The 72,089-nt window shown below is 34.2% G+C and overlaps 2 protein-coding genes across 4 annotated transcripts in view; both read right to left on the bottom strand.

Annotated features, from left to right (window-relative positions):
* LOC124359339 (alcohol dehydrogenase class-3-like) overlaps positions 1-28,043 on the bottom strand; it is a 34,165-nt gene extending 6,122 nt beyond the window's left edge. The window contains exons 1-8 of one of the 2 annotated variants that reach the window (XM_046812006.1): positions 27,885-28,043; positions 27,025-27,104; positions 23,507-23,750; positions 7,514-7,611; positions 6,938-7,060; positions 4,523-4,739; positions 2,601-2,731; positions 1,862-1,997 (exon numbers count right to left, since the gene is read on the bottom strand). In XM_046812006.1, the coding sequence (XP_046667962.1) occupies positions 1,862-1,997; positions 2,601-2,731; positions 4,523-4,739; positions 6,938-7,060; positions 7,514-7,611; positions 23,507-23,750; positions 27,025-27,042 (967 nt within the window). In that variant the 5' untranslated portion in view covers positions 27,043-27,104; positions 27,885-28,043. Of the gene's footprint in view, positions 1-1,861; positions 1,998-2,600; positions 2,732-4,522; positions 4,740-6,937; positions 7,061-7,513; positions 7,612-23,506; positions 23,751-27,024; positions 27,105-27,615; positions 27,852-27,884 lie in introns of those variants that run through there. The other variant, XM_046812007.1, reaches the window with a different exon arrangement.
* Positions 28,044-31,816: 3,773 nt separating this feature from the next.
* LOC124359338 (alcohol dehydrogenase class-3 chain L-like) lies at positions 31,817-69,903 on the bottom strand. Of its 2 annotated transcripts, none has more exons than XM_046812004.1 (10): positions 69,593-69,903; positions 68,586-68,666; positions 66,604-66,847; positions 58,880-58,977; positions 57,871-57,993; positions 53,792-54,008; positions 41,408-41,538; positions 39,800-39,935; positions 37,859-37,997; positions 31,817-31,988 (listed from the first exon to the last, which is right to left on the bottom strand). In XM_046812004.1, the coding sequence occupies exons 2-10, from the start codon at positions 68,601-68,603 to the stop codon at positions 31,964-31,966; spliced, it is 1,131 nt and encodes a 376-aa protein (XP_046667960.1). In that variant the 5' UTR covers positions 68,604-68,666; positions 69,593-69,903; the 3' UTR covers positions 31,817-31,963. The 2 variants fall into 2 exon arrangements, with proteins under 2 accessions (XP_046667960.1, XP_046667961.1); XM_046812005.1 differs by having other exon boundaries at positions 68,586-68,658.
* Positions 69,904-72,089: the final 2,186 nt, after the last annotated feature.

Raw genomic sequence — 72,089 nt, 5'->3', positions numbered from 1 at the left:
TGGGATATTCCATTACATCGATCATGTGGTGGTAAAAATACAACAATGTAACAGTTTACAAAATAACAGGATCTCAACAGGAAACAAAACAGAAAGACAAAGTTTCCAGGAAGTGTTCTTCATATATAGCTGAGTTACACATAATAATTTACTCTAAACTTAGTTAGTCTTTATAAGAAATTCAAACTGTACAAGACTAATTATAAGAAATTCTTTGCTCAATTTAACAGCCACAGAAACAGTGTAACAGCATATTGAAACCTACACAAAAATAATAACTTGACATCTTGACACTGTTTTTTTTTATCATTCAAGAGTTTGGATTTTCATTAATATAATTAATAGGTTGTATTCAATTTGTGTGTGAAATAAAACTGAGATTTTTCATTCAAATAAATAATTTTATTAATCTAAAAAACTGGACAAAATATAAATTGACAATTTATAATGTTGAAAGGATAATAGGATTTCAAACATTTGCCATCGTTATATGTTACAGAATGTATAACACAACGTAATTAATAGCTAGCAGAAAAGTCTAGAGTTACTCAATATTGCTGGTCCGAAAATCATCATATGAGAGACATAAATGAGATGAAGCCAACATAATAGACCACAAGGAGAATTTCTTTAAACGTAAACTTATTGAGGCTTCATTCATAAAATTAGCAGACCAACCACTAAGCCAACTTCCGGTTGAGGTTGGACCACTTTGGGTACCAATATTAAAAAGAACTAACTAGGAAACCTAAAAAGACTAACAATTAAACAAACCTTAGCCAACACCATGACATTAAAGTTTAGGACCAAAACATAGGCCCGGAGGTGGCTGCCTTTACCCTTTCCTTTCCCAACCATCGCCTTACAGTCTCATTGTTCCAGACGTCACGCCACGAGGCCGCAGAAAGTGCTGACATTAATTTTCTTGTTAGCATCCTATTTATGCCTGTGCTGGTCTGACGTGTGATAGTACTCTTTGAACTCTCGTGCTCATGGCTTGTGCTCAGATCTTGCATCCTGTGCAGTGACAACGCTTGGTTCATTTTCTCCTGTATGGACTTGGTTAGTTCTTGGGTATATTCGACCCATTCTGTCTCTTCTTTTCATCTTTCTTTTCTTTCTGTCTTAATGTACAGATTAAGATTAAGATTCTTTCTGTATCTTCCTAACAGATGAAGAGGATGAATTTCAATCCTTGAAACGTTGTGTTATATATTTTGTAATATAATGATGGCAAATGTTCAAAATTCTATTATCCTTTCAAACCTTCCATTGTCAATAACAAACTGTATCAAAGAATTATGATGACAGTTGGTGTGCAGGACTATAATGTTTGTCTAACACTAAAAAATATACTTTTCAGTTTGGTATTATGAACCAATACTCATGGAAAATGAAATATATAGCATTTTTATAATAATTTGGCAAATATTTAATTTAGCACTATGTGCTTACATCGTAAAAAATCATAAGAAAGCTGAAAAAATGATTAATTTAAATTCTATACAGCTGATCTAATTTGTTTTCATATTCACAGTCATGTACAGTGTCACTTTTCATTTTTCATTGAGAAATATAAAAAAACTCCAGACAACTTTAATAATTTTTGAATAGTATTTCCCAAGGTTTTAGCATCATTCATTCACAAACAGAACACTCTTTCTTTGAGAAACATTTACTTTTTAGTGGCAAAATATCCTCTATTTATTCAACAGTCACTTGATTCCAGTTGACTTTGGTTCATAATAATTTTTGCCTCTCTATACTTCTGAGAATTTCATTGCTAGATCTATGAATACATTTGTCAAACCACTTTAAAACATTATTTCATGAGTAAACACTGTTTATATTTGACTCTAACCTCCAAATGCAGTTCCCTTCCAAGAACGACCAGTGACCAGCTGGAAGGGGCGGGTGGAAATCTCTTGCCCCGCTCCAGCCACACCCACTATTACAGATGTCCCCCACCCTTTGTGGCAGGCCTCTAGAGCTGCCCTCTGGAACACCCAATGACTGTTCACAACCCACTCCAACAGAAACATAGAGTTATAGAAGTTTACAAACAATGAAACAAGATCAATGAAATATGTTTCATGCAGGACAGCACCTGTGATAGTACACACCATGAAGCAGAATCAACACATCTTGCTAAATGATCCACTTATGACATGAGCTTGAAGACTTAGTTGTAGTGTACATTTATTATGAATTTGACACATTTGACACTGATGTACCACAGCAATTTGATATGGTTTGTTTGCTTAGCTTATTAAATGTTAGGATTTTATCTATCTGAGTCTAAGAATAGATTTCAAAGCTCGAAATAGAGTGTTTCTGTTGTTATAACATTAATCAATGGCAAGGCAAATTTCTGTAAAAATTTACTAATGATTCAAAATTTTCAATCAAAAAACTTTATTACAGCTAAAAATTATTTTACATAACTAATTCACTACTTTTAACCAATATGTTTTTTTGCATCAGACATGCTAAGTAAGGTCTTGTCTTGGGGTTGAGTGTGAGTATGCAAAAAGTTTCAAAATTATGTTTAAACTAAGAAATGTGTACTGCAAATATGAAAAATGAACGATAAAGTTTACCATTGTCATGACGTTTCCAACACATTCAAAGGTATAATCCAATCCTCCATCAGTCATTTCAATCAGAACCTCTTGTATAGGCTTCTCATGGTCCAAAGGGTTCACAATCTCAGTTACTCCAAATTTCTTGGCTGAAACAAGTAACATTAATGTGAATGTTAGTTTAGGTTTAGTTTACCTTCTATATGCAATGTCTGAAATCTGATGCTGTTTCAGACTTGACTCTGGAATCTGAAGTCATGTCTGTCTGAATAGATCCAAAATATAAGTTGGCGATGAAGAAGTTTAAAACAAAGTTTAAAACAGGAGTTGAAACAGTGTCAGATTTCAGACACTACATTAAGCGAAAGGTGAACTGGAGCTAAACTCACATTCACAATGAATAAACCTTCCCACCATAGCTACGTTAAGTAAGTCATTAACAGATGCATACTATAATATGTTATTAATAATTAAGTAAAATGAATTTAGTGACCATTTTAAAATATAGTATTAATGAGATATAGTTTGTAATATAAAAAGTAATTTGTATAACAGAAATGTTGGTTGTTTACAGAAAATTGTTTACACTAAGAGTCAACACCACTCACCCTCCCACCCAAATTTAAAAAATGTAAACAGCAAAATACGCTGTGTGGTATATCAAATTGAGTGGAATAAAAAAAGAAACATTATAGTGAAAACAACAATTTTATTGAATAACTCATTTTTTAGATATTAAGGTGATTATAAGAGCCATCTCTATTCTTACACAGATTTCCATGGGACATTTTTTTTAACTAATATTTTTAAAATTTAAATTTGTTTAATAAGTTAACCTCACATTCAGTAACAGCAAAGTACCCCATATGACATACCAAATTAAATGGGGTTAAAGGAAATTTTTTAGGGGCTAATATATTTTATAACTAATATTATATAAACTAAATAAAATAATAATTTTATAAGCTTAATAGTTGCTGTTTGTTTGGAGAAAAGGTCCATTGTTCCAAGTGCTTATTGATGTAGCTAAAAGTTTGTGATGTTGGCTGATGCAACATGTCTTTTATTTCTAAAATAATTTGTGTTCAAAAAGCTTGTTGTTGTTCAGAAAAATCTTGAAACAATTTTTATATTTTAAAATGTATACTACCATATTTTTTAAACTGCCACAATGTACAACATACTTATATTTGAACAAAATTTAAAAATTTACACTGGACTAAAGAAACTTAGTCAAAATCAGATTATAGTGTCTGCGTTTCTCTCTTCATTGTCTTTACCCTCAGGCCTCTCCAAATGGCCCAAAAATGTATAATGTAGCAGCCAGGGTGAACACCACAATTACACCCTGGCACCAGTACCATACCCACTAGGTGATTGTTTTTGGCGGTTAGAACAGACAATGAGCATAAGAAATTTTAAACCAGTTGACTAAATCAGCTGACTTAATTATATTTTTCATGCTTCTGAATTTGTACTTCCAATTTTGTAAGTGCATGGAGAATTCTTTCCAACTTTAATGCACAAAAACCCAAGTATTAAAAAAGTGTTGATCTGTAGCATGACAAAACAAAAACTTCACACAGTGATATTCTAGCATTTTAAAGTGGTTCAGGTGTATCACAAAGTGTGACAGTAGCACTTTGAATGTTAATCGGATAACTCGATTGAAAACTCAATAATGTCTCATAAATGACTGAAATAGCAAATTGTTATATTAAATATTACCCAAATACAAATCGTCAACATGCATGACACTGTAGATGTATGTGATGCTGCAACACTCAAAGGGTTAAAATTATGACTTTTACCTAAAACTCTTGGCCATTACAACAAGGATATTAGTATGAAAAGTAGAATTACAAATAATTAGCACATTAAGGCATACAGAAAAATATTGGAATTCGATGAAAATATTTAACAAAATATATTTTATGTACCTATTTCAAACTTTTGAGGGTTGCGACTGATTCCAATGATACGAGTTGCTCCTGCCGCTTTGCAGCCCAACGCCACAGCCAGCCCCACGGCTCCCAGTCCCCAGATGGCACAGTTAGAGCCTGGTTCTACCTTTGCTGTGTTAAGTGCAGCCCCAAACCCTGTCGGTACACCACAACCTAGCAGGCAGACTTTCTCCAATGGGGCCATTTCTGAGATCTGTTACCAATAATAACTTGGCGTTTAAGGTGGATTTGTAGAGAAGGTAAAACTACTACAAAGAGTATATGTTAAAACTCTATTTAGGGAATGTGATACAGAGAAGTTAGAGTATTACATTAGTTGAAGAGATCAATTTTTGCAGTATCACAATACAGATTTGAGCTATGCAAACAGAAAATTACAAGTAACAGTTGCATTATTTGAAGAAATGAAAATGTTCCAGGATGCTCAAAAATGGCTCAAGAAGCAGTAAAGAATTTTACTTTTTTGGAGTTCTCTTCTATGCAATTGAAAGATGAAACAACCAACTATTGGACCCCAACATATTTTATGAGGCACTTCAAACGTCTATTTTTAATTAAAAATATGTGGTTTAGTGGAAACTTTAAAAATTTATGAATAACAAAAACTGGCCATAAAAAGTCTCAATAACGATTGGGGAAAGCGATATGAGGAAACTTGCTGCATCGAGTTATACTTTACCCCAATATTGGAACACTTCTGGTTAGTGATATATCACTCCAGGCAAATCATCCATTGAGTTGCCTAGATGTAAAATACAATATTGGAACACCTCTGGTTAGCGATATATCACTCCTGGCAAATCATCCATTGAGTTGCCTAGATGTAAAATACAATCTCTAGGAATAAATCAGCCAGAATCCTTCTTGGATGTACAGGATGTTGCTTAACACACTTAATGAAGAGTCGTTGAAATTTAATTAAATTACCAATTCTTTATTTTACCATGCAATGTTAGGACTACTTGAGAATGAGAATCATCTTTATTCATAATGTTTGAGATTACAAATGATGTCAGCTTTAAAATTAGTATGTGATTTTACAATTTGACGTAGTTAAAGGAGAAAGATATACCGTGTTTAAACAGTCCTCTGCAGGTATTCTTGTAGCAGTGCAACTCAGTGATTTGCTTCATGACATACAAGCTTGTATTGATATTATTTTGAAAGATTGTCAAGGTATGGGGTCCAAATAATTTTGTAATCTATTATTATACCTAGAAATGCAGATGTGTTTCCATTTTCAAGTCAGGGATCTCTGATACATCTCCTGATCTTCTTCCAAATGCCAGCTGGCTACTTTTTGACATATTAATGACAAGGTCATTTACAATGCAATATTCATAAGCTGTGTTGAGTGCAACGTAGGATGTTACTGCCAACCTGTCCTCTGACATTCTTGCAGCATGAGAATGTACTATCTGCATATATAAGAGTTGTGCACAGGTCTCTTAGGTACCAGGGCATATCGTTTATTAACAGGGTAAACAGAACTGGACCCAGAACTGATTCTTGTGGTATGCCTCGATATACTGGGAGTAGGAGGAACTGAATTTCTCTCATAATTCTTTTAGTGCTGTGTTTGATTTTCATCAGTTGTTTCCTGCCCTCCAGATACCTTCTGAACCTTTTCATTGCCATATCAGTTATGCCTAATGACTCCAGCTTTTTAGATATTTGTTCGTGGCTAAGGCAGTCAAATGCCTTGCTTAGGTCGAGTAAATGGCTGTAGTCAGATTACCTTCTTTCAAGCTATAGTTTCGACCGATGCCATCATTGCTGTAGTGATTGATTTACCCTTTGTGATGCCATGCTGGTTGTCTGTAAGCAGGTTGTTTTGGGTACAATGATTTAAAGTCTTTTTAGTACTATTTCTTCACATGTTTCTGGAACTGTTGAGATAGCGAAATAGGTACAGACCTATTTGTCAACAATAGTGGTCTGTTTCTTGAATTTTAGATAGACTTTGAACACATTCATGTCTGATGGAATGATTCCTTCTCTAAATGATTTATTGAATACTCCTGTAAGAGGTGTAGCCAGTTCATCTGCACAGAACCTTAGCATTTTGCATGATATTTTGTCAGTGCTGACTGAGGTTTTGGGTTTGAAACTAGATATTATTACCTTCAGAGTCAGTGCCAGTGATAGTGTTTAGGATTGTTTGTGGTTTCAAATTTGTTATGCTGTTAGGAATTTGCTCTAGTGTATCTCTGGCTATGTTTACAAAGTATGCCTTAAAGTGATAGGCTATATGATCTTATCTAACATCTTATCTAATCTGGCAATGATTGGTTGGAATGATAAAAAATAGCATGTAACACACATGATATAAAGAATATATACCAGCTATTAACTGCTTTTAATATAACAAAAATCAAAAAGTAAACTAACCTTGCACAAAGATATTTCAGCCACTACGGTATATTCACTGAAGGCAGAACATCCCATGAAATGAAACAGCTGTTTTCCCTTGCAAGTAAATCTTGTAGTTCCATTAGGCATCAAACCTTTTCCCTGTACATAACAGAGAATTGTACAATCCAATACTTTTATAATGTATTGTCATAACAATAGTTATTTTGTATTTAGAGGGTATCTGGAAGTAAATAGTGAAGAAAATTAAGTCTTACAGTATGTGATAGGCTCTACCAATTTACATGATTCTATTGTATAAGAAAGCAATGCACAACACCTATTTTTGGGAACAGCTGTTATATAATACTCCATTCATTTTTTATTAAAAGGGATTGTTTGTATTGCAATAATTGTAGGATTGTTAAATTTCCAAGGTTTTACAATCAGCTGTTTAACAATGTATAAATATCGAGTGATCAGTGAGGTTTACTAACCATCTGACTTATATAATAAAATTTCTCTTCAAACGACCATACTAAAACTGGGTTTTTTTTATTTATTTCATGAAAACCACAAGGAAAGTATAACATTAATTTTGTTATATTGACCCACCTGAGTAAGCCGAATTTTACTGCACAAGTTGGTTTTAGGTGATTTGCAAAACTTGCAGTCTCCACACTGTGGAATGTACAGAGGAATGACATGGTCACCTGTAAATAATTAACTACAGATAAATTTACATGTATGTATTTTGCAAAAGCTAAACCACAATATTGCACTACATTTAATGCTATAAGTTGAACTTGAATCAAAATAGCATGATGATTTTCATGTTTGAGAAGAGGTTCATCAAATCCTTTATCAAATACACATAATAAACACAAACTCTATAGTTTAATATTTTTATAATCAGGATTAGATGCATGTTAATATTATAATAAAATACTTTTAATTATAGGTAACCCTAAAAATAATAGATTTTTAAAACGGTTTTCTGTTATTTATTTTAAAAATTTCTAAATTTACGTGTTTATATACAAAACACTATATTTCTTTTAACTTATTTTTTAATTCTGTATAAAACATTTATAACACAAACAAAAACACAATTTACAATACAAAAGTATTTTTTAAGACATTAAAAACCAAATGAAAGGCATTGATGATTGAGTTTATAAGAGGTTTGTCCAAAAAGTAATTTTTGGTATGTTAGGTTTTTTATTTATAGTCAACAAAATGAAAAACAATCAAACTTTATTCAACATTCTTAAGCTGTGTTTCTGCAAAATCACCATTTAAATTAAAACACCTGTAAAATAAAACTTATCAATTCTGTCTCTACAAAAATTTCCCTTTTGTGAATTTACCCACCGGTTTATACTGATATTCAATTCAGTTTCAGTATCTTCTCCCAAATGTCATATTTCACTTAAGTCTCATCCCCAGTTGTAATACAATCGATAATTTTGTTATAATTTTTAATGTAACCTTCAAGGAACATCAGTGTTGCCTCCTGGCTGTTTTTATGGCCTTCTATTAGGGTATTCGGAACACATCTAAAATCAAATTGCAGTGAATTCACAATGCACAAATTCAGTGAAAATTTGTCGTTGATTTTCATCAGTAATCCATCAGTTACCAGTCTAGCCATACAACAGAGGTCCTTACAGTGAACATTGGTAAAACTAATTTTCAAGTCAATGTACCATTGTTTCAATTTGCTTTCACTCACTATTCTCTTCTCATAAATTATCACAAAGTTAGCAATAAATTTAAAAATTGGTTTTTTGCAAACAGAACCTAAACACAGAATGCACCTCATAAATCACACTTTATCATATTACATAGAGCAAAAAAAGGTGGGGTACTGTCCACCACAGCTAAGCTGTGTGAAGAGACAAGGTGACATCAATGTAACTCTATCTCCACCCCTTTGCAAGATCACATCCTATGGAGGGACATGCCCCATCATCAAGTATGTTGTCTATGTAGAATGAAGTTACATGCAAAATGTATAGTCCATACATGAATTCGTATTTGTTATATTCAGCGGAATAGAGACACAAAGATAGGCAGAGAGAATAGGAATTTTGCCATAACCCTTAGAAATAGCAAAATATACAACATACATCAATATAGATTTATAGCTCAATTAATTCTCGAGATATCGCTCTGTCTGAATTCTAACACAGCCAAGTCCCATGGAGGAACATGCATCATCATTGAACTCTATCTTATTTATATACAAATAAACCAATGCAACTGAGAATTGAAGGACCTAATAGAACATAATGAATGTCTTACCAACTAATCCAAAGAAGAGTATTTGTTACATTGTTATATCTCATCTGAAAAAATTACATGCTTTCATTCAATGTGTTCAATGTGCAAATCTGTTGTCCTGTGACTTTCTCTTTACCAAAATACCTTTAAGACCAGTGTAAAACTGATACAATTGTATTTCTAACTTTAATTTACCTTTTTTCTTCAAAATCAATAGGGTACTTTGTAAGACCAAGAGGAACCTATGTATCAAGCCTCTAGAACCTTTCTGCCAAGAATTTTCATACGGAGAGACAGACAGACAAATGAACAGATAACGCCATAATCTTAAGTAGACCACAGCAGGTCCTTAGAATCCCTCTGAGTTACAAGCTTTGTTAACGCTCAACCAAATGTATGGAAAAACATATATCATCATCAAAATCAATCTTTTTTACGTAGAAAAAAGTTACAAGTAACGTTTAAAGTCCAACTCTCAGTTAATTCTTGAGATACTCTGTGGAAAATAGACAGACAGAACATGAATGGTGCCAGCCCTCTTAATGACAGCAAAATATACCAAAATTTCAAATTCATAGCTCAGATCATCCCTGAGATACGAGTAAATGCAGAAAGTTAGACTTCGCTAACTCTCAGCCAAATTCCATGAATGGAGATGCACCGTCATTGAACTCAATGTTGCCTATATTTAAGTGAAGCTAAATGCAAAATATCATAGATCAATTCTACGTATTATACGGATAGACATAAATGAAATTTTGCTAGTCCCCCTGAGTGATAGGCTGTGCTGACGCTCAGTCAATGATGGAATTAACTTTTGAGAGCCTCAGGTTCATCAGCCCACAGATCCAGCCTGTCCTACAATTTCAGATAGGACCTATTTTGGATAGGTTGACTTCCAGCCTACCTGGAAAGGCACAAGCCCACTACTTCACTGATGTGAACCACCGACCTGTGGAGAGGTCGGGCAACAAGGTGAGATATTACTGTCATGGTATAATTTTCATATTTCAACATAGTGATTTGTGTTTTAAAACAATTATCTTAAATTGAATATTGAAAAATTCTATATTTTAACACAGTATGTAAATTCAACTGTAGTAAACCACTATTTTATGTTTTATCTCAAAAGTCTTTTACTACATATCAAAATTTAAACTAAACAATAATGCAAACAATCTTTGGATAAAATTAAATCTCCATCCATTTTACAATAGATAGATTGTACATCACGTTAAATCGTAAACATTGTCTATTACATTACATTTTCAGGTCAAGCTAAATTTATGATAAATAATTGACTCTTAAGTAAATTGATGAACTTATATTATTAGTGTTATAAAAAGCTTATATTCACATTTGTTTCAAATGAAGCCTTATCCGGTTATGACACGAATATTGTTCCGCATTGCTTTACTGTAATGAGACAGTGTAATCTTCAATAAGTGTTGTACTACCAAGTCTAGATCTGGTATTCACTTGTCATTCTCAAACTAAGTCCTGTAATTAAATATAGTTTCACTTTCCTATACAGATTATAAAAGGCATCAAAATTAATTAGGAAAGTAAAGCATTTCTGTTAGGTTTTAATGAAGAACCTATTTTTAGATTTTTTTTTATACTACAGAGACTGTATTTAAAACTAAATTTTCATTGGGACTTTTAAATTTTTATACTAAATGTATAGGTTAGTATTGAACACAAAAGTTATATTTTCAATAAACTCAACTGCTGAGACAGCATCCTGCAAAAACTTTTGAAATAGAGTGTGTCAACAATATGTACATTTCTCTGTCAGTAACAACTAAAACCCCTCTGGTTCTTTTAAATCACTTCCTGGCCAAGAGGCTCTTTGCAAAGAGTGGCAAGCATCTAAGTAAAGCAGGCAAGAGTCTTTTTGGTGTTAAACTATCTCAGTGGCTGAATGCATTGTTTCCTGAGCAGCAGTTGAGGGGCCACCCCGGATCAAATTTTATATCATACCAAAACAATTGTCAAACTGCCTCCAGTCCCAGTACCTTTCCGGGCTCTTCACCTGACACATCATATCCTCTGCCTGACCTGTCTTCTTCTGCTTCAAGTCCCTATAATACCACAATCACAACCATCTCTTGTTCTGACAAGGAGCAAACTGACCCCATAGCTCTTCCGTCGGCCTCGCCAATGTTCTCGGATACTAGCAACTCTTTTTTAGAGTCAGTCCAACAGACTCCGCCTATCAAGATTCTGAACCAAAACATTCAATCAATTTCCAAAAAAACTGGTCCTTTAGAAGCTCTGCTACACAGTAGGAATGTCGACATTGCTTGTGTTACTGAGCACTGGCTATCTAAAAACAACTTTACTGCGCTGAGTGTTCAGGGCTATTGGGTGGCGGGTGGCTTCTGCAGGTCTGACAGGGTCAGGGGCGGAGTATGTGCTCTGGTCAGTGATTATTTTTCTTATACCGTTGTGGAAAAGCAGGTTATCTCTCACCTGAACTCAGAACTTAATTTTGAATCCGTCACCATTCACATAGTTGAATTAAACACCACTATCATCACTATTTACAGATCCCCCCAGGGCGATTTTTCATTGTTTTTCAAATGTTTTGAGGAATCGCTTAGAATCCTACATAAACCTGATCTGAGGATATTTGTCTGTGGGGATTTCAATATTCATTTTGATAGGCAATATGATAGGCAGTTTTTACTATTTTCCGACATTTTTCAAAGTTTTTCAATTAGAGCTCAGATTTCATCAGTGACCCGCCCATCACCAACAGGAGGTTCATGCATCGATAATATTTTAACTAATATCGAGCCTGACCATGTGACAGCTTAGGTGGTCCCTTCCTGTTTGTCCGATCACGAAGCACAGCTTGTTACAGCCGTAATTCAGCCAATTACATCTAAGGGGTGTAGCTCTGCCCCTTACCGAGTTTTCTCAGACAGAAATATCAATGTTCTTTATGAACTTTTAGATTCAGTTGATTGGGATAATATTTTCTTATACGAGGACATAAATGACCAATACTCGTTATTCCTCAGTCAACTATCATCCTGCTTTAACCAGGCCTTTCCTTTAGTCACATCGAAGCGTAAAAAAAGGTCAAAGGCCTGGTTGGTTGACAGGAGAAGTTCTCTTGGCCAGAGAACGTCTCAAGGACCTGTATATTTTGCAGCGTGACTTTCCTTCTGAACAGCATAGGATATTGTATAAGGTCAATAAGAGAAACTACAAGTTACTAATTTCGTCTCTGAAAACATCTCAGATCGAAAGCCGTCTGAATAAGAGTAAGAATGTTGCCAAAACTGTATGGAACATAGTGTCTGAGAACTCTGGAAAGCAAACAGATAGAAAAAGACATATTCAGGAGCTACAAGATAATGGAGCTGCAGTCTCTGACCCACGTCAAATCGCCGAAATGTTTAACAATTTTTTTATGAGTGCCCCACTGGCTAGAACCATAAACGGAGCAAATAGTTGCAATAACAGCTCTTCTAAAATAAACAACTGTCCATCAAGTTTCTTCATAGCCCCAACAACGCTCCTTGAAATGTACAATACTATTTCATCTTTGAAAACCAGTTCAACACCTGACGTTTTTGGAATGAGTCCTTCAGTAATTAGACGGGTTGCTTCACCCTTAACTCAATTGTTCAACAACTCAGTTCTTCAGGGGGAGTTTCCGTAGGATATGAAGCTCTCTAAGGTCATTCCGGTTTTCAAGAAAGGCAGTAGGTCTTTGCCTCAACAGTATCGTCCCATATCAATTTTACCAACCATCAGCAAAGTCTTCGAACGTCTCATTCATGTTAGACTAACAGACTTTCTAATCAGAAATTCCATTCTGAGTGACACCCAATTTGGATTTGTTCCTTCTAAATCCACCACCGATGCTATTGCCCAATTTTCCAAATATTTATTTACTCACCTTAACAATCAGAATCACGTAGCTGGTGTTTTTTGCGACCTCACGAGAGCGTTCGATACAGTTAACCATCTGAAACTCCTTAATAAGCTTGAACTCTACAGCATCAGAGGCTGTCCCCTGCTGTGGTTCAGGTCCTACCTTTCAAATCGTTACCAGAGTGTCCAGGTTACCAACTCCTTTGGTACGGCACAGTCAGATTCGTTGAGGTCTCCATGGGTGTTCCTCAAGGTTCTATCTTGGGACCTCTTCTCTTTGCCTTATATGTAAACGACTTAAGCTCTTGTGTCCCTGAGGCTCGCGTCACTCAATATGCTGATGACACCACGGTCATTGTTCGGGCAGACTCTTCAATAGCGTTAAATCTTCAATTAAACACTACAATCGAAAAAATAAACTGTTGGTTCATTCGCAACAATTTATTCCTCAATGTTGACAAAACATCCATTCTTCACTTTCGATCTCAGACAGTTTCTAAGGGTTTTGTTGCTTTAGACGAGGTTGACATCATTAAGGTTCATTCAGTGTGTTTCTTAGGCGTTCATCTGGATGCTGGTTTTTCTTGGCGTCAGCATGTAGAGGTCCTTTGCTCTAAGCTCAACTCTGTATTGTTTTCCTTAAGATGTCTTTCAAATTTTCTGAAAAGTAGTGCACTGAAAATGGTATATGATGGTTACTTTTCCTCTGTGATGTTATATGGCATAATGTCATGGGGAACTGCTTCATCTTCTCTGTTACAAAGAGTATTCAAATTGCAAAAGAGGGCTATTCGTTTAATGTTTGGGTTGAGGGGCCTGGAGACCTGTAGGCAAGTATTTCGCCAAGAACGTATACTAGCCCTCCCCTCCATTTTTATTTATTCCGTTTCAATTTACACTTTTAAACACATTACCGATTTTCCTACCCACAATCATATACAGGGTGATTCGGTTAGTGTTACCGGCACTTTCTGAGCTGATTGTACTATAAAAAATAAAGAAAAAAGTTCATATAAACATGTGTCCGGAAATGCTTCCTTACTGGGTTATGGCCAATTGAAGATTTCACCAAAAATTGTGTGCAGGAGGTCAAATGATGATTTGCCGCGTGTTTATGAAGAGATATTTATAGGCGAATGCAACTTTTTCTAACGGATTTTTAGATGAGAAATTGAATAAAGTTCATCTCATAGCTGTATCTCATTTAGTTTTTTTGTTATACTACAAAAAACAGAAATAAAATAATTTTGAAAACACTTTTTTAAGGTTTAACGGACAATTATTTTGTTAAATAGGCATTGAAGACCCACATTTTTACAAAGAAACTTGCAGAAAATTTAATTCTGAATAAAACTATGTGCCACACGGCTATTAGCAGCGAAGTATTAGTTTCTGGAATTTAATTTTACAACAAACATTCTACCAAGCAAGAAATTCCAAAGCAAAGGAAAACCGCATTTTAATGACATAGAGTAGCCTACACATAAGATTTATTAGGATGCAATTTAAATTAAGTTTTAAATAAATTATTGTTTTTCATCTAAAGCTTATAATACTACGTACCACTTTCATAACAGGTGTTCAAAAATCAGTCCTTGTACTTCAATACACTTAGCAGCTCGCTTTCTGATTGATCGAGTTATCCTCCGCAACGCTGCACGATTGTTTTTGATTTGTGCGGCGGCATCTTCAATTCGATTTATTAACTCTTCACGTGTATTTACTTTTTCCTGGTACACCAGGTTCTTCATCCAACCCCATATACAGAAATCTAATGGAGTTAGATCTGGTGATCTTGGTGGCCAAGTGTGTGGTCCACCGCGACCAATCCATCGCCCGGGAAACTGCTCGTTTAAGTGCATTGTTACATTATGGGAAAAGTGGGCAGGGGCACCATCATGTTGATAAATAATATTGCACCTTGCTGCTAATGGAACATCTTCTAATAATAGTGGTAGTTGTTCTGTAAGGAATTCTAGGTACATGCGGGAATTTAGATGTCCTCGGAGAATGAATGGTCCTATTAATCGATCATGAATGAGTCCACACCATACATTTACACTAAATCTGTGTTGAAAGTTGCGCACGATTGTACTATGTGGATTTCCCTCTGCCCAAGTGTGTTCATTGTGAAGGTTGTTGACGCCATCTCGGGTAAATTGAGCTTCATCAGTGAATAAAATGGTTCTATGATGTTGACGGTTTCTAATTAACCAGTTGCAAAATTCCAATCGAAGAGGAGGATCTGTTGGTTGAATACTTTGAACTTGTTGTTTATGGTAAGGGAACATGCTATTTTTGCGCAAAGTTCTCCATACTTCAGACTGAGACACTGCGAATCGCCTAGAAAGACGCCGTGTACTGACATCAGGACTGCGTTCAGTAGCCATGATTATAGCCTCTTCCATATCTACATTATTCTGGGCAGGGCGATCCCGATAATTATTAATACTAGGAAGTTTACCTGTTACTCTTAGGGTACGAAATGATCCACTGATCGTTTTTGGGTTTGGAACTCTGCGATTAGGAAATCGTCTTCGGTATTCTGCTGTAGCAGCGGTTGCATTTCCGTCACAAACGCCTAAGACAAATACTATGTCGGCATATTCTTCCGTTGTAAATAACAAAGGCATTGCAATTGTGATAGTGAGTTACTTTAAAATACACTTCACTAACAAACGAGTAGTAAATTAATTGTATTAAATTGCACTCATTAAACTAGTACAGAATTGGTAACAAATAATTTGGATTCCTCAATAAATTGCAGTGTATTGTTGAACAGCTGATTTGTGATACCAACTTATAAAAACATAATTTACCTTCTGTAAAGCTAACGTGACAAAGATATGTAGGTACATGATGTAACCATTTGGATAGTCCTAAAAAGTAATAGTATTATTGTTTTTTAGTTGAGCATTAATCTATTAAAATCGTATTTACAATTGTATGCTAATCAATTATTTGTGTACCTTATATCATTACATTACGGTGTTTATTTACTAAATACGTATTTCTTGCTTGGTAGAATGTTTGTTGTAAAATTAATTTCCAGAAACTAATACTTCGCTGTTAATAGCCGTGTGGCACATAGTTTTATTCAGAATTAAATTTTCTGCAAGTTTCTTTGTAAAAATGTGGGTCTTCAATGCCTATTTAACAAAATAATTGTCCGTTAAACCTTAAAAAAGTGTTTTCAAAATTATTTTATTTCTGTTTTTTGTAGTATAACAAAAAAACTAAATGAGATACAGCTATGAGATGAACTTTATTCAATTTCTCATCTAAAAATCCGTTAGAAAAAGTTGCATTCGCCTATAAATATCTCTTCATAAACACGCGGCAAATCATCATTTGACCTCCTGCACACAATTTTTGGTGAAATCTTCAATTGGCCATAACCCAGTAAGGAAGCATTTCCGGACCCATGTTTATATGAACTTTTTTCTTTATTTTTTATAGTACAATCAGCTCAGAAAGTGCCAGTAACACTAACCGAATCACCCTGTATATCCCATCAGAAATAAAAATAGTTTAACAGTACCCCACCATAGTAATAATATGTTCCGCAAATCAATAGAATATTTAGGACCTACAATTTATAATAGATTGCCAGATTATTTAAAAGCCAGCACTTCACTTGCATCTTTCAAAAATAAACTAAAAGACTTTCTTGTAAAAAACTGTTTTTACTCACTCTCTGAATTTTTGTGCCCCACCCAACCTTACAAGAAAAAATATCATTAGTACTGTTTTTTCAATATATTTTTAATTTGTAGTTTTACCAGATATAGCAATAACTTTAATAAGAATATTTTTAGTATTTAGTTATTTTATACATATTGACAATTCTTGATACATGTTAATGTCTATGAGATATAAATGATTTTGATTTGATTTGAATAAAATGTCTTCTTTCATTTCTCAATAAAGATAATGCATAATAGTGTTCATGAGAAACTAATTTTCTGGAATAAATTCATGTAGATGAGGCAATGTGTTTGAATAGTAACAAACTCTTATTACTATATAGAGTTTTGTAACGTTCGGTTCTAGGGTTTAAAATTAACAATGACACGTAGTAGTTAATGGTACTATAATTGACGTGGTATCTGTAACACAAAGCCACGTAATTAAGGAAACCAATTAATAATCAGTGTGAACTTGACTGTCTACTTATCACCAGCTATAGATTAGATAAATTATCAGCACATAATTTCATCAGCCGATTATTATCATTTTTTTGTATTTGGTGGGAGGCAGCACTATGTATTAAAAACTAATACTACCTACAACTTGACTTTGTTCAATTAACCAAGTGAAACAATAATTCTATGAGGAAACTGACCACAAAGAGCAATAATCGATTTTATAGAAATAGATCAAATTGTTATTACCTAAAACAAGTTGTTATTATTCTGATTATTTTGGTAATATCTGTCAATCAGGGAATTGAAAATGTGTAAATGGGTAGTGTTTAAAGCTTTCTTAAAACATTTAATACTATTCATATCATCCTTTCTATTATACACATAGAACATTAAATCTTACCTTATTATTTTTTTCTTTTGTATTTATTTACAAAAAAAAGAAACATTATTTTTTTTAAATAATATAAATGTTACTTATTCTATATTTTCTTTCCTAAATTCCAAAATAGTTTTTTAATGAAAACAATTTTTATGTAAATCTTTTAATTTATTGTAAACATTTAACAAAAAATGTTTTAGTTTTTAACATTATAAAACTTAAATAATGTTGGTCTTCAGGCTGCGAAAGTGTAAACCACTTAAAGGAAAATAATATTAACTGTGCTATATAGTCTTACTTAATAGCCTATTAGGTTTGTGATAATCTGTAATGTAGGCTACCTTTGACCACCGTTAAGTTAGCGTCACTTTATCGTCCGTCTGTATTCCGTGCAACAATTTATGCAGTCAACAATCTGAAGGCGCTAACAAACATTCAAAATCTGAAATAATAAAAAACGTATATACAGTTAATCTATTTATTATTAAAAAACGAATCTTTCAACGCAAAATCTATTACAGTTAATCGTATTTATTACTTACCACAAAGAATTCCGTTAATATACTTTAATTATACTTTAATATACCAACGTCAAATAGGTGGTGTCGGCCCGTCAGAGGTCCTATCGTCAAAATTAAATGCACGGTTAGACGGGCGTTTCTCGTATAAAAGTCACTCCTGAGACTTAACCAAACAAGTGCCCGCAATGAAAACTTTGTACACAGATGCTCTGTAAGCTGAAATTTAATATACCAAACGTCAAAAAGGTGGTGTCGGCCGTCCAGAGGTCCTATCGTCGAAATTAAATGCACCGTTAGACGGGGCGTTCTCGTATAAAAGTCACTCCTGAGACTAACCAAACAAGTGCCCCGCAATGAAAACTTTGTACACAGATGCTCTGTAAGCTGAAATTTTAATATACCAACGTCAAAAAGGTGGTGTCGGCCGTCAGAGGTCCCATCGTCGAAATTAAATGCACCGTTAGACGGGACGTACTCGTATAAAAGTCGCTCCTGAGACTAAACCAAACAAGTGCCCGCAATGAAACTTTGTACACAGATGCTCTGTAAGCTGAACTTTAATATACCAACGTCAAATAGGTGGTGTCGGCCGTCAGAGGTCCTATCGTCAAATTAAATGCACCGGTTAGAACGGGCGTTCTCGTATAAAAGTCGCTCCTGAGACTAAACCAAACAAGTGCCCGCAATGAAACTTTGTACACAGATGCTCTGTAAGCTGAACTTTAATATACCAACGTCAAATAGGTGGTGTCGGCCGTCAGAGGTCCTATCGTCGAAAATTAAATGCACCGGTTAGACGGGCGTTCCTCGTATAAAAGTCACTCCTGAGACTTAACCAAACAAGTGCCCGCAATGAAACTTTGTACAAAGATGCTCTGTAAGCTGAACTTTAATATACCAACGTCAAAAAGGTGGTGTCGGCCGTCAGAGGTCCTATCGTCGAAATTAAATGCACCGTTAGACGGGCGTTCTCGTATAAAAGTCGCTCCTGAGACTAAACCAAACAAGTGCCCGCAATGAAACTTTGTACACAGATGCTCTGTAAGCTGAACTTTAATATACCAACGTCAATAGGTGGTGTCGGCCGTCAGAGGTCCTATCGTCAAAATTAAATGCACCGTTAGACGGGCGTTCTCGTATAAAAGTCACTCCTGAGACTTAAACCAAACAAGTGCCCGCCAATGAAACTTTGTACACAGATGCTCTGTAAGCTGAACTTTAATATACCAACGTCAAAAAGGTGGTGTCGGCCGTCAGAGGTCCTATCGTCTAAAATTAAATGCACCGTTAGACGGGGCGTTCTCGTATAAAGTCACTCCTGAGACTTAAACCAAACAAGTGCCCGCAATGAAACTTTGTACACAGATGGCTCTGTAAGCTGAACTTTAATATACCAACGTCAAAAAGGTGGTGTCGGGCCGTCAGAGGTCCTATCGTCAAAATTAAATGCACCGGTTAGACGGGCGTTCTCGTATAAAAGTCACTCCTGAGACTTAACCAAACAAGTGCCCGCAATGAAACTTTGTACACAGATGCTCTGTAAGCTGAACTTTAATATACCAACGTCAAAATAGGTGGTGTCTGCCGTCAGAGGTCCTATCGTCTAAATTAAATGCACGGTTAGACGGGGCGTTCTCGTATAAAAGTCACTCCTGAGACTTAACCAAACAAGTGCCCGCAATGAAACTTTGTACACAGATGCTCTGTAAGCTGAACTTTAATATACCAACGTCAAAAAGGTGGTGTCGGCCGTCAGAGGTCCTATCGTCGAAATTAAATGCATCGTTAGACGGGGCGTTCTCGTATAAAAGTCGCTCCTGAGACTAAACCAAACAAGTGCCCGCAATGAAACTTTTGTACACAGATGCTCTGTAAGCTGAACTTTAATATACCAACGTCAAATAGGTGGTGTCGGCCGTCAGAGGTCCTATCGTCAAAATTAAATGCACGGTTAGAACGGGCGTCTCGTATAAAAGTCACTCCTGAGACTTAACCAAACAAGTGCCCGCAATGAAACTTTGTACACAGATGCTCTGTAAGCTGAACTTTAATATACCAACGTCAAAAAGGTGGTGTCGGCCGTCAGAGGTCCTATCGTCGAAATTAAATGCACCGTTAGACGGGGCGTACTCGTATAAAAGTCGCTCCTGAGACTAAACCAAACAAGTGCCCGCAATGAAACTTTGTACACAGATGCTCTGTGAGCTGAACTTTAATGTACCAACGTCAAATAGGTGGTGTCGGCCGTCAGAGGTCCTATCGTCAAAATTAAATGCACGGTTAGACGGACGTTCTCGTAATAAAAGTCACTCCTGAGACTAAACCAAACAAGTGCCCGCAATGAAAGTACAAAGTTTCATTGCGGGCACTTGTTTGGTTTAGTCTCAGGAGCGACTTTTATACGAGAACGCCCCGTCTAACGGTGCATTTAATTTCGACGATAGGACCTCTGACGGCCGACACCAGCTTTTTGACGTTGGTATATTAAAGTTCAGCTTACAGAGCATCTGTGTACAAAGTTTCATTGCGGGCACTTGTTTTGGTTTAGTCTCAGGAGCGACCTTTTATACGAGAACGCCCGTCTAACGATGCATTTAATTTCGACGATAGGACCTCTGACGGCCGACACCACCTTTTTGACGTTGGTATATTAAAGTTCAGCTTACAGAGCATCTGTGTACAAAGTTTTCATTGCGGGCACTTGTTTGGTTAAGTCTCAGGAGTGACTTTTATACGAGAACGCCCGTCTAACCGTACATTTAATTTTGACGATAGGACCTCTGACGGCCGACACCACCTATTTGACGTTGGTATATTAAAGTTCAGCTTACAGAGCATCTGTGTACAAAGTTTCATTGCGGGCACTTGTTTGGTTTAGTCTCAGGAGCGACTTTTATACGAGAACGCCCCGTCTAACGGTGCATTTAATTTTGACGATAGGACCTCTGACGGCCGACACCACCTATTTAACGTTGGTATATTAAAGTTCAGCTTTACAGAGCATCTGTGTACAAAGTTTTCATTGCGGGCACTTGTTTGGTTTAGACTCAGGAGCGACTTTTATACAAGAACGCCCCGTCTAAACGGTGCATTTAATTTAGACGATAGGACCTCTGACGGCCGACACCACCTTTTTGAGGTTGGTATATTAAAGTTCAGCTTACAGAGCATCTGTGTACAAAGTTTTCATTGCGGGCACTTTGTTGGTTTAGTCTCAGGAGCGACTTTTATACGAGAACGCCCCGTCTAACGGTGCATTTAAATTAGACGATAGGACCTCTGACGGCCGACACCACCTTTTTGACGTTGGTATATTAAAGTTTAGCTTACAGAGCATCTGTGTAACAAAGTTTCATTGCGGGCACTTGTTTGGTTAAGTCTCAGGATTGACTTTTATACGAGAACGCCCGTTCTAACCGTGCATTTAATTTTGACGATAGGACCTCTGACGGCCGACACCACCTATTTGACGTTGGTATATTAAAGTTCAGCTTACAGAGCATCTGTGTACAAAGTTTCATTGCGGGCACTTGTTTGGTTTAGTCTCAGGAGTGACTTTTATACGAGAACGCCCGTCTAACCGAGCATTTAATTTTGACGATAGGACCTCTGACGGCCGACACCACCTATTTGACGTTGGTATATTAAAGTTCAGCTTACAGAGCATCTGTGTACAAAGTTTCATTGCGGCACTTGTTTGGTTTAGTCTCAGGAGTGACTTTTATACGAGAAACGTCCGTCTAACCGTGCATTTAATTTTGACGATAGGACCTCTGACGGCCGACACCACCTATTTGACGTTGGTACATTAAAGTTCAGCTTACAGAGCATCTGTGTACAAAGTTTCATTGCGGGCACTTGTTTGGTTTTAGTCTCAGGAGCGACTTTTATACGAGTACGCCCCGACTAACGGTGCATTTAATTTAGACGATAGGACCTCTGACGGCCGACACCACCTTTTTGACGTTGGTCATATTAAAGTTCAGCTTACAGAGCATCTGTGTACAAAGTTCCATTGCGGGCACTTGTTTGGTTTAGTCTCAGGAGCGACTTTTATACAAGAACGCCTCGTCTAACGGTGCATTTAATTTCGACGATAGGACCTCTGACGGCCGACACCACCTATTTGACGTTGGTATATTAAAGTTCAGCTTACAGAGCATCTGTGTACAATGTTTTCATTGCGGGCACTTGTTTGGTTTAGTCTCAGGAGCGACTTTTATACGAGAACGCCCCGTCTAACGGTGCATTTAATTTTAGACGATAGGACCTCTGACGGCCGACACCACCTTTTTGACGTTGGTATATTAAAGTCCAGCTTACAGAGCATCTGTGTACAAAGTTTTCATTGCGGGCACTTGTTTGGTTAAGTCTCAGGAGTGACTTTTATACGAGAACGCCCGTCTAACCGTGCATTTAATTTTGACGATAGGACCTCTGACGGCCAACACCACCTTTTTGACGTTGGTATATTAAAGTTCAGCTTACAGAGCATCTGTGTACAAAGTTCCATTGCGGGCACTTGTTTGGTTAAGTCTCAGGAGTGGCATTTATTAGAGGACGTCCATTTTACGATACATTCCTACGGTTTACTTAGGTATTATATTTGGGATTTTTATTCATGACACATTTAATGGGAAACCTTTGTGGAAAGTAATAAATAGAAAAAACTGTGTTGATTTTGTGAAAGATCGTTTTTAAAATTAGTATTATACAATTTATCTCAGTTTTGAATTTTTGTTAACGCCTTCAGAATTGATGACTGCAACATTGATGCACTAGACGGTCTGGACGATAAAGTGACGCTAACTTCACGGTGGTTACCTTTGTGTATTTAATGACATTAAAGCTTCTTCATTCTTAAATAATAACTTGTAATATTAACAATACATTGCAAAAAAGTACATTGTGAGTATGAATGTCCCAGCAAACAGGCATTCAGGTTTTTCTTGATAAGTTTCCACTAGTATTCTTGAGATTTCGACTTGTCGTCCTGCTTGTATTTGTCATTTTTACTACAACCACTGAAATGCTCTCTGTAGCATTAAAAACAAATGAGGCGAGGGATTCATGTTCCTGACATTTTGTGATCTATGTATGTGTGTCATATACAATCCTACTTCATCATATAACTTATAACACTTAGAAAATAAATCCCAAAGCATCCTCACTTTAAGAAATAGTGGGGATGTACTGTCTGTGTGTATTCTACAGTCTCTCAGAGAGCAGACTGAGCGTAAGTGTTAAAGTAAGAGCTCACCCAAGTGAAAGATTGAGATTTAGGATTTGGTGAACAAAGTACCAAGTATTTTCTGTTCATCATATGACATTTTGTCTATGTCAAGTAGAGAAATTAATTTGAAAATGACTTTTATACACTAACCTGGTTTAAAGCTAGTCACACCTTCCCCGACACTCTCTACTATCCCGGCACCTTCGTGACCAAGCACACAAGGGAAAATTCCTTCAGGATCCAAGCCATCAAGAGTGTAGGCATCCGCACGACACAGAGCTACAGAAGAAACCTTTATTCGTACCTCTCCGGCCTGTGGCGGAGCTACTTGAACAGTTTCAATCACCAGAGGTTTCTTTTTCTCCCACGCCACTGCGGCTCGGCATGTGATTACCTTCAGGGAAAAAACACAAGGTAAGTTGGATTAAGTTTAGATCAACAGCCATTCTTCTAGGCTGTTCTTACTCAGGTGTGCAACATCGCCTGAGTAGCACACTATCCATAATCTCAATCAGTACTCAAATTTTCTACCAATTACAGTGCTCAGGTAACATTTTGGATCAATTTGGTCTTGCTTCCACTATGTATTTCCTGTGAAATCGACTTAGCTTAGTGGTCACTTGCCAACCGATAAGTACAGTAAATTTTTGTACATTTACATTTATAATTTTCTGGATATCTGTATTTTTGAAGGAATGCCTCCTTTATTTAATGTTTGTGCGTATATATATATATATATATATATATATATATATATATATATATATATATATAACTGACAGAAGATGTAACTTTTTATATTATACATAAATTGGCAAAACTTGAGATGGTATACTACTCTAATTGTTATATAAGTAAAAACACTCCAAGATTTTCATACAGTTAACTGTGAAAATCTTGAGATCATATATGTTTGTAATAATAGGTAACATACTTTTCTGAGTGAAGTCCATACACTATCAAACCACTCTATCTCTAGAGGTAAAAGGATATAATCGAAATTATAACTTCCGGGACAGTTTATTCATCTGTCAAAATTACCATCTCTCACTTGTTGAGTCAGTTCCTTGTCACTGATCCAAGCATTAAAACAAGCTTGTAAACAGGTGGTACACTAACTTAGCCCACCCCCTTCAGACTGAACTAACTGGAACCATTACAATTAGGTAAGTCAATTAAGTTTAGATCAACGATGAAAGTTTTAAATTGTAAATGTCAATACTTACTTGAGTTTAGAAATAGATTAAAAGTGCCTGATTTTGCTTTTCCATATAATATTTGAAAATAAGTTTAACAGCACCTTAATTCTTGGAATTCACAGTTTTACAACACCCTTCAAGGAAATATCCTTGAGAATGGAGAAAAGCCAAAAATCACCATATAAATCTCCTAGACTTGTAGATACAGTAATTATATTTTGTGTAGGATTATTAACCGAGTTATTACTATAACAGACATAAAATGTAAACAAATTTAAAGCAATAACAACGTAAGGTGGCTATAAATAGTTGTACCCTTTACATACATGGTACATGTCATCCTAACTAGCTAGATCTGCATTGCATTGCTTAGAAAATTATTTTCTAATTATAATGACGTTTAAAAAAATAGATTAAGATTTGTATAAAGCTTAGTTTTATCATTTATCACATTATTATTCTAAAATATAATAAAATTAGAGTAACAGGAATCCTTTATACTGGTTATCCAATTTATAGGTCTTAACTCTAAAGATACAATTTTATAATATCTCATGCCTTAGTGACATAAGTTTACTGAGATCTTCTAAACTATCTTTGCATTATTTTGTACAAAGTTGGTACACTTAAAATTGGCTAACTGCTGCTTTTATTATTTGGCATTATGAGGAATTTTTAACATTATAACTGTTCTGCTCCTTTGTGTTTTCTCTATATTAGCAGGTACAATCCAGCTGATATAAAGGGATTATTTCAGAAATTATTAATAATTATATGTAGTTTGTAACTAAAATTAAACGTACTATTTTTTACATAAAAACTATTTATTATGAAATAGTAGTTTAAAAGTGTATCTTTTTAGTTGTCTGGTTTCAATTTCAGTAAATAAAAATGCTAAAAGATGCAAAATTGTATCCTGAGTATATAATTTCGATAAACTAAATCATGATAGATGTTATAATAGATTAGGAAAATACATTTTTTCATGCCCTGTAAAAATTAATTTCAATAAAATTGTTTAGCATAACGTTGCAAGAATATTGTTTATAGTGATTAAAAGTTTTGAACAAACCTAAGTATATTTTATAATAAAAAAATAAGAACACTGTAAGCTTTGGGTGTACACAAATTTACAATTTAAAAAATAAGAACTCGTTATTATTTGGGCGCGTGTAGCCTACCATCGAATGACCGGTTATCTAAATAATCATACTAAGCTTTCCCTTTAGCCTAGTCTATCACAAACGAGATTTTCAAAGTAACCTTGGGTTTGTAGCTTGCTTTAAGTTTGAATCCACTTTGTTATTGTTTGAAAAAGACAGTGTCCAACATGTGTTTGTGATACAAACAAAATGAAATGTTCCTCCTAATCAAACTAGCATATTTCCCCACTATAACCTATCTTACGAGCAATGTTGGCATATTTTTCATTATAATTTGATTATGATTAAAACTTAAATGTATTATATACAACTAATAGCAGTCACGTTAAGGTACAATTTATGTTTGCATTTTAAGATCAAAAACCTAACCAAAAATGAATTATACAGTCGGCCACATAATGAAGAAACGTAACGACGACCATTTAGGTCATTTATTAGATCTAGATTAATTTTTTCCAGTTTTAGAAACAAACATTTTCTAACAGATTAGGTGCTAGAAAATACAAAAATACCGACAAAATTATGGCAAGTGTTTACTAGTTTACTAGTTTGGCAAGAATCAGTTCACACTTATTATTACTTCATATCAATTTCAGTTCGGAATGAAAAGCATTATAAAATCAAAGATTACACTTCAATAGTTAAATTAAAAAACAGTAACAACAAAACTGCATCCGACTTTTTTCTATGGAAAAATAATATAGATCAAAATAAATGCATAATAAAAAAATAACGTTTTGTAAATCTACATGACACAAGAAATCACAACCGGACATATCGCATTGACGGTATAGTCAGCTTCAAACTCTGTAGCTACTCATCCTCCTTTTAAATGATAATTTTACCAACAAAGCTTTAAAAAAGTATGACCTGGACCTATAATGTTAAAATTACAAAGGAACAAAATAAAATGTTACTATTTGTAGAACTGCAAGCTACCTAATTTAAATTATAATAAATCAATGTTGAAAATACAAGAAAATTAGCCTATGATATCTCGAACAAGTGCTTATATTAAGACATAACAGGTACTCATTATAATGCCAAATCTTATAATAAGCGAACAATAAGGTTTGCAATATATAAAGATAAAAATATAACCACACCTTAAGTTAGGGACAATATTCCAGTCACCTCTTTTGTCTATTATCCACCATGATTTTAAGAATTTGTTGTCTGACAAATTTAATGGCTTTTTCACTCAACACGGTCTTATATAAATTAAGAGATACGAATTAACTGTTTTTTTTATTTGTGATTTCAATAATTTTATATTTAATCCAAATCTAAAATTATCAAATATTACCTTATTTGAATCACCCATCTCAAAGAGTAGTTTGAAGAATCTGAGCTAGTCACGGGATGATCGGTCTTTCAGCAGAAACACTGTGAATATAAAACCTAAATTAACATTCGTAACACAAAGGTATCTATTAATTTCAACGGTAAAGTCCGCTTGTAGTAAAAAAACTATTATTAATTTTAGAAATAAACATCACTACAGCATATAAAAAAACAACAAAACATCTTTTGGTTTTATCCTCATTACAAAGAATTAATTAAGAATCAAATCATACAGCCCGGGCTAGAACTGTTAAGGTGGAGCAACAGGTTTTAGTTGGGATTTATTTTATATAAGGTCATTTCCTTTAAAGATACTTCCCTGATTACATAAAAAATATACTGAAAAGTTTATCACTCCACGAGGATGTACAGGAAATTTGGGCAATTATGTGAACAAATCAAGGAATAATAATGGATATCAATCTGATTGTTTTACAACATTTACAAATTGCGTTTTAAAAACATTAAGAAGGTAAACTACGTAGGCTATACTTATAAATAAATAAAAAAAACATGACACTCCTTTCAGTTGTATTCTATATACATGCCATACCGTATAAAATGCCAAAACTCTTTCTTTATCCAATCATTATCTTCAGCTGTTTTTCATTTGACACGCTTAAAATACACCCCTACATTTTTACAGTAACTCGTAAAAAGACTAACATGTTTCTTTTGTGTTTTCCTATCTTCATGAAACATATCTTAAACAACTGGGAAAAAATTAATTTTTTAATACAAAAAAATTACGCCAACTAAACACTCGATTGCACCACCTAAATCCATCCTCCAAAAGAAACGTAAGTAGGTATGCAGGCTTACCAGTCTGAGAATTAATAATGAAAACCAAAATGAATTGTTAAGTACGCAAATTCACTATCAAGTTACGAATGAGAGTGAGACGAATGGAGCTAAACAATAGTATGGTTTGGATCGAAGTTAGGTTAGAACAATCAACAACCTTCTCAGACAGATGTTGTAATACACGATAAACTGAGTCTGCTTACACGTCAGTACATGACGTCATACGGCTTATTTACGAAACGAGGTGTGAAGTGATATTCTGCGCAGGCCTTTGAAAAACCTCTGATTTGTATAACTATTCATTTGTATATGCTTGATATTAATGGAGCAAAATATGTCATGGCAGTGATTGTAATCTACCTGTTTTTCACACTAACGTTTTATGTAACGTTAACATCATATACAACGGGGTAGACTGTTAGGTCTAGTTTACTGTAGAGAATGACTGTTGAATGAGTGGGGTTCCTCAGCGTTACAGGCTGTTGCTAGTGTTATCTAAAGGGAATACTCTCCCCTGCCCGTTGTTACTGGAGAGTCTGGAACAGAGCTACCTTCCTTTCTTCTGTGATGTATATATAAACAAGATATAGTACCAGTTTTTTTTATTTATACCACCAAGGACGTAGTCGACGAGGACACCCCCATTAAACATATTTTAATTGCTTCTTTAGCAAACGATTATTACTTAAATAATTCAGTACTACTAACATGTACTGATGAAAGATGGTTCTCAACATTAAAATGAGTCAAAAAATTTTTAAGGAACAAAATGGAGAATGAGAGGTTGACTGGACTTGCCTTACTTTCTGTCCACTGCAAGAAAACATCAGTTTTCTTGAATTACAAAATGTTTTCCTGGCTATTGTTATGCTGCTACAGTATCTCTCTAGATGGGACCTGACATTCCCTATCGCAAACCTTACCCAACTTGAACATCCTTTCACTCCACAAGCAACCACAGGGTCCTTCTACGACGGAGTGCCATGAGAGGTTTCTCAGCTTCTTGAACTAAGTGAAAAAAACGACTGCAAAAGATATTTTGTAGAGCGGTATTTGTCACTCTCCTCTGTAGCCATCATCATATAGTGAAGATGTTTGGCAATGAATAAAACTTTAATTTGTTTCAAATTAAAACTAATAAGTCAGTACAAAAACCTATTATCATAGAGACAACACTCAACAAGTTTGTAGAGTAAGCAATAATAAAATCACTTACTTTGTACAAAGAAAATTTTATTTTAGTTCTAAATTAAATTTATCATTGTTCTAGCACAAATCATTCATGAAATATAGAAAAATAGTTCTTACTATTTTTATAAGTCGAAAGAAGTAGGAGGATTTTGTGACAACTGAATTATATTAATTTTTTTTAATGTGATTTACATGCATGTACTCAATATCTCAAAGACCCTTTTAAATATAACATTTTTATAACAAACGTTTTAGGAAACTTTAAAATTATTTGAGAACAGTTTTAGTTTTTTCCCTAGGTTCATAATTGATGGGAGTTGTGAATTTAAAAAAAAGGTTAAACGTACTCAATATTGAAATGAAATGGTATATCTAGCTGGCCAATAAACGTTGTGAAGATATTTAAAAGGTCAATTTTCATACAGAGTTTGAACTTGTTTCAGTATTTCTATCACCAGTTCTTGATAATAGAAAAGTTCTTATGGGATTTACAACTAACCAATATCTTGAAAAAAGTTTGAGATATCAACAAATTATTTGTTACAAAAGATTTAGTAAGTCTTGTATGCATTCCAGAACACTTTGTTTTTCTCTTTGTTCATAAATAACGGGGTTATTATTTTAAAGTTGAAATGGATGGTTTGTTCATTTCGATTCCCTTAAAAATGTATTTTAAGTACATTGACGTTGATTTAAAAAAAAAGACAGGAGACACTACGAATTGAAGAAAGGAAACGATGTAAATCATATGTATGGCTGTTGATTTCCTTAAATTCATCATCATACTGACATTTAAGAAATTCTACTGACTGTGGTTGTTCGGAAGTTACCTTTAAGCCGTTGGTCCCCAGGTCACAACACATTACAGAGGGCTTCTTAGCCCTACATTCATATAATAAAATAAGACAACTTTTACTTTACATTTCTATGATTTTCAAAACTTTTTATCTGGCTACAAATTGCTCTAATCTTCACATATATAAATAACTTTCACATCAATAATACTTGGGAAATACAATAAATTTTACATAATGGGAAATTGATTGTTCTTTTATGTTTAAGAAATTTGAAAAAAAAATTATTTTCACAAGGTTGTCTCATCTTAACAAATACTCCAAAAATATTATTCCATTATGCATGTTTTTTAATTCTAACACTTTTTGTTTATTTATTAAAAATCAGATACTATCAAGAATATAACATTTTATGTAGTCATGAAACTAAATAATAAAAGATGTAATACAATTTTGTGGTTATTAACGCTTATTTAGAAATAATAATACATAGAAGAGATAAAATATAAATTATCTAAAATATTGACCTATTTACAATGCTTTTAAAAGCATAAAAATCATTTAAAAACAGTGTTTGATTGATCTAGCATTCTATTAAGAAGTAATAGTAATAAATTATAATAAACAAATGAATATAACATAAAGATTTAAATTTAAATTTCAAAATGAAACTTATACAATTTAGTTTTTTATTACAACAAATCATATGAATTGATTAAATCTATGTTGATTTAATGTCCATACAACTTAGTAACAATACTGTCACAGGTGACTTACTTCTTAACCCTAGAGCTGGTATGAAACGAATTTTCGTCGCCAAAGGCCCGTCTGATTTGGCAACGACGAATATTCGTCGCCAAAGTAGACATGTACAGTTATTGAAATTTTATACAATTAAGGTCATATAAATGATTTTTATTTGATATATTCCGGAAGAGCAATAACTATAGTACCGATTTACTGTTCTTACTTCGATTATTGTCTTCTTTGTTTACCGTAAAACAGCGTTCTCCATGGACAGCTGACGTGAACATAGTACGGGTCAACCACATTGTTGTGAAACTGTAAATAAGTGCCGGGTTTTGTTTGAGGTTACGAATCCAATAGTATTTGGTGTTGTTATTATTGTTTTTTTTAGTTTTCTTTGGTTATAGTTTTAGTTGTTCAGTATGGGTGAAAACTTTAGAGACCGATGAAATGATCTTAGAGAGCTCGCAGGGCGGGATCTAGTGACGCTGAGTGAAAAATGAAACTTTGTATATATTGTACATATATTATGTAAATAAGGTAATATTAAAATTTATTATTTTTGTTTTAACTGTCATACTTATATAAGTATAAATGCAGTCAAGAGATTATGTTTACCCACAAACAATAATATTTATTTAGAAATGTACGCATTTTTGAAAATAAGTAAATATGGGTGCTTTTTCATACAAAGCCCTGTAACACATACGTTTTGAGATAAAAAGTTACAATAATTATATATTTTTGGAATCAGGACAAAATTTAGAATAAGTTATACATTTACAATTTTGATGTAAAGCTTATGCCTAAGCAGTTACACAACGGAATATTTACAAAAAAAATTTCCAAAAAACATTTTTCTTACATTTTGTAAAAAAAATAAAAATATGTTTCCATGGAAACAATAAGATATTGTTATTATAATGCTCTCCATATAGTTGTGAATACATTGACATATAATAGTTTATATTTGGACTAACAGTTATGAAATGTGATACATTATAAGAAACGTCTGCGAGGCTGTTAAAATAGAGCCGCCAGTACAGAGTGACACCATTGCCAGTTCTAGGGTTAAATAGACTGTACAACCTGGACTAAAAGAATCTGGAGAAAAATAGCACTAAACACCTGGACCAAGTCAATCCTGGACTACACAAAGCCATCTCTTTTTCAACAGTAACCCTCAACATCAGTTTGTGATAAGAAATAAAACACAGATCACAAATATACATCATGTTTAATAGACAATAACAATACACCAAAAATGATATTTAGAATAATTTTCTTATATAAATTTTGGAATATGTTAAATTAGGCACTTCCTATTATATATTTATCACTTTGGAGAGAGCTTTCTTCTTCTTTTCAGTAGTTTAAAACCACACGGATACTGAAACAAATCATTTCATGTTATTAGCCAAGTTCATATCCAATCTTATCACCCAGCACAAGCTCATATCTCAGATAATGGGTGATTCAAAAAGAGCGCCGGTTTTGAAAAGACCGGTTTATTTTACCGGTTGGCAACAATGTTTGACCTTGATTCTATTTCTGACTACATTCCGATTGTTGATGCAGCTGATATTTCTCTCATTAGTGCATTCTGTGTCTAACCATGGAGAAGTTAACTTGTGCGCAACGAATTTTAACAGTGAAAACGCTTTATCAGAGGGGAGAGAGTTATGCTACTGTTAGGCGACTTTGCGGTACTCTAGGACGTAATGAAGCACCGAATGAATCAACAGTTCGCAGACTCATGAAAAAGTTTCAAGAAACGGGTTCAACAGTCGACCTCAAAAGTTCTAGACATCGTCGTTGTGCCCGAACTGAACAGAACATTAAGGTGGTTCATGACAGTGTGGTTGTTAGCCCAGCGAAATCAATACGTCACCGTTCTCAACAATTGAGTTTAAGATGTTCTTCTGTACGGAGAATTCTTTGGTAAGATCTCAAATATCACCCCTATAAAATTCAGCTGACGCAACAATTGAAAGTGGCAGATCACCAGAAGAGACGACAGTTTGTTGATTGGGTATTGAGAAATTCGCAGGATAAAGAAAACTTCGCAATGAATATCATCTTCAGTCATGAAGCGCACTTCCAATTGAATGGATTTGTTAATAAACAGAACTGCCGTATCTGGGGTTCAGAAAACCCTCGCATGATTAACGAAAGGGAAATGTATCCACAACGAGTGACAGTTTGGTGCGGCTTTTGGTCGGGCGGCGTCATCGGCCCTTACTTTTTTGAAGATCAGGAAGGGCAAGCTGTGACAGTGAATGGAGACCGATACTGTACGATGATTAGGGAGTTTTTTTGGCCTCATTTGGATAAAATCGACATTGACCAGTTGTGGTTTCAGCAGGATGGTACCACCTGCCACGCTGCCCGTGAAACAATTGTGTTGCTCCGTGACCGCTTTCAGGATTGCGTCATTTCTCGTAATTCCGACCATCAATGGCCACCAAGGTCGTGTGACTACTTTACTTACCTTGTGACTTTTATCTTTGGGGTTATCTAAAGTCATTAGTTTATGCCAATAAACCCCGAACCATCAATGGGTTGAAGGGGGAAATTCGACGGGTTGTCGGCCAAATTGAAGTGGAAACTTGCCGTGCAGTCATGGCTAATTTCATGGACAGAGTTGTTGCGTGCCAGCGTAGCAGAGGAGGACACATGCATGACATTATTTTTCATACATGAAATCGGTAGGTTAGATGAACATAGTTATGTATTTGATTTCAGATTTTCATTATAATAAATCTCTTAATTTGATATATCGAAACCAGCGCTCTTTTTGAATCACCCTTTATTTGCTGATTTTAAAGCACAGGAAATCTTGCAAAAACATTATCCTTAAAATAAACTTAAAACTTGTTAATGTTTATGGGACTTATATAATAGAGTCGTATGTGTACATATTTTCATAAGAGATAAGCAAGCACTGGTGAGAAAAGACTTTGGGTCTAAATTCATAGATCAAAATGACTGAGATATTTGGTTTTTAAATTTATTCATTTACTAAAATATAATTTTTTACAGAAAGAACTCTTTCATAAATATTACTGTTGTAGGACATTAAGACATTACTGTTTTGAAGACCAAGCAATTAAACAATAAACTTTTTGTAGTTCCGATTGTTGAGTTCTTTGGTGCCTCTTATGAGAGGCAAGGTCATATCTTGATACTTAGTATGTCTGAGGAGCATTACTCATTTCTTGCCACTGAGCCGAAGGCGAATTCCTATAATTTAATTATAATTCTTGTTAAGGATTCATGAAGGTTGAATGACTAGTCTCGACTGACACATGCATTTTTTATGGACAGGGCCTCCAATCCCATGGTGTGAAGCGACCCATGCCTAAGGTGTGCATGATGCTTGGGGTAGTGAATCATGAAAGGAGCCTTTGGGGGTTGGGCGCCCCTCCAAGCATAAATACCTTAACCTGGTTATGCGGTGCTCTGACTGGGCGTACCTTTCACTTCCTTGGTACCTTTTAAAGGTCATAAAATCAAAAACCCAATACATCTTGATCTCGAAAGGTTACAGCAGGCAGTTGCATCTGGCAGTTATGGCTTTGGGTGTCTGCCTTTTCATCACGCTCAACTACTATCGAAGAAGATTCAGCAGCTGGTGGTGTTGATGTAGATGTAGAGCAGACCAGCTAATAATGGGGATCAAGGGCCTTCAGATCAATCATCATATTTTCTATATGGTGATGTGGATTCCACACCCTCCAGAGAGATGGCTGCTTTGGTGAATCAAGCTGGTGTGGAATTGGTAATTGACTGCAATGCTAACTCGCATAGTGAAGTGTGGTGTAGCACCAACACAAACAACAGAGGTATATAATGTCCCAAAGTCTATTGATTATATAAACATGGGTAATGCTCCTATGTTATGCATGCAGACGCATAGGGAGGTGATAGATGTGATAGGTGATAGATGACGGAGGGTATGTTTAATTGGATACATGATTGGCATGTGTCTGACAAGCCTTCCCTCCATCATCATGCTCACATCTGCTTTAATATCGGAGACCTAGAACTTGAAAAAGTTCAGTACAGAAATCCGAGAAATACAGACTGGGTTTCATACAAAGAAAACCTAAGTGTACAACTAGAATCTGACAGTAGTAATCAGAAATGGATTCACAATACAGTACAGCTGGACAAATCTGCTGATAATCTTACTTGTTCATTTGTGGGTTCATTTGATCACAGTTGTCCTGTTATTAACAGGAGGAGATCCAAGTTAGTCTTGTGGAGCTCTGAACTGGCCTCACTGAGGGAGAGAGTCAGGGTTTTATTCAGGAGAGTAAAAACTTGGGAGACCTATCAAGGCTCTTGCACTGTACAACCACAAGGATCGTATGGCTAAGAGATAAGCCTGGAAGAAACTCTGCACTGACACTGACAGTATGCAGGGTTGCGCAAGGCTTCATAAGCTATTAGCAAAAAATTCAATTTCACTGTTTGGTGGTTTCAAGGGCGATCAAGGTAGATATATTGCTGAACCAGAAAGAGTTCTAAAAGTTAGGATGGGAACATACTTTCCGGATTGTATTATTTATTACAAAGATCAACCACTCAACTGTGGAGAGAGACCTATGGGGCACTCCATTCACTCACAATGGAGATTGGCGTGTTGTGTAAGTAATAATATTCAGAAGGATAGAGTGGGCGATTAAGTCCTTTAGTCCTACAGTTGCCTTTCTCCAGGGTGGCGTCTGACCTTCTCTCCTAAAGTAAATTGGTGTTTTCTCGAGATATGGGTTTGATTACAGAACATGGTCACCTGAGAAAGCATCTTTACAGAGTTGGCATTCTCCAGGAGGATCTGCTCTGTAGAATGTTTGACGAGCAGGAGGAGACTGCTGAACACCTGCTCTTTGACTGCCTTGTAATAGCAAGGGAGCGCTACACCGTCTTTGGTAGTCAAGACAAGAGTAGTGAAATTTTCCTGGAAGATCTGACCAGTTGTTTTTGGCAGTTTGTAGAACTGCTGAAATCGTAAACCGGTTGGCCTTCCGGGGTGGGCAAAAGGCCCTTGAGTTTGGCAATAGGCCACTCCTTAGAAGAAGAAAATGAAAATGTATTTAAAAGAATAAATTTTAACCAGTATTGACAAAGTACGAGGGCCATCCGGAAAGTAGTACCTGTTTCCGCCGCGTGAGGCGCTGATGACGCGAGTAGCCGCCGGTCAAGGTCAGATCGCTTCAGTGGCTTGTCTGCCTTCTCTGTTACAAGTTCCGTGACGCTAGCATTGCCTGTGTTGTTTCTGAGGCAGTTCATAATGTTTAAAAAAATTGAAAACGCCGCCAGTTGTGAAGTGAGGGCTGTAATAAAATTTCTCAACGCAAGAAACGTTCGACCTTGTGATATTCATCGCCAATTAAAGGAAGTGTATGGAGACAATGTGATGGAAGAGTCATCTGTTCGGCGCTGGTGTCGTAATTTCAACTTGGGGAGGGGGAACACACACGACGATGAGTGTTCAGGGAGACCATCTGTCATTACAAATCAACTGCTGAGGTCAGTAGACGAATTCGTGAGGAACGATCGGCGCGTCACAATTGATGACATCTGTGAACATTTCCCTAATGTTTCTCGAACAATTGTTCATGAAATTGTCAAAGACCATCTGCATTATTCAAAAATTTGTGCAAGGTGGGTCCCTCGCATTTTTACAGATGAGCACAAAACCAAGGCCTCATGCAGCGGGGATAACACAACAACTTCTGCAGCAATTCAATTGGGAAATTTTCGACCATCCACCGTATAGCCCGGACTTGGCCCCTTCAGATTTTCATCTCTTTACAAAACTTAAAGAGTTTTTGGCGGGAAAAAAATTTGACAGCGATGAAGAACTTAAAGAAGGCGTGACTACGTATTTCAATCGGCTGGCAGCGGAGGATTATGACGCTGGAATACAAAAACTCGTCACACGTTATGACAAATGCTTAAATTTGCTTGGAGATTATGTGGAGAAGTAGTTTAAGGTATGCTCTTTTCAATAAAAATGTTTATATTTGTTAATATTTACTTCTGTGTCTTTATTTCACAAACGGGTACTACTTTCCGGATGGCCCTCGTAAAACACTAGTATCATGTAGAATCTTGGGAGCATTGGAAAAAATCAATAATGAAGACGGACCAATTCAAAATTCAGTTTTACTCTCATCTCAATTTATAAAAAAATTAAAATTAAATTCTAATTAAATATTTTATACTGACTAACCGTACATCCAAATTGTTTACCGTATGTTATTATAAAATTAATTATTATTACAAAAATGTAAACATTTAATAATTTGTGAAGTGCATGATGATGGAATCTTTGATTCAGAAAGGCCTTGCACAAAATAAAATATTATATTGGAAAATGTTGTATTCCTTTACATTAGTGATACTACAATACACTAGTATCAACTTTTCTGATTTATACAAAATTAACCTTTAATGTGCAGCATACAGATGTCCGTAACATCGGATTTGCGCTAAACATGGTATACTGGAATATCTGTATTGTCTTATTTTAGTTTATTGTATACATTATAACTCATGAAAGTGACGTGTATGTATAAGAATTGGTAAATGTATTAATTTCTGACTTTTAGAAGGAAAGTGAATTTTGTGTCATACAAAAAATAAATCAATAACCAGTATTATTCTTTTATCGTTATTTCTTCTGATGATATGTGGCACGGCATGCAGATATATTCATACAGCATGTCTACATGTAAAACGCTGTCCTCAGTACTGATAGTTTTAAATATATTTGTATGCTTGTTATTTCTTCTTCCAAGAAACAGAACACAATCTAACTTGGGGAAAACAGATTCTTTTTAAAACTCAAAATGCACGCTAATGGAACGTAGGCAACATTTTTTCAGCACTTTAAGGGTTAAAAGCAATACCAGAAATAAAAATAATATGCCTTAGCAAAATTACACAGAACACAAAACAAAACCTATCTACTGACATGAGAACTCCCAATTAATTTAATTTGTAATTATTTGTAATTTTGTAATTGTTGGACGACAGTAAAATGATTCTGAACTTATAAAAACATTTTTAAATACTACAGTGTGTGCGGAGGTTCTAAAACACCACAACAAAAGATAGTGGTGTTAAAATTTCACATCAAATGGAATCATATACCACACATTACTAACACAGAGTTAAGAGGCATTATATTTCTCTAATAAAATTGATTTCAATTAAGTGAAATAATTTTAGTGCTACCTAAGTACTCACCATTTTCCTGCATGTAACAAATCAAACCCCTCATTGATCTTCTCGAATGGAAGAACATCGGAGATGAACTCATCCAGTTTCAGACTGCCGGCCAAGTATTGGTCAACTAGCTTCGGGACACTATCTTTGCTCTTCCAGCCTACAATAATTCCACTGGTAAGTGAAAGGATTACTTCCATTACATTTGGTTGTGGTAAAAATACTACAATGTAACAGTTTACAAAATTACAGGATCTCAACAGTCAACAAAACAGGACATATAATCAAGAGAAGGTTCAAGGAATCTCCATTGATAGCTGAGTTACACATAGTGATTAACTCAAGACTCAGGTTGTTTTTGGGCTGGTTATAATACAAGGTGTCTCAAAAAGAATATATCTATTTCAAATGCATATATTTATTAAACTTTAACCCTTTCTGGACAAAACACGGGTACTGCCCAATGTGCAGTAGTTCGCTAGCGGACGAATTACAGGCACTGTACAGCTGGCGTACTATGTCTCATTTCACTGACATATGCGATTAGTGGCTCTGCATTGTGCTGCTACCTCTTGGGAATAGTTTGAATTATTTGAAATAATATGACAGCTGTTTTTCACAGTACATTTACTGGTTTGTTGACAAAAGTTCCAGCTGAGTAAATTGTCTGCTGACATAAACAAACTAGTCAAGTCACTATGAATTGAGTTCTTTGAACTTTTATTGTTGTTTTCGTTGCAATATAAGTTTGTTTTAGTGTTATATCTGTTGTAAATGTGATCGTAAAGTGCAATTAAATAATGTTATCAGTTTTATGCCTCATTTTCAAGTGAAAATACTTAACGTTTATTACTTTGGATTGAAATTCTAGTTTATAGTGATGAAACAATGCATGAATTATTCATTTAATAGTATTTATTTTTCTGATGGCTTCAAGTACAAGTGGATTACAAATGAATGACCGATTTAACATACAGTGATGAAGAGACGGATTTGCCTCCTCCACCTGATCTAGGCCTAGATAGCCCTAACAATAGGGATTTGTATAAATTAAATCAATCCCCAGCCCCTTATTCACCTGATCTGTAACTTCTTTCTGTTTATTTATAAAAACAATTAGTATTGAAAACATACACAGAGCGTAACTGAGAAACTAAAGGTGATAACACTTGAAGCCATCAGGCACTGCCATGAAGTGTGGGAACACCGCCTCTCCCGCTGTACAGTTGCCTAGGGAAACTACTTTGAAGGTGATAAAATTAATGTGCAAAAATAAATTAAAATAGTTTAAATAAAAAATCAGTCGTGTTACTATTCTCCCACACCTCATATATACAGGGTGTTCACGAAAGGGCACAAACTTCTGTGGATGGTAGTATTCATCACTTCAAACAAAAATGTCATATAAACATAGGTGGAGAAATGTATCGTTTAGCCACTAGCCGCCATTTTGTATTTTTTGCACAAAACAATATTACTTCTAAAACTATACATGCTAAAGAAACCAAAATTTGGCACAATATATATCAACTAAAATATTAGGTTACAAATAAGGCAATAATACACAATTTCTGCCAATCTTAAAAATAGTGACATTAAAGGATATATTTGCATCTTAGTTTAATACCTTAATCCTGGGTCTGTACTAAGTGACCCTGATAATGGCTGTCAACATAATACAAAATCAACAATAAGCTATCAGATTTTGTTTTATAAACTACATAACAAAATTTTTGTGTCAAATAGAATACTTAGGAACACATTAATGATATAACAAGAGATCACTATAAGAAAAAATATTAATAATACAAAATCCAATATTTGTTCAACAATTACTATGGTATTTTGTATTACCTCTTGTATTTTCCCCAACAGTTCATTTTCAGGTCTGTGAATACACTCGTCAATCCATTTTTAAACAACTATTTTATGTAAAAACAGTTTATATTATTTGACTCTAACCTCCAAATGCAGTTCCCTTCCAAGTACGACCAGTGACCAGCTGGAAGGGGCGGGTGGAAATCTCTTGTCCCGCTCCAGCCACACCCACTATGACAGACGTCCCCCACCCTTTGTGGCAGGCCTCTAGAGCTGCCCTCTGCAACATCCAATGACTGTTCAGAGCCCAATACAATAAAACATTAAACAGATGTAGAATTACAAGTTTAGAAACAATGCAGCTTGATCTATCACGCAAGTTTCATGCATGTCAGCTCTTGCAATAGGAACACATCTTATGAAACAATCCACTTATATAAACTTCATGAATTTAAGAGAACAACTGTTGTTAGTGTTGTTTTTTTGCATCAAGACAACTTACTCATTACTTGTCATTTTATTTTAAAGTGTAATAAATATGTTAATAGCCTAGAATTTCTACATAATATATTGAGGTATTTTATTTGTGAAGTGTACAAAATTTTATCGTTTACAAAGTTTTTTTATTAAAACAACACAGAGAATTGTAACATATATGAAAGAACACTTAGAAATATCATCAGATAGACACTCTACTCTCAGGCAGTTTTTAACCACCATTGAGTATTTTAGCAAAAAAATACTATTGCCACTATCAACAGGACAGACGAATGTAAAATCTAGTTGATGAACTCTCTCAAAGGTTTATTTATTTATTTAACAGAAACTCCTTTTTACAAACAATTTCAAGCATGATAGATAAGCGTGAACGCGCACATGCACACAAAAATAATATTTAAAAAAAAAACAGAGTGCAAAATAAATTATGGAATAATTCCATAATTTACAAGGAATGGACAATGACAAGAATAACAACTAAGATAAATAAATCATAAGGATATAACTACTAATTATATGATGGATAATACTAATAGACATACTAATTAGATGACACAATATGATATATAATCAATAGATAACAATAATAGATACTTAACCAGAAGTAATAGAGATAACAAGAACCAAAAATCAGAAAAAAAGAAACTTCAACCTTCTTTACCTTTTGAAGGGATAATGATTAATATGTAAAAGCCTGACAGTCAAACAATTACACACAGACTGAGTTAAACAAAATGGACAGTTTGACATAAATATAATGATGTAGAGAAATACAATCAAATTTCACTAATTGCAAGCATATACTGTCCCAACTGTTTTCAAATTTTCTACATTGTTGTATTAGTATACCTTTTGTTTTAATGTGGATTTATTACTAACCCAACACAACATTTGATACTGTCATGTCCTAGTACTTTGATGAGGTTTGTTCACTTTACTTAATTTGTCTTCTACAGATTATGGTTTTTATTCATCTGAGGAAGAGACTGGTTTTTAAGCCTTTAAATGTAATGATTCTGTTTAAACATCTCCATAACAACTCTCTAATTATTATTTAAAATGTTCACAGTGAAAAAATATAATTTCAATGATTTTATATAGTTAATTGGCTACTTTGAACAAAAATTCTCTTTGCACCACCAATTGCTAGGATTTTGTGATGGGACTGGGCATACAAATGTTAAAAGTTTCAGAGTTAAATTTAAACTAAAAACTGTGTACTGCAAATATAAGAAATAAACAATATACGTTTACCATTGTCTTGACGTTTCCGACACATTCAAAAGTATAATCCAATCCTCCATCTGTCATTTCAATCAGAACCTCTTGTATAGGCTTCTCATGGTCCAGGGGATTCACAAACTCTGTCACTCCAAATTTTTTAGCTGAAACAAGTAACAATGATATGTCATCATATTTTCATAATATGCTGTGTTATTAAATCAATTTCAAAACAGATTAGTGAAATAAGGTTTGTAATAATTTGAAAGTGGAATTGCATGAAAAAAAAGGAATAAGAAAGGAATAAAAAGGAATGTGTGTACGTTTTTATATTGTACAAATTTCTGTAAAAGAATACATAAAGAAAAATTAATATACATTACAGCAAAACTAATAGTCCAGTCGTATTACCTGATTGAAAAAATAAATGTTTTCTTACAGCAAACTAATGGCACAATTTAGTCAAATACATCATAAATAAATAAAAAAAAACCATTCCGAACCAAAATCGTCTATTAGGGGGTATAGGAGGGGTGGTTTTTAGGGGTGAAAATGGTTTTTTGCAATTTGTGAGTAAACAATGCATCCTACTGAAAACAGTCAAATGTAAAAGTTGTTGGAAATAAAAGAATCTACAAATTATGTAGTAATCATTTTTGCCCTAACCTCAAAAATTTCCCAAAAAATTCAATAAACTTTTTTTGGTTTTTAATTTTTTTCTTTTACAAAAATTGTTTTATTGAGCTGAAAGTTTGATCAAATATACATTGTGCTATTCTAAAAATACTGTATTTTTTTCATTAAGAAATATTCAGCCGTTATAACAAAATTTCACTTTAAACAAATATTTTGATAATTTTCAATCACCATTTTGAAACATTTTTTTTAATCAAAAAAGGTTCTCTGACGGCTCATTATTTTCGTTTTTTTTTTTGTCTATTTTGATGAAATGAAATAAAAAATATGTAGTTTAATTGAAAAAACTGCAGTAAAATTGAAAATAAACAAAATGTTGACATTTTTCATTATACATTGTATTATTTACGTGAAAAAATTGTTATTATTTATTTTAATTATAATTTTTTTTATACCAGTGCTGTTTGTAAGCATTAAGCAAAATAATAATGAATCATGCATACTTAACAATTCAGGGTTCCCACTCAATCTAAATACTCAAATTCACGGCTTAATTCACGGTTTTCACACGGTTAAAAAAATTAAAATTCAAGGTCGGAAAGTTTTCATAAACAACGTTACCGGTACAAACAAAAATCGTGTTGGAGAGGGGCGAAGTTGAGACGTAAACACTACAGACGCGGCGGAGCGGTAAAATACAATATAAAACTTCTTCCCAATTGACTAACGATGTCATTGGTCGTGCAGGAATTGACGGAAACGTCTAAAAGAACGAATAACAATAGGCTTTCGGTTACGACGCAAGCAATGAGCGGCGAGCGCCCGATTTTATGTGCGATTTGCTACATAATGAATATAACAAGGCATATTATTTTTACAAAACATCATCATAAACAGTCATCAAAGCAATGACAAAGACAAATTTCAATATAATTAGCATGCACATAGCTCATAATATTCTTTTAACTTACAAGTTTGTTGAAATCTGAAGAGAACTTTGTTGACACAGGTTAGACAAGATGCAGGGTGACAGGATTCGTACGTTGGCTAAGGCTAACTCGTTTTGAGTCCATGAAGTACACTTGCGTGATTATTAATTTATTTTCTGTTTAACACATTATTATTATTATTTCGATCGATTTCTTCCACAGGAAAATTTTCACATAATCACAGGTTCACATTTTAATTAGTACATAAGAAAAGGCAATTTTATTGAAAATTAAAATAACATATAAACGTTAAATGTATAAAAATTATATACAACTTGTTATAAGAAAAGTTATTTGGTACCAGTTTATACAAAAAAAATTATATTTGTACACATAAATAAAGAAATGGATAAAAATGTCTAGAATAAAAGTGAAATTACGATTTGCACTTTTTGCTAAGTTCCTGTATCTTGTCGTCTAACTCAGCTGCCCTTTTCCTGGCGTCGGACAATACCTGGAATTTTTGTGCTTCCAATTCTTTTTTTTTCTATTGCAGCTTGCTTCCTCTCTTTCTCAGAATTAATTTTGTCTTTCATTTCTTCTCGTTGTTTTGCCAAGTGCTCCGAGTAGTGGGGCGTGGGAATTTTTGGCAGCATGAACTAATTCATTAGTGATTTTCCATTGCCTCCAATCCTCCTGCTGCTGATACGCCGTCACAAACTTTTTCTCAACGCGACTAAACTCTCCTCCTTCAAGTTTTCAACTATACACTGTTTTGTTGACAGAGAAGCCTCTTCAACAGAAGAATTTCCGTTGAGAAAGTGTCAGAATGAGTTTGAATGAAAAGCTTTAAATCTTTATACTCCTCCACACCTTCAACTTTTATTATTTCTACAAAGAAATCATCAAGTCGTTTTTCATGTCTTTGATACATTTTGCACTGATTTAATACGTGCTCATTTGAGAACAGTTTGAGGTACTGTCGTTTCACACTATCTGCCTTTATACCAGTCATCCATTTTTTCGCAACTAATTGCTCTAAACATGAAGTAAGATGTTTTTCTCCCCGAATTATTTTTAATTACATTCGGATCTAGACAGGTGATGGCTTTTGACAAAGGGTACTTTATGGGTGATTTTTCGATTATTTTTTTCACCATAGCAAGTACAGCTTCCCTTGCGTTTCTCTTAAGATTTAATTTTTCCAAATCTGATGTTGGTTCACATGTCCTGAGAGCATCTTTAGTGGCAAACCCCAAATCGAAATGTTTGGTTGGGATAAGATTGTTGGGCGATAAGTCCATTTTATCTATCTGATTTCTTACCGTATCCAGATGGTCCTGTTTTTACAACCTTTTCGATGAGATTCAAAGCTAATGAGCTAATCTCAATTATTTAGCAAAGGAGCCATTGGGGCATCATTTTGAAATTCTCTGAGGAATGGTTTCAAATAGACCACAAATTGACATAAAAAATGCCAATTTGGCTGCCAAAAGCTTATCATTTAAATTAATCTTTGACTACTTCAAAACTGCGACATGCAGGCTCTTTTTTATTTTTAACAACACCATCTACATATTTCCTAACGCAAGGCAGTATCAACAAGGCCCTTTGAGCCACACGGCCGCTCTCCACCCATCTGACAGCACAAAACTTTAAAGGGAATGTATCAGACGAGCTGTAGTAAGGTGAAATCTGCTCTACGAGCTGGTGAATTTTTAAATAAGTTATACAATGCTCTAAGGAATCCCACAACATCCCATTTTGTTGCGTTCATGCCAGTTTTAAAGGCGCCATGAAGAGTGTGGAGACCACAACTACCAATATTTAACAGGGCATGGCCATTTGGTGAATCTAGCAGTTCTTGCTCGAAATCATTTAACATTTTTTTATTGAAGGAAAACAGGATTTTTCCGGACATTTGCCATCGTTAAGTGAAACAGAAAACAGTAACACTACGTTTCGAGATCTGCAATCTGATCTCTTCTTCAGGTAAAGAACTAACCTAATACATAATTACAAACTAGGTTAAAATAAACAAATCTTACTAAAGCGTTGTGGCACGCCTAAGTCAGGAAACACAATCTACATGTTGTATGTCAACTTCACTAACACTAAAGACATGCACTTAATACAAAACTATACAAAACACTAATCATTAAAACTAAACTACGGAATACAGGTCACAATACGTCTTCACTCGTCTACTAACCATCTACGACTGACCAGAGGGACTAGCCAATGGTACTCGTGACGGCTGGGCTAAAACAAGATGGCGGAAATACAAGGGAAGGGGAACAGGAAATGGGCCCTTTCGTTATTATTGGTTCATGCGAGATGAACTTCTTAAAACCATATTGTGACTCCGCAGTGGTTTATTACAAATATCCGATCCGTTTGATACTTTTGGTTTTCTCTTTAGTTCATTTTTTAGAATTGGCAACCAAAAGCGGCCTAATCTCGACTGATGGTTGACTGATTGGTTGGTCTGCCAATTTAATGTATGTTGCCTCAATTAATTTCCTTTTGAAGAAATGTGGTTCCCGATGTATTATGTGGGCTTCATCCCAATTCATATGATGGTCTTCGGACCAACAATGGTGTGCAATTTTTGACTTTTCTGTGAAAACCCTTTCTCGTGTTTTCTTTGTGTTCTTTTATCCTTATGTTTAGTGGTCTTTTTTGTCTCGCCTATGTATTCCCTATTGCAGCTACATTTTATACTGTAAACACAGTTTTTGGAATCCTGTGTGCCATTTTTTTGGTTTTGTTTTTACGAGACTTTGTCTAAGAGTGTTGTGTGTTTTAAACGCGGTTTTCTAATGTTGTACTTTCTACCTACTCTTCTAATTTTCTTCCTGGACTTAGGCGTGCCACAACGCTTTAGTAAGATTTGTTTATTTTAACCTAGTTTGTAATTATGTATTAGGTTAGTTCTTTAACCTGAAGAAGAGATCAGATTGCAGATCTCGAAACGTAGTGTTACTGTTTTCTTGTTTCACTTAACGATGGCAAATGTCCGGAAAAATCCTGTTTCCTTCACAATCCTTCCATCGTCAAAAATAACCTTCAAACAAAGAATTTTTTTTATTCACGTTAGGTCCGTCCATAGAAACCTGAACTATTTTATTTAAAGTGTCAGGCGAAATGGCGCTTTTGATTCCTCGGAGAAAGATCTTCCGCTTTGGTATGACCTAAAAAATATTGATGTAAAATATCTTGTTTCAATATGATTGTTGGCTGGATCCCACCAACGAATATGAAGGTCCATTTGTTGCCGTTGACTAACTTTATTTAAAGATTCGTCGAAGCAGAGAACAATATGAGAACATTCTTTGAGTTTCTTTTCTATTTGTCTCTCGAAAATGTGGTGCCAAACCAAATACGATCAAATATCCTACTTTGGTATAATCCAACTTTAGTTTTTGATGCTATCTCACTATCAGGGAAATTGAAACTTGAAACTTTTAGCACAGCGAGCTGCAACTGCAAAGGGAATATGATTAACAACTATTTGTAAACACCAGAATATTTCTGATCTTGTCACGGATTCAGAAATAACATATTGCTTCACTGGTGGATTGGGGACGTTAATGTCGAAACAGTTGTGTGACTCGGCTGTCTGAGGGAGCTTTCCGTACCAGTAGCCTGCGCTAATTGGATCCCAATAGCCCCCTTGATCTTCGGCTGCTACTAGGTTCTCCTGATAGAGAAATGCTGTCAGCAACATTGTCTTTAAAAAACATATTTAATGGAAGGCTTTTCTGTCTGTTTTTCCCTCGTTTAAAATGTGTTGGCGGACTTAGAATGGCTTTTTTAAAGCCGGTTTTAAACCCATCCCACTGATGCTTATGCCTTTATTGCACCACGAACAGATTGCCATTGTTTTAATAGAAGGGTGTTCCTTGACCCAAGGGAAATTCAAGGAGGTACGGGATGGTTGAAAACTTGTTGAACTCGGTTTTGAATGAAGTGGCATTTTGGCCTGAAAATAAGGAAACCCGTATTACAGTCAGTTAAACTTACATTGTACAAGTGTGCGAGTACTGGAAATTTTCTAGTTCGAGTTAAGTGCTGTATCGATATTTTGAACTTTTTAGAAGATAAGGAATTGAATCTGGCATAAATATAACCTAATTTTAACCAACAGAAAATAACGCATAAGTGATGATGAAGAGAAAACAACTGGTGACCTAACTTTACATTATAAGTTTGCGAAGTCTGCAGTGGACACACTGACATAAGGGAGACAGGCGATTCAAAGGCTAAAGCAAATCCCACATCGCGTCTATTATATTTTACTACAACGGACGTAAATATTGAAAATGACAAAGAAGATATTGCTTCTTATCTTCAATAAGTTATATCTTAAAGACGTTTTTAGTTATTTGAAATATTTTTTGTAATTGTTCTGATAAACAAAAACATAAATTGTCTCTTATTTGGGTTCGTGTTAAAGTTTTCACATTTGAACAAATAAATAAGAAATTAAGAGTGTTTCATAACTGTACAATATATTGTTAATCGGTAACAATTTATTTAAAGTCAAAGGATTAATTTTTATATGTGGATTTTATTTATTTCTATAAAATAAAAAAAAACAGCAGATATTTTTTTATTTTGTATTTTAGCATTTTACTAAAATCTAATCCCGACGACTACTGCATAATCTGTGTAAGACACGGACAAAGCCAGTGACTAGACTGATGAAGAGAGTCGTCGTTAATCAAACAATGCACCGGAAATAAACAATGCTTCTCTGTTCAAGATCACACATATACAATTATTAAATGGAGTTAGCATATTTATTTTACGAAATCGCCCCTAATAAAACATTTGAACAAAACATTTTAACACATTACAACCCTTTCATCAATTTATTTTAAGAATATTACCCATTTCATTCTCATTTTCTAGCGTTTTTTATAATTATGAGAATATTGCTGACATTTTTGTTATTTACTACAAAATGTACATTGTATAAAAAATTCAATATTTGAAATTATTCTTTCAAAAGCATTTTACGATAAAAAATAAAATATACTGGTTTTGAAAAGTAACGCAAGTATGAATATTTTATTTGCACTAGACTCAATCTAGAAATCCTGTGCTCGCACACACACATACATTGAATCATAATAAATTATAAAGAATATCAAAAACGTACACTGTCAATTTATTTTACACATCCTGACGTTCAAAATAATCTTTCAACATTAAATAATGTAATGATAATTGAGTTTGCAAAATGAGGTCTCCGGAGGAACTTGGACACATGAACAAGTAAAAAAGGTTTTTCAAAAAGGTCAGTCTAGAGAAATTTAACTTACAAATTAATCTTCTCCATATATATATATCAAACACAATAAAAATAATGTGAGATATTGTAGATTTTCTAAATCATTGATTCGTTAAATAAAAGACGAAGAGAGCTTGCCACGTATAATAGATAAGAGATCTACGAGGTGAGTTATTTATAGCCCACAAAGAGGAGGGGGACAGGCTCCGCAACAGGACCTATGCTGATTGTCAGCAGTGTTTACGTTTAAGGTAGGCAACAGTATTTCACAACTTTTTGTACGAACATCATAATCTGTGTGACAAAATAAAAATGAAAATTGAATACATGGGAAATAAAATGTTATAAACATCGAATAGTACCAAATTGTGGAATTGAGGAAATAGTTTACAGGTTATATACTATTTATAAAAATAAACATTAACCCTTTCCACTCGGATTTTTTTCACTAGTCTGCCCCCTCAGCTCGTATTTATTTTAGCATATTTTCAGTAAAAAACCCATTTTTAGCAAACTGGAAGTCAATAAAGTATATACATTATTATATTGTATAATAATTTTATTTTATTTCTAATTTATATTTTAGAGATATAAAATTTGATAATTACACTAATAAGTTTTATATTTTAGCATGGTATGGTATCGTTCAGAACACTCTGCAGGATGAAGACCAGGATTTTTTGAACAGGTTTTACAATAGTAAAGTGTTTCCTTTCTTCCTCCTGGCACCTTTCTATTGCTACAAACAGCACAGTCTTTAGTTTTTTTTGTTGGATGAGCTGCAAGAAAGTGAGGTTGTTTGTTTAGCCTTTCCTTCTTTTTTCTACTGATGAAGGACGACCCCCGCTTCAAACTCATAGGGTTACGGACATGGCCTACAAGTTCAGTGATAAGGATTTCTCTGAAATTCCTGTGTTGAATTGTTTTTTCTCCATGGTTTTGTTTATTCGTGTTGAACAAGAGAAAGCTATTTACTATTCCCACTTCCAACATCCAGAAAAATAGCTTTCTCCACTACTTCAGAGATTTACGGGGAAATTTGTAGGAAGCAATATAGTGGTCTGCTTGGTCCAAGCCACCCATATATTTGTTATACTGACAGATAACTGTTGGCTTTTGTATGTTTATTTGATTATCCTTGCCTTAATTAAGTAATTCAGCAATAACTTCTGAATCAGAAAGAAAAGAGGTACTTGGTAACGACATATCGAGTCACTAATGCGAACGCGTCTGAAAATTGGTTAGGAAACGTGACTACAATGACAAAGCAAAATAAATCAGCAGCCGACCAATCGTAGTTCAGCTGTCATTTATTAGTTCCTGAGAATGCCCGTGCGATCGCAGCACCAATCGGAAACATCGTAGGCCGCCTAAAAATAAAGAAAAGCTGACGTCACTGCAATGTCGGATGGCCGTCCGACATTACGAGCGGAACGGCAAAAATAGCAATGTCGGACGACGTCCGACATACGAGCGGAAAGGGTTAAGCGTTAGTAAAATAACATTTTCCAATAAATTTTACATTTTAAAAACATTACATACTTTAAAGTGTTCATTTTATTACGTTTAGATTTAATACTTATTCATTCCTACTGCAATGAGAACGAATCCACGATCAGTTTTCGGATTGCATCATTTGATACCTTGGCTGTTTCCTGCCCCCCCCCCCCCCCCATGGTTCTGTGAATCTGAATCCTTACAGCTTAAATAATTAATTTTTAATTTAATATTGGTAATGGGGCACAGCCATATGATGAAATCAAAAAGGTGATCTAGTCATAATTAAACTACTTTAAAAAAAATATTGCTTGATTTATATATATATTTTTTTTTAACAGAGTACATGTTCTTATAACATGGATATGAAAAAATGTTATAGTTTTATAAGTTTGATTATAAATAAATTTTAAAAGAAACGTTGCATCGCTGTCGTCCTGCCATTACGATTAATACTCTCTCAATGGAGCTGGCTGGCATTGACAACCCTCCGTTGCCGCCGTCGGCTTCTTTAGTTCAAAATCCTTTCCTAAATTGTTAGAATCTGGTTTAAAATTTAAACATGGTTGATTCTATAATTTAAAATAAATAGATTTTATATAATATAAAATAAAATAAATTTAATTATTACATTACGCTATACCGAAAAAATTTACAAGAACTCGCCTTTTTGATAATTATAAAAGCTTTATTTATAGTTAAGTTTGCAAACCTCCTTGTATCCAACGGCCAATCCGCCACTGATCAGTGATCACGATCATAAAACTGATTATCTTGCAAGAAAAAGAAGTGTCTATTAATGCTGCTACCGGAGGCTACAAACTAAATGAATGAACATTTTCTTACCTCGTGTACGGGTTTACTGCTTCTTCTGAAGGACAAACAAAGAACAAACAACAAGACAGAAGAAATTAAATTTTCACAATACAGTTCGTAACTAATAAATATTTTACGTAATAACTGACACACCAAATGAAATCTAACTCAATTCTCACAATAAGAATAAGATTGGAGTGCCGAGCTGGGGAAACAAATCTTTCATGTTGAGACATGAAACCAGCTGTTGTCCGAGGATGGGGGAGTGGAGTACACGATATACCCCTCCTTGTATAAACCTTGTACGATATATTTTTCATCTGCATGAAATGATTAATTAATAGCGTTAACGTAGTCGTATGGAACCCGACCAAAATTATACTTGGACGACTTCCTCGATTTGTAGTTTTGTAGTAATAAAGCTTAACACTACAAAGTTACTTGACGTTTGTTGTTTCCTGGTTAGAAAAAATGCAATGGTTTTTTTTTCTAACGTTTTTATAACATGACGTTTCATTTGTAATATTTTACTAATACATTATACAATATTAAACACACATTCACCATAAAAGATTTAAACCGTGTACACTCGTAATATCCATGCAGCTTAGGAATCATAAAAAATATTAATTGATAAGGAAAACGCATATCACTACCGTTTAATATCTAAAGAGATGAAAAATAAAATTGTTTTCTCAAACGACCTTACTGGTAATTAAAACAGTTATATAGGCCTATAAAGTTATGGTCTCGCTGCGTTAATTGATATGTGTCGTGTAGGTTCTGCTCCATCACATTATTATACTATTTATTTACGCAAGACCCTAAATTAATTCAATTTATTGTCCACCATAAATTAAATTTTTTTATAATTATTACATTGTGTTAACAGTCATTACACACAACGATACAGATATTGTACTGAATAGCATTTTTCTCATTAATATTTAAATAAAATAAGGGATTTAATAGAATGAAATTAAGTTAAAATGTAATTTAAATTTCTTACATTAGATTAAGGATTTGCATACTTTTTTTATTTTATGAAAACAATAATAGACTATATCTGATACAATAAAACTCCAATACGAAAAGTGTTTTACATTAAACGACAATCTATCAAGTAATTAAACTGTGTTATTAATCTCGCGTTCAATCAGAGAATGCCTTGTTTACAGCCGCGTAGCGTAGCCAAGGCCCGGAAACCTGGCGACAGACAAAGACAGGCCTCACCGTGATTTTGAGCCGGAAGCATCTCCCACCGGCCCTTCCTTTTCCTCATTTGTTTTATAAACCATATTATCAGTTAAAATCGCTCAGATAGCAGCACCTGTCAAACTTCGTGGTCTATCCCCTACATTGCGTGCTACTTTTTACTTTGCAATAGCGAAGGTCAACTTTCCCATATGATCGTCTGACGACGACCCCCGTGTTGATTTTATTTAATTCAAAAGTTGTAGAGATTTTCACGGTATGTAAACAAAATTCACGGCTTATTTAAGGTTTTTTCACGGTGAACGAAATTCACGGCTTATTCCCGGTTTCACGGTTTTCACGGTCGGGTGGGGACCCTGCAATTACGTGGAAATTTTTAAATAAATAAACAAACAGAAATCGAGTCTTAGTAAATTTTTTTTAATTTGTATTTTTCATCATAAAGGCTATTTTTTATTTCTTTACAATATTTTGTACAATTCTTATTGAAATTGAATCAAGAAACCATTATTTCTTTCCAAAAGTTTTTTTTTAAATATTTATGTATTTTTTTCAGTGATCTTAAAAATATAAATATCTTTTTTTCATATTGTACGTCATCTGATCGTGATTCATGCCATATTCTACTCAATTTATCCCTGCTTTTTTTAAATGTAATGATTGTATCTCCTTTCATTGAAGGAAACACAAGATCATTATCAAAACTATCACTCAATTATTGTTTAATGTATTTAATGTTGGGATATCACCATCAAAATCAAAAACTTTTGGAAAGAAATAATGGTTTCTTGATTCAATTTCAATAAGAATTGTAAAAAATATTGTAAAGAAATAAAAAATAGCCTATATGATGAAAAATACAAATTAAAAAAAATTTACTAAGACTCGATTTCTGTTTGTTTATTTATTTAAAAATTTCCACGTAATTGTTAAGTATGCATGATTCATTATTATTTTGCTTAATGCTTACAAATAGCACTGGTATAAAAAAAATTATAATTAAAATAAATAATAACAATTTTTTCACGTAAATAATACAATGTATAATGAAAAATGTCAACATTTTGTTTATTTTCAATTTTACTGCAGTTTTTTCAATTAAACTACATATTTTTTATTTCATTTCATCAAAATAGACAAAAAAAACGAAAATAATGAGCCGTCAGAGAACCTTTTTTGATTAAAAAAAATGTTTCAAAATGGTGATTGAAAATTATCAAAATATTTGTTTAAAGTGAAATTTTTATATAACGGCTGAATATTTCTTAATGAAAAAAATACAGTATTTTTAGAATAGCACAATGTATATTTGATCAAACTTTCAGCTCAGTAAAACAATGTTTGTAAAAGAAAAAAATTAAAAACAAAAAAACGGTTTATTGAATTTTTTTGGGAAATTTTTGAGGTTAGGGCAAAAATGATTACTACATAATTTGTAGATTTTTTTATTTCCAACAACTTTTACATTTGACTGTTTTCAATAGGATGCATTGTTTACTCACAAATTGCAAAAAACCATTTTCACCCCTAAAAACCACCCCTCCTATACCCCCTAATAGACGATTTTGGTTCAGAATGGTTTTTTTATTTATTTATGATGTATTTGACTAAATTGTGCCATTAGTTTGCTGTAAGAAAACATTTATTTATTTGACCATTTTTAACTGCTATTTCTCCTGGACTATAAATACACAATCTTATTTTTTTTAATTTTTGGGTTCATATTATTGATTTAATGTTTAAACATTTATACTATCCCTAAAGAAGTTAAAGTTAGAATCTGTTAAATTCCAATATAAAAATTGTAAATAAATTGTGCTAATGGCTATTCCTAAATGTATATATTTAGAAAGTTTAACATCTGTTATAACCTATTAGATTAAAATAAACATTTTAACTAGAGGTTGTTTTTATGAATAACACAATTACAAATATTTAGCCATTATAGAAGTATCTGAATCCTGTTTGCCTTCATTGTGTTAAGTGAAACTTTTAATTTAAGGTCTGGAAATATTTATTACATACCAATTTCGAACTTTTGAGGGTTGAGGTCAATGCCAATGACACGAGCAGCCCCCACTGCTTGACAGCCCAAAGCCACAGCCAGCCCCACGGCTCCCAGTCCCCAAATGGCGCAGTTAGAGCCTGGCTCCACCTTTGCAGTGTTGAGTGCAGCCCCATACCCTGTCGGTACTCCACAACCTAGCAGGCAGACTTTCTCCAATGGGGCTGTCTCTGAGATCTGTCACCATCAATAACTTGGTGTTAGGTTTAATTATTACAAAGAGTACATATCAAATTCATATACAGTACAATACAAGTCCAATTAACCAAGCTAAACAGCAACCAACCCATTTTGGTTACAGAAACATACGGATAATACAAAGATTGCATTAAAATATTTTAATTTACAAAAAATCAATAATTAGTAAAAAAATGGTTTATTAATACAATAAATTAAATGAACTACAAACCAGCTGCAGTGAATAGACACATTAACTCCAGTATAACTTGAACGGCCAGTAACAAGTTATTGTACTAATAACGGCCAATAACACTAGAATAATGAAAAAGCAGGTACTGTGTGCCACATTGTTCATAAACACATCAAAAACAAATTTGGTATCTCCAACTTAACCCATTGCGGATCGTATTGTTTTTGCGCGCGGGCACGAATTAATTTACGGTCAGCGGCCGCACGAACAGCAATGGTGCGCCACATCGTATCGCTCGTTATTATATACTAGTATTCGTTCAGATGGAACATAGGCCTGCTGGGGTATCCGTTATGTAGGAACAATAACACGCGAGCAATGTTCCGGGGTAGCAGGGATGATATCTGAATAAAGTGGCTCGGGCGAAGCGATTACAACATACGGGCCATTGTCTAGACTAAACCCGCCAACATGTACGTCTGCGTCGTTTAGTTCTGCGTCACTAACCTCAAAAGTATTACAGTAACAACTGAGGAAAACACCCAATCAGAAGCGGTAAAAAGCAGAGAGTAAACTCATAAATGAATGATATTTCAACTTCGACATACAACTGCGATCTGTAGGATATTTATCAAACTTTTGAAAACTCTAAACGTAGACCGTTGTTAAACACTAGTTGACAAGTGAAGACGATCGCCCGATCTATCAGACATTTATAGAAGTATTTGGAGGGAAACTAAATGCAGACAACTTTTGCGACCTGAGTTCGTCATCGTGCCGTTAGGCCCGGCCGCTGCGTGACGAGCCCAGCTCGTCAGTGATCCGCAATGGGTTAATTTTCTACAAGTTTCCTAAAAGGTTACTGATTTAAAAAGCAATAAATGTAAAAAGTATCACATTACTCAAAATGGTACGAATATTCAATAACAATACAGAGAATATTAAGGCACTAAACCCAATAAACCATCTACCAAATAATAGCATAAAACTAAATTTTGTTGAAAATTGATTAATATCATTAACCCTAGTTCTGTGCAACATTAAACGTATAAAAACGTCATCTTATTTTCAGCACTTTGCAAGCTTATTTTTTAAATTGTATACTGTTATGGATCATCTTATTCTAAGAAAATGTGGATTAAGTTTGTGTCAAATAAATAATAAATAAGAACTTTAAAGAATTGTTTACGTTTACTTTTAAAAATTATAAATCATGTTTGTTTTAAAATTTTAATTCTTTCTAGTATTTTTTTAGTATAGTCGTGAAAGTTTTGAAAGAAATCCAAAATATAAAAATGTTCCTCAATTTCATAAGTAAACTAAAGGTATAAATAATCTTGTAAATATGTGGAAAAAACTTCCTATAAATTATTTTTTGCAACACTGTGTAGCGGTAAAGTTTGCACTGAAAAATTTTTCTTGTTTTATTTTATTAACTACAAAGATAATATTGCATCCAGGTGAGTGAAAACTCAGTATCCTATGTTATGAACCCCGCTTTCATTTAATATCAAAATAAACGGACTTTCCGTTTTGAAAAATAATAAGATTAAGACAAAACACGTCACATGTTGATGCGACAGATTCTGGTACCATAACTATCAACACACCCGACTGTCAATGTGACAGATCTAAACTTTAAAATTTTATATTTTGAAACAAAAGTTGAAAATTAAGAACCCTCTATATTGCAACAAAATTAATTTACTTCAAACTAATAGATGAATATTGTTTAAACTATGAACAATTTAAGATAACTGAATCACATAATTTAATTTCTTTTAACAAATGCATTTACTCTACTTAGTTTTTGAAGTGACTTGCATTGACTTGGTTTTGAAGGATCTTCTTTTAGTGGGCTATCTTTTTTATAGATGTATTTTTATACAAGGAAATCTTCTTCTTTTTATGTCACGAAATGTCACGCATGTTTATGTTTTCCATATGCTTTGAAAGTAGAATGACTTTACCAAAACGTAAACAAACCGTTATATAAACATCTGATCTAAACTAACATGCCATCTAAAGCGTGTTTGACTGAAACTACAAGCAGTCAAAATGTTTGTCTGTAATCAGCTGTGAGGGAGTGTATATGCTATTATTTGGATTCACAGGCATAAATAAATAAATATAAATCTAGCATTTCTAAAATTCTTTAAACTAAGAGGACCTAGTTAAAAACATCTTCTTTATTTTGTTATAAAAAAGTGCTGGATTACTTGGTTAGGATATAAATATGATCATTGTACATATGTGGTTGAATGGTAGTTATTCTTTTCGTAAATAACTCAATTTTGCAAGGTTTTAAATTACTAGGATCTACAATTTTTAAGTTACGGCTGTCGTAGAACAAAATTTGAACAAATAATACTGACCAAATTATAGAAAATAATATAAAACATAATAATGAAAATGTATAAATATTTATTACTTTAATATTTAGAATTCAGTGATCATTGTAATATATGAAATGTAAAAAATATGATTGAAAACTGTAAGCAGAAAACTCAAGAGACCGATTCAACATATTTATCTACTTGAGGTGTTTGGTGACAATACAATCGAACTGAAGAAGGTGGTAATCAGGAGACAACCCTTGAAAATTACAAAATCTGAGTGTAGTACAAAAGAAACAGTGAATACTTTGACAAATACAAGAACTGGAAGAAGGGTTGAGGAGCTATTTACACGACTCCTTGATTAGAGTTTGACATGATGTTAGTATGGTTAAGCCTCTCCAAGGAGGATGTGTAAATATAATGTAAGTGATATGTTTTGAAAGTTTGACTGTTGATTGATATTGACAGTGGAATGTTCTTAAATAACAGTTAATAATGATAGTTAATAGTTAGTAATAGCATTTAAACACTTGATTAAAAAAATGAAAACATGTGGTTAATTTGTATTTGGCTTTTGACTTGTTTTGTTATGTGATTGATGTGGAATAACATTTTATATGTTCAGAATTCCATTAAAAGCAAGTAGTTTTTGTTAATTTGGGTTGTTTTAATTGACTTTTCATTTTAAGCTGAAACCTGTTAGGTTCATTTTGAGTTGACATTCCCATTACATAACTATAATGTACTTTTACACCTAACAACATGTAGTCTTCAAATGTCTTTTTCAAAAAAACTCACACATGCTCTTACCTGTAATTTTTCTCACATAAATAATAAAATAAAATATAATATAATAAAATATATAAAACGTAACAAGGAAAATAGAAGCTGGATATTACAGAAGAAGATTAAGAATCATAAATATCTGAATGCATATATGCATATTTAAGATTTGTAATTTTATAAACAAGAACAATGACCATTTCTGAAAATAACACATTAGTGTAACTGTTCAATTATTTAAGTTGTAAGAGAACTTATAGATGCCCCAAATATGTCAACCAAAATTGAGTTTAATAAATGAAAAATGGTGTTAAGAGGTTGATAGGAGTGATAACTCAGGTTGGTATGGAAGAAGTAAGGTAGAAACATACAAATTTACGGAATGCAATTAAAAATCCTTGACTTAACTATGCAAAATTAAACACAAAATCCAGACCAAAAGACATCAATGTCCTTTCTTACAATTATTAATCTGACAATGGTCCGTTTGAGTTATGATCAATAACATACAACATGTAACTAAATGTTAAGAGTCCAAGAAACGAACCTTGCACAGAGATATTTCGGCCACTACAGTATATTCACTGAAGGTAGAACAGCCCATGAAATGAAACAGTTGTTTTCCCTTGCAGGTAAATCTTGTAGTTCCATTAGGCATCAAACCTTTGCCCTGTAAATAATACATAATTATGAAATTCAATTTTTAAATGTTATCTTTTAATAAGAAAGACTGAATTTTTTACAAATGTAAAACATTTGAAATTACTTTTAACAAACAATTGATTAATAAGTTCCAGTTTAAATTATTTGTTTAGATTAATTTTTAAATTAGCATAATATATTTATTTAGATTTACTGCAGAGGACATAGGAGTATATTTAAAAAATATTTCTAATTTGTTGCCAAAGGTAATAAACATTCAATTTGGGCCTTATATAATATTTAAAATTGAGCCATGCTGTTGAGTTTTAGAGTTTCTGTAATATAAATGAGGGAATTCTTCAATGGTTAACATTTCAGCTTATCACCCTATGGGTAATCAATTCAGTTTTAAACCTTGTTTTGGAAATTACATTTCTATTCACCAAAAAAATTCATCTAAGCTTAGCCTAAGGTATGTAAATAAACAAATCCATAAAAAAAACTTTAAATCATACATTATAACAAAATATAATGTGGCACAATGAATGAAATCAACCAAAGAAGTGAAGCAGTACAAAGTTACTTGTTTCTAGCACTTTATGTGAGAACATTAATCATATATTATCAGTTCATCTATATAATTTTCAACTTCACATGCTCATCTTGAAACTTTTCAATTCAAATACCAAATACCACAACATTTCTCTACCAGAAATAAAAGAAATCACACAAAATATTACTACTTTTTGACCTTATTTTGATGTTGATAAGTATATATAAAGTATTTTAAGCAATATTCTATTACTTTTCTTAACTATCTATGAACCAACAGAACAAAGCCATTGCCAAAGAGTGATGACAAAATTTAAATATATTTAAAGAGTGGTAATTAACTTTGTAGAATATTAACCCACCTGAGTAAGCCGAATTTTACTGCACAAGTTGGTTTTGGGTGATTTGCAAAACTTGCAGTCTCCACACTGTGGAATGTACAGAGGAATGACATGGTCACCTGTAAATAATTAACTACAGATAAATTTACATACAAGGTCTGTCCAAAAAGTATCCGATCGCCGACCAGTAGGCGGCCGCGGCGTAACAGACCAGCTCGAACCGGTTATTGGAGGGGAGGGGCGAGCCTACTCCTTCCTATATTAGGCATTGAATACGATCCGGTCACTCAGTGAGTCACAACGCTCTGTTCCGTACAGTACTGCCATGTGTGCGCATCGCATTTCAATATGACTGAACGTGTTGAGCAGCGCATTTGCAATAAATTTTGCCAAAAACTTGGCCATTCAGCATCAGAGACATTTACTATGATACAGAAAGTTTATGGTGACGTGTCTATGGGCAATACACAAATAAAAGAGCGGTTTAGGCGGTTAAAAATGGCAGCATATCAGTGGAGAGTGATGACCGATCTGGCTGGCCAGAAACGCTGAAAGTGTTGAACGTGTTCGTGCAGCAATTAATGAAAACCGTCGATTGACTGTCCGAGAGCTGGAAGAATATTTAGGAATACCAAAATCGTCAGTTTGTAACATTTTACACGAAGATTTAAAAATGAACCGTGTGTCTGCAAAATTTGTTCCTCGGCTGCTGACAGAAGACCAAAAGAACTGTCGACTTGAAATCGCACAGGACAATCTGGATTTGATAAAAAGTGATTACTGGTGATGAGTCATGGGTTTATGGCTACGACCCTGAAACAAAGGCTCAATCTTCACAGTGGAAAACTCACGAAGAGCAACGGCCGAAAAAAGCAAGACAAAGTCGAAGCAACGTCAAGACAATGGTGACAGTTTTTTTACCAGGACGGCGTTGTTCATCACGAATATGCTCCAAGAGGTCAGACAGTGAATAAGGAGTATTATCTTAAGGTCCTAAGGCGGCTACGAGATGCAGTGCGAAGGAAACGACCTGAACTGTGGACAAGCCTTGACTGGATCCTGCACCACGACAATGCGCCAGCTCATTCAGCGTTTTTTGGTCAAACACGACATCAACCTACTATGACAGCCTCTATACAGTCCTGACATAGCTCCTTGTGACTTCTGGCTATTTCTGAAATTAAACATTTCTTTGAAAGGAAAAAGATTTGATGATGTTGAACAAATAATACAAAATGCGACGAAGGACCTGTTAGCCATTCCGCAAAATGAATTTAAGAAGTGTTTCCGGAAGTGGGAGGAGCGTTGGAATAAGGTAGTGGCTTGTGGAGGAGAGTACTTTGAAGGGGACCAGATTGCCATTGCCGCAGAGCCGCAGAGTAATGCCAGTTCATGCCAGACGTCACTTTTTGGACACACCTCGTATATACATATATATATATATATATATATATACATATAAAACTGATGTGGCCACTGAACTGCATGCCATTGTAAACCAATTGACATGCTTCACCCAAGTATCGTCTTCAGTTACATTTAATAACTTTGTTACCATTTGTGACATAACCTTCAAGGAAGGTCAGTAACACATCCAGTCTGATATGTATGGCTTTCCATTAGGATATTTTAAACATATCCACACATAATATTAAATTTACATAAAATTTACTGTATATTAAAATTTTACCACCAACTTTTATACACCAAATTCAATGAAAAAAATCTTAATCGCTTACTTGGTTGTTCACAGTGGGTATTATTGTGAACAAAAGGCCTTTCTCAAGTCATTGCACCATTACTAATCACTGATTCATTTCTCCTATATATCATACATTTGGCGACAAATTTAAAAATTGATTTTTGGATATTTACAACAAAAACCTAATTATAAAACAAGTGGCAGAGGTTTGCTATTGTAGTACACATTTAAACCCTCCCCATTCATATAATGGGAAATATGACCCGCATGATAAAAATGACTCTACAAGCTTATGACGTGAAATGTCAAAAATTAAGGTTTTTGTCCTACAATGCGAACTATAGTTCTTAAAACTAGTGATAAAATGCATTAGAATGTTAACTGAAAATCAGACAAAAGTGCTTTATTTGTCGTTTTTGGCCACCTTTTAACGATCCTAAACTGGTTTTGATAGCAACTGAACATCATTTTGCAATAAATTTGGATATTTTCAACTTTTTCAGTGTGGGGAGGATGGTAATGAAATTCTTAAAATCTATGGTCAAGATCTGTTCCTATTTTGTTAAATTGTGGGTCATATTGTTTATAACAGTAGGATGAGTTTAACTAGAAATTCCACTTTGTATTTTGAAAATTGTGATTATTTAAGTCTACAGTGAACTAGCAAACTCCATGTTTTGTTTTCTTATAAATACTTATTTGTGTTTTGGTAAGGTAGGGATTGTTGTTTTAAACCAACGATTTTAAAATAAATGTTGAGGAATTATCTATCCCAACATCTTCTGGCTACACCACTGGTTGCGAAAGGTAATTGGGCAGTCACAAGAAAGTATTATAATATTATCACATTTGCAGTACTGGTACATCTCTGTGGAGAGTTTCTTTCAATACCCACTAATTGAAATAAATAAACCTCTTCTTCTATTAAAATATACAAAAGTTTAGTTAGATTATCAAAATTACATGGTAAACTTCAAATCACTTTTTTGTTACGCGTGCATATAGTTATTATTATATAAACAATTTTATTCAAATGTGTTAAACATTTCTTCTAAATTTTAATTTTAACTTAACTATGTGAGTGACTTTTGTCTATCTTAACAGTTATATTTGTTTGACATTATTTATAAAGTCTAGATAAAATTTGTACAAATAATAAAGCCATATATGTAGTTACAGTTTATTGAGACAGGTAAGCTATTAAACTGTAAATAATTGTCAGAAACACAATTAACATTTCACAAGAAAAAAAGATATATATATATCTTTTTTTCTTGATAGGAGTAACTGGGCAAACTCATCCATAGCATCAGAAACATAATTCATTTAAACCAGAAGTACTCAACACAGGGAAAACCTAAAGTAAAAACCATTCAGAAACTAGTTACAAACGGTTTCACTTCTTCGACTTCATAGTTTCAAATTGCTCTTTAAATTCAAATCTAAAATGGATCACGATGATAATATATCTTTCAGTGGCTATCACTTATCTGAGGATTGTTTGGAATGCCATTTAAAGAGAATATGCTCATTTTATCCCTGTTTATCAAAATGAAATTGCGAGCAAAGCCTTGGGTAACTGCTAGTTTCTTACTAAAGATAAAGTAGGAATACGCCACGCCATATGATGTATAACAAGCTTCGTTGAGGTTCCATGCAAAAATTCCAATCTCTAGATCACTTCATTCTTGAGATGTCTTGAGGACAGATGACACCCAACCAACCATACATAAATGAAATTTGTATATCTCCTAGGCAGATAAAAGACAATTTGTGTCAGCCTATTGAATGAAAACCTTCTATGGTGTTCAGCCAAATTCCATAGTTGAACATACACATTCATAGAACTCATATTTGTCTATGTAGAAATGAACTTTAATGTAAATTTAATGTTTATACAGTACATGAAATCTTGTTTTAAGTTTCTGTTGTTGTTAAGTTTTCGTATTTTAGAATGATGTAATAATTATGAGGAGATATATGAAATGCATTTTTCTAAATATTGACTGTTAGGTTATTTCTTATGTTGATTTAACACACTATGAAAATATGTATTTCATGGTAGGCTTAGTGATTCCTTACTGTAAAAGATGAATTTGTTGATTACATAATTTGTGTCAGCACATTTATATTTTCTACTATTTTCTCACCACCACCATGGTTACCCATAAGAATAATGTTTGCTAATGCTCAACCCAGTCCAATGGTGTTATATGCACCATAAAAGAATTCAGTGTTGTCTATATAGAAATGAAGGTTCACGCAAAATTTCATGTCTATAGGTAAATTTGTTTTTGAGATATTGTGCAGACAGTTAGAAATTAAATAATAAGCTTTGCTAATGCTCAGCCAATAATAAATAGTACTGTACATATATCATATCACTGGTAATTAAATTTACTCATATAAAGATATATGAGGCAACCTATTTTAAATTTACATTGTTATTAATAGTTTTTGTAACTTTCAGGTCTAAGGTTGAATATAACTCTTATTTTAACAATGCTACATAGTTGATAAAACACAACTGACATGGAATGTATAACATAAAGCCACATAATCAACCAAGTCAACCAATAATCGATGTGAACCTTGTCAGCCTACTTATCAACTACTAATATATTATATAGATTATCAGTACATAATTTCTTCCTACAGTTAATATTACATTTTTATGTTTGATGAGTAAAAAGCACTATGTAGTATGTATTACACAAAGCTTTACTTAATTTAATTAATAACATAAAGTAAATTCCATAAAGAGATCAACTAAAATACATCAAATTAACTGGGTAAAAAAAAGAAATAACAGACTAATAATTTTTACCCAAAACAAGCTCCACTTTTTCTTTTGGTAATAGTTGTCAATCAGTGAACTAAAATCATGTGAATGTGTAAACCCTTTTTTAAAAACAATTTATGCTAAAATAAGTAAAAACAGAAAACCCATTAAACTTGAGGCATGACATGTGATCACTGGACATTTTGTGTTCACTAATAGCTACATCTAAATCTAGTTTACTAATATTAGTATTTAAAATATTGAGTGAAGATTGCAAACTATCTGTGTTTTGATGTATCAATTTGAGACGTAGCCTTTAATTTACTTCAATTTTTAGGGGTTGATTGTGAATTTATAAAAATAAGGAATATCTGTTTACTAAGTATTTTTATTAAAAAATATAATCAGTCTCAAGTAGGTCTCTAGTATCAACAGACAATAAACTCGTTGAGTTTGTAACCCATGTTCAATTCCATTCTGCAGGTGATCAGATAGTCAGTAGTGCTCTGATATATGTTAGTTGTTGACGTAGACTATCATAATGCAATTTATTAGAATTGCTCATCAACTTGGAGGAAAAGTCCACAGCTTACTTTGTTCATATATCTCCCAATTTTTCAGGCAGTTTCTATAACATTAATAAAACATAGTACAAACTAAAAATTGCTATATTTTGCAATGGATTCCAACACGTGGTGAATAAAGAGATAAATAACAGTTAAACAACATATAAATTATGTTTAGATTAGAATGAAGTACATGTATGCATTATTACAGAGACTCTCCAAATGTATCCTTTTAATGGAATTCTTTATTTATATACCTTAAAGAATTATGATATTGTTAAGTGAAATATAATTATTATGTACAGATTAATTATTAAAATGCTAACATGCATATAAAAATTAAATACTACAAATATAAAGACCACCAGAGTCAACAACAAATTCCTAAAAGAAAAGTCTGGTTGTATGGGGACACCTTTATATTTTTAACCATTACAGATAAAGCATTAATATTTTACCTAAAAATTTTTACAGAGTGAAATCTCATTTTTTTCCAGAATTTCAGTTAAAATTAAAGGTCTTCTGCTACTCTGATCATCATGCACAGATGTACGATCATTTATAAACCCATGACACCAGTTAAACATACTTGTACGATTCATAGCTTTATCACCATATGCAGTTTTTATCTCATTATAAACCTTAACCGAAGTTTTTCCCTTCCAAACGAGATAATGGGTGATAGCGTATTTTGAACTTGGAGGAAGATTGGATTGACATTTTTGACGAAAAATATTGTCGCATCGACAGTTCTCTACATACTGACCGCAAACCGGTCTCATTGCCGTAGGGAGGAATCAGACTACACAGCAGTGTAGCCAACATGTAGAAAAAAAAAATCTTTCCGGCTGTAAGAATCTCAGTACGCTTACTTTCTGGATATGCCTCATATATAAAATTAAAGAGAAATTAAAGAACAATTTAACCAAATATGCTCAACTGATTACTCCTCTTCTCCGCAGAGTCTGTATTCGTCAGTCTGACTAAGGTCCACCCTCATAAGATGTTTCCTTAGGGGGCCATGTCCTGTCAACATCCCTAATATAATTCTTATATCCTCCTTACTCTGATCTAGGAGAGATGCCCACCCTTTAGCATTTAATAAGAGATAAACATTTTAGATTGTCTTAACCCTGAGGCTCTACTCCAATTAAAGTTTCTTACCCCCTTTTCCCAATCTTTTACAAGAGCTTTGCTGTTGGAGAAAGTTATCCCGCAACCTGGCTCAGGCTGTACGACAAAAAATATAAAACCTAAATTTTTGTGAGATATTTATATTTTTTAGAAATTAAAATGCATGAAAATACCAAACATGGAATTCACCAATGTGTTAAACAAAGTTCTGGATGTAAAACACTTTGAACCACTCATCTGACGTATATAAAAACTATTTCAAAGAAATGAAACTCATTAGTCACCTACAACTGTAAACAAGGTTAACACAGACATATCATTTACAACAAAACATGACACAGGAACAAAGCTTACGCACCAGTCCAAGAGTTCCTTTGGCACACTTTCCATATGAAAAAACTTGTCAAATGCGCCAGCGTACATTCCAAAAGTATCAAAAACCAATTTTGGATCGATACCACAAAACCAAGAACAATGAATGAAGCGCAGATGTTGTCTGACGTTCAGTCAACATTCCAGTAAATTCTATCACCGGCTTTAAAACTACAACTCAAGACAAAACAAAAACTTAAATTATGAGATTTTCTGTCATACGCATTATATTTCAGCAAATATAACCGTGTAAGATTTGCTGTAATATGTCTGGGAAGGGTTAAGCCATCATTTTGTATAGATTGCACATTGTAAAAACTACGAACTTTACCAAATTTAATATTTTTCTCTATTTTTTTATGCTTTATAATTTGGTTTCACATACATATTATATTCTTTAATTATTTGTTATAGAATATTTAGGTTACTATAGAAAACATTAGGACTGACGAAGTTGTATTGTACTCAACAATAATTTACCATCAACTATGACACACAATTTATTGTATGAGCATTAGAACACATCCAAACAAACAAAGAAGTAATTTAATATGACATGAACAACTGACTAGATCAACTGGAACGGAACAAAGAACAGTACAAGTGAAGTTATTTATATCTCTTTTGTAACTGGACATGAATTAATAGAAGGTATAGTTGTATTTAGGTACAATGGTTACAAACTACATTGTAGTTTTAAAAGTTATTTTACTGATATTTAAGTGTCAATTTTCTGATTGCCAGATTGGTCTTTTGGGCATATAATACGGATGTCTAACGAATGAAACATTTGTGTACAAAAGGTTGAAATTAGTGTATAATAGTATTTAGCATCTTGTCATTCTCTGACGAAATCTATCTCTTGATTTCATAGAAAAAACTGTTAATAAAAATTGGTCTAAAAGTAATGTGCAACTTGCTACGTCCCTAATCTCTAACTGAAGTTTTCTACATTACTGTAATTTAAACCTGCTTATTAAAACTTTTGATTTTAAACAATGTAGTTTATACATTGACAAGTTGGCTTACCTAAATAGCATCTGTCTCAGATGGAATGTATTGATATTAGGTGTAATTGATGATTTTAGGTTTAGGTGAGCACAGTAGGCTACCTACTTTCTGGGCATCAAATTTGTCTAGTAGACTTAGTATAAAATACAAATTTAATTGTCGACTTTTATATACTAACCTGGTTTAAAGCTAGTCACACCTTCCCCGACACTCTCTACTATCCCAGCACCTTCATGACCCAGCACACAAGGAAAAATTCCTTCAGGATCCAAGCCATCAAGAGTGTAGGCGTCAGTGTGGCACAGAGCTACAGAAGTAACCTTTATTCGCACCTCTCCGGCTTGTGGCGGATCTACTTCAATAGTTTCCATCACCAAAGGTTTTTTCTCCTCCCAGGCCACTGCGGCTCGGCATGATATCACCTTCAGGAAAAACATAAGGTAAGTTGAATTAAGTCTAGATCACCAAGCCATTCTTCTAGGCTGAAATTATTTTAAGTTGTAAATGTCACTAATCACTTGAGTTTGGACATAGATTAAATACTGTTGTACAAACAGTTTAAAAAAGACTACACCCAATTTTTTTAACAACAGAAATGTGAGAATTTGTCAATTCCCATAAATGATCTAGTTGTAAAAATCACTGGGTAAAAGGATTAAACATAACAGCTTAAATAACAATTGCACGTTATTATACTGATTTTATTCAGACGTTTCCATAAAAAACTGCAAATAGGTTGATTTACATGAACTCCTTTATCCTTTCTTGAAAGTTATATAGCATACAAACTAATGAGTTGAAACTTTAAAATTGGACATAAATTTAAATATCTCCTGGTTAACACATGAGAAGTCCACCTTCTTTCTGGACACGAGAGTCAAAACCTTATGCCAATAGTCTAATTCGTTAAAATAATTTTGGTGAAGAATAGAATTGATTTTGTTTCAGATAACGTAAGACTAAACTATTAATCCTATGTCCAGAACTTTTCTCAAACTGTGAAAATATATAAATATTTTTCCAATCGTTATAACCTTAAATAAATGCATTTTCAGAGTACCTGTATTGAAAAGCTTGCACAGGACACAATAAAAACAGCATTTAGTGTTTGAATACATTAACTATTTTCTTTTTTATTGTAAGTTTATCAAATATGTTACTAGTAGTACTAAAGTTAAAAATAGTTTTATGAGTGCTCACGTGATCTGATATTGAATTTGAGTACTATCTCAAGAGATATTTCTCTAATTCGCCAGAAGTGCAGAGTGGCGCCACCGAAGTCGGCACTGATGGCCAGGGGCATTTCCAACTGGTACTTTCCCGACCTCAGATTGTCTAACTCCTCCAATGTCAGATCACGTTGGATAATCTGATCTGAGTTCGGGACAGTACCAATTGGAAATGCCCCTGGCCTTCAGTGTGGGCTTCGATGGTGCCTCATAGCAAGAAAAATATTCCTTGAGATAGTACCTAAATTCAAGCTCAAATCGCGTGACCCCTCGTTAACTTTTTATATTTATAATGCGCATATGGTATTTACCTATTTATATAGCCTAATAACAAACATTAAACAGGGACAGATTGACCTTCCCGCTGCAACATGACTTCCTTTTGGGATGCAAAAACAAGAACCAATAGTCATAACGACATGTAATTTTCATAGTAAGTAAATTAAAGTCTGTTCTTTCTAATAATGTAGTTTTTTAAGACACCTGATAGGAAAAAACTCCCAAAAATAGTGGCCTCCTGATAATCAAAAGTTTATTCAATACCTGAAATCAATGCTGAAAATATGTGACATCCATTAGCTTTATTAATATCTTGAATAAACACTATATAACAAGAAATCTATATTAGACATAAGGTTAAGTACTCATTATAGCACCAAAATTTTTAATAAGCGAACAATAACATTTAAAATAATAAGATGAGAAATAATAAATAACACTTTAAGAAAAGTAAAGATTCCAAAATCAGTTTGTATGTCTAATATCCCTTATGATTTTCAGCATTGTAATACTGAAAATAATGCCCTTGCCTCTTGGAGCTTTTATCAAAAAATTGAAAATACTTTTCATCCTTGGTTCTAAATTGCCCAACTATGATTGATTCAATCATTATACATTTTATCTTACTAAAATTAACATATAGACTATTTACCTTGTTTGAATCACCCATCTCAATGAATAGATTTTCAAGCTGAGCACCTTGTCAAAAGAGAAAATTGGTCTACCTGAAACACTATGAATATAGGCTAAAGCTCAGAAATTATCATTCCATCATTCTACACACCAATTTAATTTTTATCAATCTCAACAGCAAAGCACGTCAATAACTTACAAAACTGTTAGTCATTTTATAAATAAATTATAACATTTAAAAATTAACATATCTTTAAAAATATACCAATAGGTACAAAAGAATTTGGGCAAAGTATGATTTAAGCGGATATTTTTATGCGGTCAAATCAAATAATTTTTTTTTATCTGAAAATATATTTACAATGCTACAATGGTTTAAATAAATCATTCAAATCAATTAATCAACATCTGTTGATTATATCAATGGGTGTGATTATGCAATATTGCTCTTTAATATGAATAACAACATGATTATACTCTTAACAATTTTCATTCAACGTAACTTTACAATTATGAAACAAATTGAACAGTTAGGACTAGGCTAGGTCTAAACCTGATTTTAGTTGGGTTATTTGTAATTCTATATAATATTTCAGAAATATATTACAAAGTTTAAGGTTTTTAATTACATTGAAGACAAAAGATGTGTTGCAAACACACAAAATTCCATAATAGGGAATTACTTACATTTAAATAAAAAACAAAAGATATAATTCTCTTTAGTGATCTTCATATACCTAAAAATCCATAAAAATGTCTTGTCCTTATCTAGGCTTATTTTCAGCAGTTCTTTTATGAATATGACATGCCTAAATTTTACTTTATATTTTTACAACGCTTCATTGAAAGACTTTTTCCTTGTCTTCTGGGGAAGTACCTAAAAAGCTGAGCTAAAAGAAAATTTAAGATTTAAAGTATGCTTAATTAAACTAATCCAAAACTGATTTTATAACCAGATACCAAAATCAATTTATGTCTACTTAACTGAAAAGCAACTTTTTCGATCAAAAAAGAAAATAAGCTTACCAGTTTGGGATTGAGTAATGAAAATAACTGTAAGATATATAAATCCACAACAAAGTTATCAATTTCTTGCTGTGTTATGGTGTAAATAGAAGTTAGGTTAGACAATCAAAATTCAACAACCACAGAATGTACCGGGCGCTGATGATAACCTTCGTATACCGCTCCCTTATTGGTCTGGTCTGATTCTGAAATGAACTGAAACTGATTGGCATTTGGCTCTCTAAATCAAGCATCAACCACTAATTGATAAATTTATCAGACAAACACACATATATACATACATGTGTGTGTGTGTGTGTGTGTGTGTGTGTGTGTGTGTGTGTGTGTGTGTACATGCACTAAACTAAATAAACGTTGAATCACAATGTTGTGATCAACAAACACAATCACATTGTGATTCAATGTTTTTGAAATGATATACATGTAATTACATACAAGTCGTTTCTTGTTCATACATATGCTCACTATTGCCCAGTAAATTCAAAGTAAGGTGATTTTGATATACTTTAAACTTAGTTATGTAACGTAAACTAAACTTTTATTATCTTCTCTTCTATATATGAAAGGTACAGGGAAAAAACCAGGTAAATCAATTTTTTTAGTGTACAGTATTACTTTCCAATGAATTTGGTAAGGAGGCGGCTAAGGAAAATCTGGCAGAGGACACGGTATCCTGGAGACAAGACAGCTTTCAACAGGCAGGCTGAGAAGGTTAAGAGGCTCCTGCAGAACCACAGCAACAAGAGTTGGAGTGACTATCTCGCAACCATTAACCCTGAGGATGGGACAGTGTGGCGACTGGCCAAAGCCCTCAAAGCTGACAAACGGCTGGAGAGGCCGATTCTCGGTCAGCACGGGATGGTCTACTCCACACTCGAAAAAGCTGAAGTTTTTGCGGACTGCATGGAGTCTCAGTTTTCCCCCCACCCCAACATCAGTGACCCTGATCACACATCTACCGTGGAAATCTACCTGGAGGAGGACGCACGTATGGAGATGGAGACGGAGGACAGCGATGAGGAGGAGGTGCCACCCATCACAGAGCAGGAGGTATCCAGAGCCCTGGCCGGACTAAAGCCCAGGAAAGCCCCGGGTTTGGACACATTGGGACCACTAGCACTGCGAAGACTACCACCATGGGTGGCCACATGGCTCACCTTACTTCTAAACAGCTGCCTGCGACTTCATCACTTCCCATCACCGTGGAGGATAGCCAAAATAATAATGCTACCAAAATCAGGGAAAACCTGACTCTTCCAGGAAGCTACAGACCAATCTCCCTACTACCAGCCCTCTCAAAAGTACTCGAGAGACTCGTATTGGCACGATTCCCCGAGGATTTTTATCTGGCACTGAGGGAGGACCAGTACGGTTTCCGCCGTGGCCACTCCACTACACTCCAATTAACCAGGGTGATGTCAGATATTGCCAACAATGCTAACGTGGGCCGAGTGACCACAGCTGTTTCGGTGGATGTCAGCAAGGCATTCGACCGAGTGTGGCACGCCGGCCTCAACTACAAGCTGGCCCACAGCCCTCTCCCCCGACTCATCCGGCAAATAATAAAATCTTACCTGATGGATCGGAAATTCAGGGTTTCTGTTGGAGGGACAATGTCCACCGCCAGAAACATCACCGCTGGTGTACCACAAGGCTCTGTACTAGGGCCAATCCTATATCTGTGGTACACCAATGACATCCCACTAGCCCCCGGAGTCTCAAGCGCTCTCTACGCAGACGATGCACTTTTCTACTCGACATCGAAGAATGCACTGTATTCTACCAGACCCATCCAGAGACAGCTAGACCTACTAGCACCCTGGATGAAAAAATGGAGGATCAAAGCCAATGCGGATAAGTGCGAGGCTATTTGCTTTTCAAAAAAGAAGAGGCTTGGCAACGTCCTCCATAACAGTCTGAAAATGGAAGGTGAACGTCTTGCGTGGACATCGTCAATGAGATATCTGGGGATGAAAATGACCAGAACACTGACAACTACACCGGCAGCCGAAGACCGACTCCAAAAAGCCAAGGGAGCCAGAGGAGCCATAATGCCACTACTGCGACCGTCTGCTGCCATCTCCACAACCACCAAGCTACTGTTGTACAGGACGATCGTCCGACCAGTCCTGACATACGCCGCCCCCGCATGGTACGCTGGAGCGTCAATGACAGCGAGGAGAAAGCTGGAATCCTTCCAGCACAAGTCGCTCAGACTCCTGACGGACACACCATGGTTCGTCAGGAACTCAGTCATTATGCGGACCACAGGTCTCCCTACTGTGGAGGAATATGTCAGGAATGATGCTCACCGCCTGTACACAGCAGCCGAGGAATCGGAGTGGCCCCACATCAGGGAGTGGGCAACCAGGGAAGAAGCCCACCCCAATAAAGTACGAAACCCGAAGATGGTACTGCTACACGATCCACCATAGAATAATAGCAGCACACTACAGACCACCACACCGACTATAAACTAACCACCGACCGATTATAG

This window comes from Homalodisca vitripennis, chromosome 4, assembly GCF_021130785.1.
Source record: "Homalodisca vitripennis isolate AUS2020 chromosome 4, UT_GWSS_2.1, whole genome shotgun sequence".
Classification (NCBI taxonomy): domain Eukaryota; kingdom Metazoa; phylum Arthropoda; class Insecta; order Hemiptera; family Cicadellidae; genus Homalodisca; species Homalodisca vitripennis.
Note: the sequence above shows the minus strand (reverse complement) of the source record. Positions and strands in the feature narration are given on the sequence as shown.

Coding starts and splice junctions, on each gene's coding strand:
- LOC124359338 (XM_046812004.1), bottom strand. Junction 58,978..66,603: donor TGTGACTAGCTTTAAACCAG/GTTAGTATATAA, acceptor AATTATTTACAG/GTGACCATGTCATTCCTCTG. Junction 37,998..39,799: donor GAAGGGAACTGCATTTGGAG/GTTAGAGTCAAA, acceptor GAATTATTGTAG/GCTGGAAGAGCAAAGATAGT.